Source organism: Microplitis mediator, chromosome 9 (genome assembly GCF_029852145.1).
Source record: "Microplitis mediator isolate UGA2020A chromosome 9, iyMicMedi2.1, whole genome shotgun sequence".
Lineage (NCBI taxonomy): Eukaryota > Metazoa > Arthropoda > Insecta > Hymenoptera > Braconidae > Microplitis > Microplitis mediator.
The window spans coordinates 12359100-12431188 of NC_079977.1; the positions used below are offsets into that span (position 1 = coordinate 12359100).

The 72089-nt window shown below is 32.0% G+C and overlaps 1 long non-coding RNA gene across 1 annotated transcript; it reads left to right on the top strand.

Moving 5' to 3' along the window:
- The first annotated feature begins 37436 nt into the window (after positions 1-37436).
- LOC130674597 (uncharacterized) lies at positions 37437-38644 on the top strand. Its single transcript, XR_008991078.1, has 4 exons — positions 37437-37622; positions 37700-37769; positions 37872-37996; positions 38260-38644. It is a non-coding gene; the product is annotated as an uncharacterized LOC130674597 (long non-coding RNA).
- Positions 38645-72089: the final 33445 nt, after the last annotated feature.

Below are 72089 nucleotides of genomic sequence, written 5' to 3' on the forward strand. Positions count from 1 at the left end.
AACCAAGATGTTAGTGGTAGTCGTAGTAAGGCACGTCCGTCCACGGCGGTTGCTGCGAGCCAAGAGACCGATAGCTCGTCGTCTCTGGCCCTCGTACCTCTCCACTCAGGTTGGCCAACCCCTAAAACCAAATGTCGGGACTCGACCGTAGTGACCACAGCGCATTAGTGGTTGTATTTCCTCAATTATTGACAGTTGTTGAAGAAGGAGGGCGGATCTTTTGGCGCGAGTCGAAATTAAACATAAATTGTAATGTGGGAGCATTCCACCCCGTTACACAACAAATATATAAAATATATGTATAAAAAATATAATTTTAATACCTAACTTTTGGCCAATTTTATATATATTTTATCTATTTTAAATGTAATTTAAATATGTTAAAAATACATAAAAAATATAATTATGAAAATCGGCCAAAAGTTAGCTATTAAAAATCTATTTTTTATACATTTATAATATATATTTTTTTAAAATACTTTTCATAGGGGTTAAATACATGCAATTAATTAGAAGTATACTTAAAAAACATAATTTAATCGTCTTTATAAATAATATATATGTATATATACTAGACTGCTTTTATTTTGCGACTATTTTTTTTTTCGCTCCCATCCCGAAATTTTGTTGGAAATACCCCCGAAAAAATTCCTTGAGAGTTCAAGCCCTTAATATTAATATTAAGAACTTTCCCAGAGCAGGTGAAGATTTCCCATATAAAATACACGTAAACTTGGGTTTTTATTTTTTCAACTTCTATAACTCCGCGGCATTTTATGATATCACCTCGCCCAAGGTCGGGATTTTCGCAGAATTAAATGCTCTACAAAAGTGCCCATGTCGCGAAGTCGTAACTCATGCAGGTGGAGTAGTACGGACCGCTAAACCGAATTTTTTCATAAAATTCTTGTTTTTTCTTTCATTATCTCATAAACAACAAGACCTACAGAAAAACTGCAAGCGACAATTTTGCAGGAAATTTAATTTCCTACAAAAAAGGTCTTCGGTACCGAATTACTCAGAATGACATTTTCTGAGATATTGGTCAAATAAAAAATCTATATTTTTTAAGATTTGATACGACATTTTATGGGAATTCAATGCTACGTAAACTTCAATAATTAATAGCTCAAAATATATCAATCTTAGTGCTTTCCGACAATACCAGTTAATTTCTTTTTTAAACAAATGGATTTTTTCAGTCCATTTACAAAATTCCGTTAACAAAAAAAAGTTTATTAAACGATACTACAGAAATTCGTTTCGCGAAAAATCAAGTCGATTGGGATTGACATTTTGTGTATTTTCTAATTCAAAAACGGTCTGTGAAAAAATCCATTTGTTTAAAAAAGAAGTTAACAAAAAAAAAATTTTTTTTTCATGAGACGATACCACAGAATTTGGTTTTGTGGAAAATCGAGTTGATTGGTAGGATCGACATTTATCGACTTTGTTTTTCTTTATTGATTTTTAATATAAACGACTTAGAAATATTTTGGTCTATCGACCGTCGTATGTGTCATGGCGGAGAGAGAGCTCGAGTGCAAAGTAACTGCTCGTGCCAGAGGGAGAGATCCGAGCACCCAGCTTGTTTTTTTACTAAGCCCGCAAAACATTCGAGACAGGATAAAAAGCATACATGTGATTTTTATAAATTTTTCTATTTCGAACATTTTGTTTTTTTATAAACTTCTCCGTCAAATCAAAAGTTCGAGAGATATAACGATTTAAACAATCAAATTGTTCATAACAATCGTTGACATCACTTTTAAACAAAATAAACTAGATTTTTGTTGTCCCCGGCCCCAGATACGTAAGAAACCGGTGCAAATATTCATGAATTTTGAAATGTATACAGCCCACCCTCGTCTGCCAAGGGATTGTGAATCTAAAGAAAAAAAAAATTGTAAGACCATGGTGTGTCTCAATACGAAAAATACTCAAAGAATATTTGATTGATGATTAAAACTCGAAACAACTCAATTTTATTTTTGTACAAATAATTTTAATAAGTAAAGACTTTATTGTAGATCAATTTTCAATTTAGACCTGAATTAAAATGTATCAAAATTCTCGTGACAACATTTCAAGGAATATATCAAATCAATGTTGATGCTCAGACAATTCTATTTGCAATATCCCTTAAAATCGTACACAAAGAAAATTCTTATGGAATCTCATATAAATTCTACAAGTTAGTTATACGCAAAATATCTCAGAAGAAAGCATTTTAACTAATAGATTTTTATATAGAAATAGATTCTACTATAATTATTCCGGAGTTCTTTTCATCTCAAATGCGTAAATGAATATGTATTTCGGATTGGACATTTCATGATTTATTATTATAAATTAATCGTCGCAAAAAAAGATCAAAATATGTAATTCCATTCATTTACTTTAATACATATACATATGGTTTTTGTCAGCCATAGCGCTACTAATAATTATGTTGAAGATAATTATGGTAATTATGTTTTGAATTAGTATTCAATATTTATGACTATCTAATAACGCTTCTGAATCAAACATTTTTACAATTTATAGATAAATTGAGAAAAATATAGATAGCCCGAACTGGGAATCGAACCCAGACCAATTCGGTATCGCGCCGAGTGCTCTACCAGGAGCTATCCGGCCCTATACTATATTCCGTTCAATTTGATCTATAACTTATTGAGCCACACCGTCCATCGTACGGTAATACACTATTTAAATATAGTGAAAACCTAAACATGCAAACCTCTCAATAAGACAATTTATAGATAAATTGAGAAAAATATAGATTGCCCGAACTGGGAATCGAACCCAGACCAGTTCGGTATCGCGCCGAGTGCTCTACCATTTGAGCTATCCGGCCCTATACTATATTCCGTTCAATTTGATCTATACCTTATTGAGCCACACCGTCCATCGTACGGTAATACACCGTAAAATGGTAAAATGTTTTGAACTAGAATATCAACTTTAGAAGTCGATTAATTTTATGTCATTAAGCTTTATATTTTTCAATAGTTGACCACAACAAATCCGCTAACAGCAAAAGATTTTCTGAGAGTTACTGATTTTTAAAAAAGTCTCATCGAATCTCATAAATCTAGCGTTTTCGAAAAATAGATTTTATGAGGAATTTATGTCATCATATTTACCAAATTTTCATCGGATCTCATAAGATGACAAATTCAACATGAAGAAATAAAATTTGTTATTATTCTTTCAATTTTGTTAAGTAGAAATAATATAGTTAATAATGATGTAGGAACTTTTTATTTATTTGAACGTTTAAATAGTAATTTAAGAGGAATTTCTTGTTAGATAAGTCTCTTAGAAACTCACAAATCAAGTAACCAAATAAAAATATTGTTATGAGAAATTGATGTGCATTTGGCACTGAAATTACTCATTAAATCTTTTAAAACTTTTGCATTCATTATTCTGCGGAAATGTCTTATAAAATCTCTTAAATACTCTAAAATTTTCTAAAAGAATTCAACTTTAGATAAAGTCCCATTCAAACTCATAAAACTCGCAGGTTTTTTTCCATGAATAAAATTGATGAGAACTTGAGAGTCTTTTATATATCAGCCCGAGTAGAATTAAAACTCATAGGTGGCCAGCCCGTAGCTAACAGATTTTATCTATACCTCATCACTGCCTAATAGAATTGGCCAGCCATAACCTCACTATGTAACGCCATCTTAGCCGATGGCTGACTGATCAAAACAAGCCAGTGGATAGATTCAAACATATATCCAATAGCTAGGTTGAAACAATGAGGTAGTAAGTGTGCAATTATAAATAGCTAATCGCTGGCTAAAAAAAATGAGCTAATGACAAGATATGAAAAGTAGCCAGTGGCTAGCTAAAAAATATGAGTTCACGATGACTCGGAAATTGAAAAAAAAAAAAAAAATTTTTTTTTTTTTTTTTTTTTTACACTGGCTTTACAATTGGTATTTAGATTAATTTTTTTATGAGTTTATCATCGAATTAATCGTGATGTCCAGTTGGTCGGTGACAGGAGTTGAACCCGGATCCTTGGGATGATGAGTCTCGCGTGTTATCCACTGGGCTGCTACTGCTCGTTGGAATCGACTACAATTTGATGATCCATATATGTTTTATACAGTGCTATCTGTAACTAATAGTGACTAGACAACTATAAGATACTGGTGAGGTGAAATTTATTTTTTAAGCAGCTCCATCTATAGCTAATAATTACTGGACACCCATTAGATACTGGTGAGTTACATTTATATTTTTATGCAGCGCCACCTGTAACTATTAGCGACAAAATAACCATGAGATATGGGCGAGGTGAATTTTATTTTTTATATAGTTCCATCTGTAACTAATGTTAACTAGACAACCATGAGATACTGATAAGTTGCAGTTATATTTTTATGTAGCGCCACCTGTAACTATTAGCGACAAGATAACTATGAGATACTGATGAGGTAAATTTCAGCTTTTGTACAGCTTCATCTGTAACCAATTTTCGTTGGATAACCATGAGATACTGGTGAGTTCCAGTTACATTTTTATGTAGCGTCGTCTATACTTATCTGAGGTTAGGTTGATTTATTGTTATTTACTAAGTTGATGCTTATTAAGCTGAGTATAAATTGGTTACAATATTATTTAACCTTCTAAATAATGGATTATGACAGAGTGATTAGCTTGCCAAGTCTGGTCGCACCTAAGTATTATAGTCGAATATTAGGGCGCCACTGGAAGATGGACTCGGCCTTCCAGAACCGGATGTTAATTGTATTTATTTTATATGCTCAGGGTCGTTCGTAAATTTTATATTTTGTGAGAGAGGAGAGGAATAGTGAACAGGCTGAAATAAATTTATTTAAACTTTACTTTTAATTTTAATAACCTTAAGCACCTTGCTTATTATTTATTTAACCTTTTTATAACAATTAATTACTTATGACAAACTAAATGCGTCCCCTGGACGTGTACTTATGACAAACTAATATTCTTATGACAAACTAATTTTTACTACGTCTCCCGGACGTTTTCCACACTCTCACACACACACACTCTCATTAAAAAACCGTCCACCGGACGTTAAACCTTGAACCTTAATAAACCTTGATTAAAAAACCGTCCACCGGACGTTAAACCTTATTTTCCTTAAATTCTACTTTAAAAAACCGTCCACAGGACGTTAACCCGCATATTCTTATTTCCTAGTGTCCACCGGACCTAAATCACAGACACAGTTTTCTTTATTCTAATTGACTCTATAACTAAGTGACTCTACTCATTAACTTTCTCACTCAATTTTTCAACACTTCATAATTTCCAATACTCAATATAATTTTCTTCATTCTATAACTTACTGTCCTTTCCAATCAATTAATTTATTTTTTGTTTAATATAATTTATAAATTAATTAATTTTTTTTTCCACTTATAATTTTTCCTAATTAATTTTCTCTGATTAACTTTTATAATTAATTTGCCAAAATTTTTATACATTTATTATTTCCAATCCCTAAATTTTTCACTAACAATTTTCACAATAAATTTATTTCACTTTAAAATAATCCGTTTCACTTTTTACTCACAATTTAATTTATTCAAACTCTAGTATCCTTTAATTAAATTTTAGATATTTTATTTAACTTAAAATTAATCTAATGATCACGTTCTGACTAGAATTTGTTTTCGGGTTGACTAGAATTTTTGACCGGTGAATTGGCGTCACGCGGTTCCCGATTTTTATTGACGTTAAATTGAGTAATTCGAGTAAATTAATAAATCTTAGAATTAATGCGGCCGACGGAATAAATTCCAGCCTGTATTAATCTTAAGATCAATTAATAAATTAATTTATAACGGCTGGAGAGCCTGGAATAAATTAATAAATCAATCGTTTTAATTACCGGATTATTTACAAGATAAATTTAGTTTTATTCCGGCTAGGGAGCCTTGAATAACTATAACAGAGTTTAGACAAAATATGGACGACAAATGACGCGACGGAATTTTCGAGAACACGAGGTTGAACGGCTGGAGAGCCTGAACTATCCGTTCTTTACGCGAGATCAACGGAAAGATATTAAGTAATGTATTATAATTAATTTGCCAGATTAATAGAATTAATCAGCGGCTTGAATTAATTATAATTTACCTCCAATTTTATTTCAGCAGTCCTTGGAAATTTCAGGTGATGAATTACTTCGGGCTGCTCCCAAATTTCACTGTTGTTCGTTGTATTTCCAGGTTTTCCGTTGTCCTTCTTTAATTGTCCTCTTATTCCTCTTTCGCAACTTTATTATTTCTTTTGATTGTATTTGTAATTTATAACCTTGTAATTGTACCTGACAATGAACAGTGCGTATAAGTAAATTGTAATTTATAAAAATGGGTTAACAATTGGCTTTAGAGAGCCTAAATAATTTTATTTTAATTAATGTAATCGCCTCGTTCCACGTGAAGCGTGTACAAACGTAATTATTTACCTTGAATTTGTTTTGCGTCCGATCCTTTTGGTCGTCTGATCAACTCTAGAACTTAACTGATGATTCCATGTTCCGCAGTCCTTTTTATATTATCATTCCCTCTATTCTGGTTCACTCCCGAAACTTAGACTAGGGGAGTGGCGAATGTTCGGGCCTTAGCGATCGTGCGACACCCGGTGACAAGTCGCAACCCTAACTCGCAACTTACGAGGTCATTGGCCGGTTAACGGCGGGAATAATATTCAAATTCAAATATTTAATTTCTCAAAAATTTATAATTCGCCCTGTTACAGGATCGTAAAATTTCGTGAGATTAAAAAAATTTTTTGTTCCAAAAAGGTTTTTCTCGCTCCCAGAAAATTTTCATTTTCATTTCATAATGTACAATTTTTCCTAGGACAAGTGAAAATTTTCTGCGTCAAGAAATCCTTTTTTTCTGTCTAGAACAATAAGTATTATCTAGATAAAAACCAATAACAAATCAGTAAATTCTTTTTTTTATAGCACCATCCGTAAATAATAAGTAGTGACCAGCCAAGAGTTTACAGTTAGCCATCTTTTGAATCGAAAATTTTGCTATCTATAAATAATTATTTTGAGCTAGCTGTGAGCTAATCATTAGTCAGCGTTAGATTTCTATAGAGCGCCATTTGTAAATCATAGATAATGGCCAGCTATCGGCTTGTGGTGAGTCGTCTTTTGACTTGAAAACGACGCCATCTATAAATAATTATTTTGAGCTAGCTGTGAGGCACTAGTGAGTCAAGATTTCATTCTTGTACAGCGCCATCTGTAAATAATAAATATTGTTGACTCACGAGATATCGGTGAGCTAAAAATATTCTTGAAACAAAAATTAGCCAACGGTGAGCTCGTTATTAGCTAAATCTGCTAGCTAGTAATGCTGAGCTAGTGACTGGCTCTAAACCCATCTTCATTAGCCAGAATTCTACTCGGGAGGATATTCTGTATAAACTCTCATTAAGAGTAAAGTAGTAAATACTTATAAAAACTCATAAAAAAACTATCTATATTCAATCTTATAGAAGTTTCTGACGATTTGACTTATAGTATCTCATAACATAAAAATTCTCATTCATTCCCATGAAAATTGTATAAGATATGTCACTTAAGATAATGAACAAAATAAAAACCCATAAATTCTCATAAAGAGTTTTATGAGCAAATTTTTCGTTTCTCATAGAAAATTTTGTCGCTCATAAAGTCTCATAGAAAAATCTGTTTTTTTAAATTGCTTACAAGAAATTCTATTTCTGACCAAGACACTTAATTTTGTAGGAAAGAAATTAAATTAAATAAGTAAGTAAATATAATTGTTAGAAATAATCATAGTCAACGACGTTAATTTAAGACACAGCGTCATAAAATTTACACAACAGAATTTTTGATTATTAATTTTTTAAATAAAAAATGATTTAACAATATTCTTGATTTTTTAAAATTGTTCATACCTTTTTTATAACGTGGCGTAGTTGTTATTTAAATATGTCGCCGATCGTAACCTCTCTACTCATTTAAGTTATATTCTTTAATTGCACAGAAATTATGTATTTTCGATCACGTCCAATATAATTACTTCATTAACAATTAATAATAACGTAATTTTGAATGACTTTAGAATTGTAATGAGAATCCAAAATATATTGGCAAGAGAAAGAAATTTAAAACCTTCTTTCGCGCACTGGAACGGACTAAGAGTGCGGCATCACTCTCCTCTCGAGCGTCAGCTGACTCGACTACGAACAAAGACTTGGAGTTTGAACGGGGTGAAATTTAGATCTATTAAATTCAAATTCAAATTCGACGTGCGCCAAAACGAGAGCGACCTCCTCCTACAACAACGGCCGATAAACGAATAATCTACTCATCGCTGGGGTCACTGCTGTCGAGTTTTCGGGCAGTTTTGTTTTGTAGACGTTGGCCAACCTGCGATTGAGGGGTACGAGGCTCGGCAATTCTCGAGAGACGGTCTCTTGGTTTTTGGCGTTCATCAGAGACGGACGCACTTCCCGCACTGATACCTATCTATACCACTATAAAATTAACATTCAACATCTAGTATAAATTATTCATACACACGCCATTTTCCAAGAGCCTATAAGCCCACTGGTGAGTGGAAGCTTATTCTGGTATTATAAATTACTGCGGATTATTGGAGGATTGGGTTTTGGAAGTGGACTTGGGACCTGGTGACTGAGGATTGTGTTCGAGGAGGCCAGAGGACCAGAGAAATCTATTGGAGTCTTGTTGGAGAGATCGGCGGTGGTCTTGAGACAGTTGTTGGAGCAAGAGTGTTAAAGTGAGTGGAGTTTTCTCGAGTGTAAAATTGTTAATAGAGTCATTTAGAAATATTGTCAAATAAAGTCACTTATAATATTAAAATAGTAGAGTCAGTATAAAATCTTTTCAAAGTAAATTGTCGAGTCAAATTCATCATCCATTTTATTTATTGTTCACCTGTCATTATCAAATTTTGTAAGACGACCCGTCTTGAATAAAAGCCAGACTCATTTATCTTCTATAAATTACCTATTAATTATTTAAAAACATTTCCCTTTACAAGTAGTAAGCTTCAACGAATTTCCTTTCTCTTAAATTTTATTTTTCACTGCGTGGTCCAGTCGGGGTTTACCCTCACCTGGAGATACTGAGTTTAGTTAGACAAGTTTGCAAAACATCTTAAGTTTTGCACATGTGTGGGACACTTATTATATTGGGACCACAATCTAAACCAATATAATAAGCACACCCATTACAGAGTTTCTGTTATAGCGGACGGAAGTATACGCCAGCATCCGTACCAGCGATTTCGTTCTCGTTCGCGTGCTTTTACGCGCTAGTAGGCAATTGATACCATTAAAATTTGCTTTTTTTTATTCCAAAAACTTAAATATGAATGAAAACCATAATTGTAATCAAAATTGACTAATTTTAGAGATTGAAGACATAAATTTTTATTCAGACTAATGTTCCTGCAATTATTTACAAGAAATTTTATTTCTGACCCAGACATTCAATTTTATAAAAAAAAAAATAATAATAATGAATAAGTGAAATAATCGTTAGAAATAGTCATAGCCAACGCCGTTAATTTATGACGCAGCATCTTGAAAATTTACACAACAGAATTTTTGGTTATTAATTTTTTAAATAAAAAATGATTTAACAATATTCTTGATTTTTTAAAATTGTTCATACCTTTTTTATAACGTGGCGTAGTTGTTATTTAAATATGTCGCCGATCGTAACCTCTCTACTCATTCAAGTTATATTCTTTAATTGCACAGAAATTATGTATTTTCGATCACGTCCAATATAATTACTTCATTAACAATTAATAATAACGTAATTTTGAATGACTTTAGAATTGTAATGAGAATCCAAAATATATTGGCAAGAGAAAGAAATTTAAAACCTCCTTTCGCGCACAGGAACGGACTAAGAGTGTGGCATCACTCTCCTCTCGAGCGTCAGCTGACTCGACTACGAACAAAGACTCGATGGTTCTGTAATAGGAGACGGAAGTCTACGCCGGTATCCGTACTAATGATTATGTTGTCGTTCGCGCGTTTTTACACGCCTGTAGCCAAATGATTTCATTAATATAATTTTTTTGTTATTTAAAAAAACAGGGACATGGTTGAGACAATAAATATAATTGAAATTGACTAATTTGAGAGATTGATGATTTAAATTTTTATTTAAACTAATGTTCCCATATTTATTTACAAGAAATTCTATTTTCAACCCCTGCACTTAATTTTGTAGAAAAAAAACAATAAATAAATATAATCGTTGAAATTATTCATAACCAAGGACGTGAATTTATGTCGTGGCATTAAAAATTACCGCACAGAAATTTTTGTTACAAATTTTTTAAGATTAAAATTTGAAAAATATTTTGACAGCGGTCTAAGTTGTCAACAGTTTTCCATATCTATTTTATAACGCATCATTAATTAAGGTTATATTTCTTAACTGTAAAAATTTTATGTATTTCGCATCCCGCGTCCAATACAATTACTTTATTAACAATTAATAATCAAATAATTTTAAATAAGTTCAAAATTTTAATGATAATACAAAATATATGCAAAAGAAAAACTTTTAAAGCCTACTCTCGCGCCCTGGAACGGACTAAGAATGCGACATCACTCTCCTCTCGAGCGTCAGTTGACTTGACTACGACCATAAGACTCGACGGTTCTGTTATAGCGAACAAGAATATACGCCGATACTGTACTAACGATGTTGTCCTCATTTGCACTCGATTTCGTTCAGCTCCCAATTGGTATCAACTGCAAGTAATTTTTTTTTAAAATCTATATCTTAGCGGAATTACGAATACGTTTTCCATTTTTAATTAAGGTTTAATTTTTTTTTTTAATTAATGAATATGATTTTGATACGGTTATGAGAGTTGAAAGCAATTGAAATTTTTTTAAAAACTGGGGGGCACTGTCTAAGCTCCAGGGATGGCCTGCATCCACGTTAAAATATTCGGCATCACAATCTAGGCTAGTCGGTGGGTAACAACAGGGAGTTGTAACTACCCACTCTTTCGTTAGAGCTCAAAAAATAGTTACGTTTATTTTTAGTGCGTCACAATGGCCAAGATTGTAGGCACCTTCATTGCGTTTTGACAAATAATTTGTCACTAGTAGGTAAACGGCCATTTCGGGTTCTGATTTTAAACATGATGAAACGTGAATAGCGCGCATGATTTGAATAAATTATATTCCGATGAGAAAAGAAAGTCACGTATCTATTGGGTAAAGTGATGCGGGCTCTACGAACGCTGAATGATTTCCTATTAATCGCAATGGTTCCACGTCTGTGGTGCACAGTAAACAGATACCAACATCTACGCCAGTGAACATTTAACTCGTCCTAAATACATTTTATTTGACGAATATTGATTAACTCAGCCTACTTGTTATGCAAATAACTATTATCCAATGAGATAATACGTATAAATGAATTTATTTCTTTTATTTCACTTGGTGAAATGTCTCAATCAAAAAGTCTTATTATAGATCACATCAGGTTCAAGATAACTGTTTCGAGTATTGAATGGATTGACTCATAACCACTTATTCAAATGACAATAATTGATAATATAATCTAAATTTTAGAAGAAAGCAGTAATAATTTTGGTTGTGATTAATTATAAATATAGCTATCGAAAAAAAAAATTGTTTATGTATGTAACATAAATGCTAGCGAACTGTACACAAAGTTTCAGAAAACAATAGAAGTTCTCAAGATCTAGGAATTAATCAATTTTCAATCAAGTAATTGCTTAAATCTTTTTATACCAATAAAAAAAGAAATATATCTCCATTTTGATAATAAAATATTTGTCGTTTTATGGATCACATTGAAACTAAGTTATCACCTTGTGACCCTGAAAAATACAATGGGATTGACTATTCAAGTATTCTACTTGCTCACGTCATATTTCCGCAGTATCAAATGATCGAAAATTCTACGGAACTCTCATCTGAATTATCAATGAATGCAAAAGGATATCGATTTCTGCAAGATCCGTTATTTATATTAATTGATGAACATCAAATCAGATATATAATTAACGTTCATCACAATAATCTAAATGCCAGAATAGAAAACTTGATAAACTTTTTGGATGAAAATACGACATTAGTTAGATCAAATAAACTGCTGAATTTATGGATTCAACAATTACCATCGAATGGTTTATATATTTTTGAAATCATCATGTATAATCAATCATTAAATATTACTGACTGTTATCTTTTCGATAATATATCTATAGGTAACCATCACTTCTTATGGCGTTTAACTATTATTAACAAGAAATTAACGCAATACACCAATGTTGTGATATCAAAACCATATCCCGATTTTGATTTAGAGGAAAAAATATCAATATCCAAAAAAAATAATATTATTGTCAAAGTTCTACAATTAAACGCGATTCAGCGCTTCGATTACATTGTAGGTGGTAATCGTTACAATATCGCTCCTTACAAATTTGCTATAATTGGATGCCATGTTGATAGATGCAATAAGCGCCGTTATATCGTACTAGCAAGACATTGTGGTGCTTTCCAGATCTGTTCATTAATCAAATTACCTTTCGGTAAAGCAAATACTATAAATGAACTTTCCGTAATCGACGATGGAAATATAATTTTTAACAGCTTTAGCCAGTTCTGCTGGTGCTGTAAGTATCCTTCTGATGGATCCATCAATTATTATCAGATACCATTAATAGTGTCATGTAACATACGACGAACTGGTTACATATCGATATTAGGTGTTTTGAAGAATCAAATTCAATCGGTTGAAAGTGGTAAGTGGTACAAGAACGTCGCAGAGAAAAATATATGTTCAGATGATCGAACAATAGTTTCCAATAAATTTGTTCACGCAAAATTGAACGAGTTGACAAAGTCTTATACAATATGGTTGTTGCAAAACATAGATGAATATCCTGCGATTTTGAATGTAAGTAACAAATACATTGATTTACCGGCTAATAACTTGAACATAAATATCCATTTCGGTAGAAAACGAATAATCAATTATTAACAAACAAATAAAAGTTAACATTCGATAAACTTCACAAGAAAAATACTGATATGATTTAGAATATTTATAACGTAAACCGTTTTACAATTCGCGACGGAGACGCGAATGAATCCGATCAAGCGTATGCGGTCACCTACGTGTATACAAAATTATAAATAATAATAATAAATGTGACTCAAAATAATAATAGTTAAATATTCATAAATAATGATATCAAGTTATAAACAAATAAAATAAAGGTGTGCCTGAACCAGCTCCTCAGGCTGGGTTAGCGCACGAGGGCGCCAGCCCGTTTTTACAAAACGGACAACAATAATAACAAATCAAGGGAGAGATCACGGGACCAAATTTTGAGCGAGAATGTATGCACCAAGCGGAAAGATATCCAAATAAATATTATAAATCAAAAAAAGTAAGGAATAATTATTACTAAAGTATATCCAGGAAATAAACAAACAAATGTTGGCTATCACTGGAATCCTTTTTCCATATTATTTAATTTTAATATATATTTATCAATATAAATCCAATAACTTTTACAATACCAAATATCATTTACTTTACATTAATTCATCATAATAAATTTCAACAAATTATAATATGCTCATTATAGCCAAATAATAATAATAATAATAAAAATCAAATTAATTAAATTATCCACTGGGGAATAAAATAACAAATTACAAATTTTACTCTTTCAACTCAATATAAAATTTATAGAAATAGAAATAGTAATCTTTTCTTTATTTTAAATTATTTACTCTGGGGAGAGATAGACACGGGAACTCAAAATATATTTGGCAACACTGGGTTGCATACCATCAAATTACAAAATAATTTTTACCCAGAGAAATAATGTTTTAAATGCTATATTAATACAAGGAATCAAATACGCTATCCTTGTCTAATCTTTTAAGGAATTTATTTGACTCGTCTACGCACGTATACCAAACTCTGAGACATACGCCGCACATACTCAACTTATTATTATGAATAACTCAGGTTCAATATAACTAAATATTAGTGATCGACAAATTGACTTTCTTTAATATTTAATTACTTTTATTACGGCAACTGGGCCAGGATAATTTTACTTAAAAATCGCGAAAAACAACATGTCCTACCTTTACAACCCAAGTCGAAATATAAGTTCCGTTTTGACCGTACTTTTTTCGGAATATAATCTACGGTCAAACAGACGTTGCACGATTGAATGCTGCATAAGCGTACATCTGGTTTAACCGTAATTTGAGGAGTTTTGTCCCGTTTTGACGTGTTTACAATCAAATCAGGCGATGAATAATAATAATAATATTAATCATAATAATATGAGTAGTGTTTTGGAAAATTTTTTTTATTCAAAATAATAATAACCCGGATGAAAATATTTTAAACTGAAAAAAGAGTAATTTTTATGGCTATTATTATCATTATTCTATTTGAATGGATAGAAAAGAAATAATTGTATTTATCAAATAGTAATTGAATTGTCCGGTAAAAGTGAATTATATATAGCCATATATTGAATTGCTCAATATATATAAAGCCATGTATAGAAATTTCAACTTAATTAGAAAAAGAAAAGACTTACTCAATTGCTGGAATTTTTTTTTTTTTTTTTTTTCGATGATGCGGAAATCAACCAGATTTGTGATCAAATTAATTTGTAACCGAGGAAAAATTTTTAATTTAGGGAAAAAATGCTATAAATACACTGATGCAAACAATTAAGGGAGCAGAAAAATTTTATAAATTTTTTAGTGATTTTTGGAAGGCTGTAACTTGGTAAAAAATGGTCGTATCGAGATTTTAAAAAAATCATTTTACAACTTGAAATCTCTAGTTTTTATGCATTTTTTTCAAAATTTTTAAAAAACTCCGGTTATTGCGCAAACATGAGAAATACCGCAAGACAAAAAATTTCTAAACTTTTTTTTTTTCCGAAGAGCCTACGGACCGCGAAAAAATTCTTTCAACTAAACGAATGCATAGTTTGTTTAGCAAATTTATTCAGCTTCAATTTGATTTTTTTTTTAACCTCGTAGGACGATTTGTCGCAGAGATATCAGCCTACAAACAGAAAATGATCCTTTTGGCTTTGATCATCGATATTTCAGGTACCAATGATCGCACAGAAAGTTAAAGGGCAGCGGTGAAAACTTGAATAAATTCTCTACAAGACCCTATCATCATTTTTAAAAAAAAAAAATTTTTTTGATTTTTAACATTCATTAGAAGTAAGTACAAAAAAATGACTTTTTTTTAGTTTTTTAGTAAATCAACCGCTACTCTGCAAATATCTATAAAAAAAATAATGTTGCCAGGGACTTTTTTAGCTTAATGTACCCCCAAAACCCCTGTAAATTTTTAAAATGATCTATAGAACCGTTTTTTGGGAATCATCGATCAAAATTTAGCTAAACAACTAAAGGAGCAAAATTTTTTTTTTCGACTTTTCTTAAATTTTTGCGTTGATGACTCAGCAAATGCAAGGAAATGACAAAAAAAATAAAAAATTTCCAAAAAATGTCATAAAAATCGAAGACAAAAAAAAATTGAAACTTTTTTTTGTGTCCTAAACTTGTTTTTTGACATTTTTTGGAAATTTTTTATTTTTTTTGTCATTTCCTTGCATTTGCTGAGTCATCAACGCAAAAATTTAAGAAAAGTCGAAAAAAAAAATTTTTTTCGTTATGATTATGATAACACAATTAAAGGAACAAAACTTGCTCTTTTAATTGTTTAGCTAAATTTTGATCGATGATTCCCAAAAAACGGTTCTATAGATCATTTTAAAAATTTACAGGGGTCTTGGGGGTACATTAAGCTAAAAAAGTCTCTGGCAACATTATTTTTTTTTTCAATATTTGCAGAGTAGCGGTTGATTTACTAAAAAACCAAAAAAAAGTCATTTTTTTTGTACTTACTTCTAATGGATGTTAAAAATCAAAAAAAATTTTTTTTTTAAAAATGATGATAGGGTCTTGTAGGGAATTTATTCAAGTTTTCACCGCTGCCCTTTATCTTTCTGTGCGATCATTGGTACCTGAAATATCGATGATCAAAGCCAAAAGGATCATTTTCTGTTTGTAGGCTGATATCTCTGCGACAAATCGCCCTACGAGGTTAAAAATAAAATCAAATTGAAGCTGAATAAATTTGCTAAACAAACTATGCATTCGTTTAGTTGAAAGAATTTTTTCGCGGTCCGTAGGCTCTTCGGAAAAAAAAAAAGTTTAGAAATTTTTTGTCTCGCGGTATTTCTCATGTTTGCGCAATAACCGGAGTTTTTTAAAAATTTTGAAAAAAATGCATAAAAACTAGAGATTTCAAGTTGTAAAATGATTTTTTTTAAATCTCGATACGACCATTTTTTACCAAGTTACAGCCTTCTAAAAATCACTAAAAAATTTATAAAATTTTTCTGCTCCTTTAGTTGTTTGCATTAGTGTATCAATCGACCGCACACGATTTAGTGGGATTCGAACCCGGGACCTTACGAACGAAAGACCGACGCTTTAACGACTAGGCTACGCTACCGACAATGACTACTGAGGTTACTTGTGCTATATGGGATTGAAAGAATCAATTACTTTTAAAACTACAGGCTATGAAATGCCTGAAAGTGTTCAGCAAGCTTTAGCAAATTTGTTACAAATGCAAAAAGTCCAGGAATATTTCCGTTTATTAAAAGATGTCAACACAGATGTCATTATCATATACTCTGTACAGAGATCAAACTTGATATCATCTAGGATTAATTATGTGTTTTGTAAAATTACATAACTGCCGATGTTTATTACCAGATAATTGTTTGAATCATCGTGCGCCAGTCCATCAAGCGATTATTCAAACTTTATCTAGTGAAAAAGTATTCAACTTAATAGGTGACAATGATGTACGGTACGGGATTTCATACACATATAAATATACAAAAATAGAAAATGCTATGTCCGTTTCCATAGATCAATTAATTACTGTTTGTTTTGAGATAAAAATTAATGATCAGTTGTATATTGCAATGCCTGTTAATTCGAATAATACCGAATAAACAAATAGTTCTAAAAATATATATATTGTTAAAACTATTAATCATAAATTGATTATTTTTAAATTATAATTATTATTAAATTATATATTATATATATATATATATATATATATATATATATATATATATATATATATATATATATATATATATATATATAAATATATATATATGTAAAGTGAGAGGATAACTAAAATGGATCTGGTTGTGGCGTGAAGGTTTAAAACAATTAAAAATTACTCAAGGATTATCAAATATAAATTATACATTTATTTACACTCATATACACTTAAACTGTAAGAAAATACTTTATAGCGAATGCGGCAATAATACTGGGTAGCGAATGCAACTTAATACGCACGTATAAAAAGCAACACGTGGTTGTTAGCGGTTAAATTCACGGAATTACTTTAGTGTTAATTACGCGTGAATGAACGATTTATTTATTCTCAATAAATAGCAGCCTTAATTTACTGAATAAATATTAAGAGTAATTTGCTGAGCGATTTACTTTGAATTAGCACAAAGAAAAATACTTGTAATTTAATAAGCGGTTTTTGAACACGAGGTGAACTGTAGTAGAGCACGTTGTAGAATAATAATGATGAAAACGTCGTATATGAAAACACGCACTGGTTTCCTTGTGACGTCAGAGCGGTAGACCAATAGAAAAATTAATAGACGACGCTGACGAAATTTCAGCCAATAGAAAAAATCCACGTAGCTCGTTGAGATCTTAAGCCAATGAGTGCGTTTCATGTCGCAACTCTTTTATTCATAGTTGGAACTAATTTATTCAAATGATGGAATTTTCTCATTGGCTAAGATCTCGCGCGTAAGTTCAAATAGCGATAGTGCTGCCGACCTATTGGTGAGGCCCGGCGTTCTCAAGTGGTAGAGAGTTTGGTCTTGACTGAACAATATATATTAGGGTGATCCAAAAAATAACAAAAATTTTTTTTTTCTCGCTAACAGGTTCAGAAGTTTCATATACATAAAAAAAGACGCCTGTGAAAATTAAAGCTCTTAATATTAACATTAAGAGGTTCCTCATCGCACTTTTCTATTTTCCATAAGAATAACATGGAAATAATTTTTTTTACGTCTTCTGATTTTTATAAGTAGCTAACGATGCGTCATAGGAATAATTGGCAGGCATCGTTTTGTAGGAAATTGAATGCTCTACAAAAAAAGATTCTTATCATTTTTTGAGAAATCTATTTGTTCAAAAGTTATTTGAGGTTGAAGTCAAATTCATATTAAATTTTTAGATTTTCTTACTTTTCCGGCGAAACTATCAGACCTATTACAAAATATCATTAGACCTTTTTTGTAAACAATTTTATTTCCTTGAAGTTTTTCCGAATTCCGCATTGTTTTCTAGTTATTTCAATTTTAATGACATGCTCATAAAAAAAATTGTCTTCTGATCGATTTTAAGAGCTTGTCATTAAAATTAAAATAACTAGAAAACAATGCGGAATTCGAAAAAACTTTATTCGAAATAACTTCAAGGAAATAAAATGGTCTACAAAAAGACACAATGATATTTTGTAATAGGTCTGATAGTTTCGCCGGAAAAGTACGGAAATCTAAAAATTTAATATGAATTCGACTTCAACCTCAAATAACTTTTGAAAAAATAGATTCCTCAAAAAATGATAAGAATCTTTTTTCGTAGAACATTCAATTCCCTACAAAAACATGCCTGCCAATTATACCTATGACACATCGTTAGCTACTTATAAAAATCAGAAGACATAAAAAAAATTATTACCATGTTATTCTTATGGAAAATAGTAAAGTGCGATGAGGAACCTCTTAATGTTAATATTAAGAGCTCTAATTTTCACAGGCGTCTTTTTACATGTATATGGAACTTTTGAACCTGTTTGTGAGAAAAAAAAAAAATTGTTATTTTTTGGATCACCCTAACATATATATTCATGAACCTATAATTAATTTTATTTTTTTTAGTAGTACAAAATTTTTTTAAACGCTTTAATTTGAAATATAAATACTAACTTCAATAATACAATTATAATTATAACTATTACTTCAAAAATTTCGCAAAAATAAAAATTGAAGAAACTGGCCCGAAAATTTTAATTCGAGTTCCATTATTATTATTGATATTATTATTATTTCTTTTTTTGGTAAATGCTCAGGGGGTTATCCCCGATAGTCCGACTCTACCGAGGGCCTCAGCTGAGCGCCGAATCGTTACTGCTGCGATGCTCCATCAACAAGATGATCAGCATACGCAGCAGGCATAGTTTCGTTGCCTTAGGAGACGGAGGGACCCGAGAATAACAGCCTTTTGCATCCGCAATGCCAGAAACTCAACTTAGGCTGAACAAGTTGGTATTCTAGCCAGTGCAGACACAAACGACTGCTTCATCCCTCCTAGGACGCCAACAATGAGGACGACAAGCTTGACACGGTAGCCTGGGTGAAGTTTGCCAATTTCGAACAGGAAATCCTGATATATCTCGTGTTTGTGCTCTTCTTTAACTGTGATGTTATACTCAGCAGGTGCTGAGAACTCGATGACATAAATGTCTCGAGTAGTTTTATCGAAGAGCACAATATCAGGTTTGTTGTGATCTATTTTCCGCGTTGTCGCGAATGGTACGTTTCAATAAATACGGCAACGGTCATTCTCAACAACTTGCAGAATATTTCCTGGCAGATAAGTCAGCACTGGTGTTTTGTCGATACCGTGCGTATGTCTAAGGTGGTAGTAAAGTACTCGCAGAGCAGTATTATGACGCTGGATGTATGCACTTCTTGCCAGCACAGGACATGCTGACAGGAGATGCATAAGCGTCTCAGGATGTTGCTTGCACACCCTACACAAAGTGTCGGGTAGCTGCATCTGGAGTACTTTCGCACGGTATTCGAGGGTATTGATCACACCATCTTGGCAGGCAAAAATATATCCTTCGGTCTCGGACATCAGGCCAGCTGACTTAAGGAAGGAAAACGTCAGCTGGGTGGACAAGCCATGGTCACGCACGTGTTTAAAGAACACGCTGTACATGGACTTGTCCATGTGTGTACTGAGCAGCTTTTGCTGCTCAGCATTCCTGACGACACTCTTAAATTCCTCCTTGGGGAGTTCAATAAGAGGGTTTACTCTTCCGAGACCAAAGGATTTTGCCGCGTACCTTGCTGCCTTATATAAGAACGCTCCCTTCTGCAGATTCTCATGACTATGAACAATCTGCATAAGGAAGTCGTTCTCATCTGCTGTGAAATTGACAACTTCGTATGTTAGACCCAAAACCAAACGATCATGTAGACACTCCAAGCTCTGTAGACCTCTCCCTCCGATCTGCTGGGAAAGGTATAATCTGGTGACTGAGGGCTTAGGGTGCATGCTCCGATTGATGCTCATAACTTTGCGTGTCTTGATATCGAGATCACTAAGCTCTTTTCTGTCAATCCCTAGATATTTGTACGACTCTTCGGCGTCAACATGGTCAATGACGCTCCCATCTACTAACTCGATATCTTCGCGCAAATCAGAGCACTTAACCTTCACCAGATTAACGACCGCGCACTTGTCCAACCCAAAAGTCATGCCGACATCCCGTGTATACTTACCTACAATGTTCAAGGCTGTCTGAAGGTGTTCCTCATCAGGAGCATATACCTTCAGATCATCCATGTAGAGAAAGTGGGTGATCGAATATTTCCGATCAGTTGGTGGGCCCACTGAGTATCCACGGATACGGCGCAGCGCAACAGATATCAGCAGCAGTGAGATGCAAAATAGCAGAGGGCTCAGGGAATCTCCCTGGAAGACACCTCACTTGTACTGTACAACTTCGGTCACACGTATGTCGTTGCCACATGAAATGTGGAACCGTTTTCGCCAAAGTTGCATCGTATGCTGTATGCATCCCACTGTATCGCGATTGACCCCAAGGCATTTGAGCAAAAAGAGAATGAGCTCATGAGATGTTGAATCAAATGCCTTACGGTAGTCAATCCAGGCCATTGACAGGTTGCGATGATAGTAGACCGCGTCTTGAATGACACAACGATCTACTAACAGATTCTCTTTGCAACCTGACAAACCTCTTTAACTGCAACGTTGTTCGTATATCTGCTGCCATACAGGATCTATCTCCTGTAGAATGCGATTATTCAAGATTTTTGTGAAAATCTTATAAACTGCATTCAAACAGGTGATAGGCCTGTAGTTCTTTGGGTCAGACAAGTCACCTTTCTTAGGGATGAGCACGGTTTGCCCTTCTACAAGCCAGCACGGAATAGGTTCGCTGTCTCTGATAAACGCTGTAAAAATCCGGGCCAGATGGCTATGGGTAGATGTAAGTTTCTTCCACCAAAATAAGTTGATGCCATCCGGACCCGGAGCAGCCCAGTTCTTACCATTGTTCAGAGCCAAACGAACCTCTTCCACGCTGACTTCAGGGCTCTCTTCACCAGCATTGTCGTTTCGATGGTGGCGACAAAATGCCTCGAAGTCGTTGAGAGCTGGAGTGTCACGATTCACGTTCGGTTGATCACCATACAACTCGGACCAGAAAGCTTCTACTCGCTCGATAGATGGGGGATCGCCAGAAACAGATGTCTTAGGTGTCAGAAAGCGTGAAGGACTCAACCGAAACAAAGAGTTATCGGTAAGCCGCTTCAGCTTTTTCTCTAGTGATTATTATTATTATTATTATTATTATTATTATGGGATGCAGACGTACTTTTTGATGCTCTGCATGTAGTGTTGTTTTTTTTGTGATAATTAGTGAATAAATAATAGTTCTTTAGACTTATAGTTAAAAAATGCAATTATTTTCATTAATTATGTTAAAAAAATAACTGTTTTATAAATTTAAAGTGGAACAATAACATTTTTCTGTGGTCATCATTCAAATTTTAGGTTAGAATTTGGAAGCCTTACGCTAATATACATGTGTTTATTAACTTATATTTGGATGACGAACTTGATATTAATACTAAAAAAAAATAGCATATTTTATTTTATATTTTCTGTATCTGCATCATTAACGTTAACATTCAAACTGCGATTAGCGATTTTGTGATGGAAGAAAAAAAATATACATGTGCTCGTTGCAATAAACATATTATTCGTATGGTCGAAAGTTGTACACACTGTCTGCGCGACTTTCATCCTAAATGCGCCAGTGATAAATCTCATAGAATTTTTGATAAAAATAATGAGTTCGTGCCATGTCCTGGACCTTTTGAAATACACAACCTAAAACCATCCCTGATTTAAAAAAATGATTAAAAAGTATTTAAAATGATTTGTTTTTTAATCATTTTAAATACTTTTTAATCCTTCAAATCATTTCTAATCCTGTCTCTTATGGACATTTAACGTGTGAAATCATTTTTAATCATTTTTTTTAATCGAGATCAGGCAAAAAGGAGTTCAGAAGACGAAGAACATTAAGTGGTGGTTATAATAAAGATGAAGTAGAACTTATAGATGAAATTTCAACGGATGAGAACAACGATGATAGTAATTATAATAATACTGATGTGATATCAACTGACAATATGATCCATAACTCCACTTCTAATACAAATGAAAGTAGTTATGATGATCATAGATATATTAAAATTGTTAACAACGTTATTAGTAAAATGGAGAATATAAATAAAAGTAACATTGAGCATATTGAAGAAACTGTCAAAAAATATGTAAGGCTAGAAATAATAAATCTTATTGATGTTATCAAAGATAATATTCATAAAGAATTCGCAAGCTTGGTTAGTGAAATGAAAGGTGAAATCAATATCTTAAAAGAACAAATCAAGACAACAGCAGCAAGTGTTGATCTAACAAATAATGGAGTCGTTGGTAATAAAATACATCCATCTTCAAACAAATCAAAACACCGACATGATACTGAGCGTATTATCATTAGATCATCAACAAACAAGAATGATCCACGAATACTAGATGAAATTACAAGTAAAATAAACGTCGAAAAACTGGGTGTTGGTGTTAACAAAATTGTAAGTAAGTCCAACGGAAATGTGGTTATTGACCTTGAACGTGAAGCTGATAAAAAAACTCCAAGTAATGAAATTAGAAATACATTTGGTGAGTTGTATAAAATAAGTGATATCAAAAAGAAAAATCCGTTATTAAAAATCGTACTATCCGATACCAATGTATTACAAATTGACAATGAAATAATCCGTAATAATTTATACAAGCAGAATAAAATTGATAGTTTATTCGCAGACGCAGAAAATATGAAAATCATTAAAAAATATCTCAATAAAAAAGGAGGTACATCGATAATTTTGGAGGTTAGTCCTACACTACATAAATACACTGGTCACAGAAATTAAGGGATAGAAAAAAAATCCGAAATTTTTAGGTGATTTTCAACATGCTGTAACTCGGTGAAAAATAGTCGTATAAAAAAACTAAAAAAAGCAAATTGTAGCCTCAAGTTTCTAGTTTTCAGATCTGGATCTCAAAATTTTTTATCATGTACAGTTCCGGAGTAATCATAAGAAAACCAACGAAAAAAAAATTTCAAAATTTTTGCTGGTCTTTCAATACCTCTATGGGCGACAATAAATTTTTTTGAATAATCCGACTGTCTGACTTTTCTCGGAAATTTTATGCCCTTTAATTTGGTGGCCTTAAAAAGTCTCTACGACGATTTGGCGCCGAGTTATCATCGATCAAAGCAAAAAAGTCCATTTTGGCTTTGATAATCAATAACTCCGGATGTATTGGTTGTACAGAGAATGGAAGCAGGGTTTCGAAAACTGGAGAACATTCTCTATAAGGCAAAATTAGTGGCATTTGATAGGAAAATATTTTTAAAGCGATATTGTTTGGTAAAAAACAGGTCAAAATTCACAAATTTAAGGATATTCGGAAATCTTACTATAACTTTGGATATAACGGATGAACAAAGGATATCTTCGACTTTTTTTCAACCTCAAAGTGTCCTGAAAAAACCCTGAAAATTTCAAATCTCTGCGATTGTTCTTTCTTAGTGCCCCGAAGCTTTAAATTTATCGATTTTGTCAAAAATCACCATAATTGGTAGTTTCTCGGTTTTCGTTCATTTTTTCGATTTGAAAATGGTTTTTTTACCGATAATCTTCATTTTTTTGATCAAAAAGATCGATCATCGAAAGAAATTCAAAAAAAAAGTTTTGAAAAAAAATTTTTTTTTTTTTCAAAATTTTTTTTTCAAAAAATTTGTTTTTTCGAATTTGTGTTTTTTTTTGTATCTGCAATGATTTATCATTGTCAAAAAGAATTCCTAAAATTTTTTTTACCGCTGTAACTGCATCTGCTTGAAATGTCAACTTAACAAACATACCCTTTGGGTACCTCTAATGCCGGCGGTAAAAAAAATTTTAGGAATTTTTTTTGACAATAATAAATCATTGCAGATAAAAAAAAAAAAAACAAAATTTCGAAAAAACAAATTTTTTGAAAAAAAAATTTTGAAAAAAAAATTTTTTTTAAAAAATTTTTTTTTTTTCAATTTCTTTCGATAATCGATCTTTTTGATCAGAGAAATGAAGATTATCGGTTAAAAAAAACCATTTTCAAATCGAAGAAATGAACGAAAACCGAGAAACTACCAATTGTGGTGATTTTTGACAAAATCGATAAATTTAAAGCTTCGGGGCACTAAGAAAGAACAATCGCAGAGATTTGAAATTTTCAGGGTTTTTTCAGGACACTTTGAGGTTAAAAAAAAGTCGAAGATATCCTTTGTTCATCCGTTATATCCAAAGTTATAGTAAGATTTCCGAATATCCTTAAATTTGTGAATTTTGACCTGTTTTTTACCAAACAATATCGCTTTAAAAATATTTTCCTATCAAATGCCACTAATTTTGCCTTATAGAGAATGTTCTCCAGTTTTCGAAACCCTGCTTCCATTCTCTGTACAACCAATACATCCGGAGTTATTGATTATCAAAGCCAAAATGGACTTTTTTGCTTTGATCGATGATAACTCGGCGCCAAATCGTCGTAGAGACTTTTTAAGGCCACCAAATTAAAGGGCATAAAATTTCCGAGAAAAGTCAGACAGTCGGATTATTCAAAAAAATTTATTGTCGCCCATAGAGGTATTGAAAGACCAGCAAAAATTTTGAAATTTTTTTTTCGTTGGTTTTCTTATGATTACTCCGGAACTGTACATGATAAAAAATTTTGAGGTCCAGATCTGAAAACTAGAAACTTGAGGCTACAATTTGTTTTTTTTTAGTTTTTTTATACGACTATTTTTCACCGAGTTACAGCATGTTGAAAATCACCTAAAAATTTCGGATTTTTTTTCTATCCCTTAATTTCTGTGACCAGTGTACATATTAGAACAATGTAAAATCAAATATGGATGGAGTAACTACAAGGCGTACGATCACATCAATATAATAAGATGTTACAAGTGTTGGGGATTCAACCACTTTTCTTACCAATGTACGAAGCAACAGACCTGTAGAATTTGTGCTCAGTCACATTCGGATAAACTATGTAAAAGTGTAACAAAAAGTTGTATAAATTGTCTTAACTTGTCGAAAAAACTGAATATTAACAATTTAAAAACATGTCATGAAGCTACTGATAAAGAGTGTGAGTGTTATATACAAATGGTAAATAAAATAAAAAACAATAAGGTGTATATAAAACAATAGCAAGTGAAGGAACCAGGTCTAGAGGTAGTTGCACTCAATGTTGGTGGTTTTGTAATGCATAGAGATGAAATTAAAGACTGGATACACTCTGATAAACCGGACATTGCTTGTTTGTCAGAAACTCACATAACTAGTGAGATTAATGATCATAAAGTTAATATTGAGAACTATGAGATAATAAGAGTCAATTCCAATAATACAAGAACTGGAGGGGTTTTAACCTACATAAAAAAGGGTATTAATTTTAACATCTTAGATTTCTCGGATCATTGTATTAAGGGAACATGGTTTAGTATCATACAAATTAATGGCTTATACAAAATATTATTATGCACTCTTCATCGTTCTCCAAATAGTTCAATTAGTTTATTCTGTAATAAAATTATCGAATTAGCTAAAACACTTTCTGGTTTAGGAAAAGTTGTTTCAGTAGGAGACTTCACTATCGATGTCAATAGACAAGATAATTATTATGACAATAAGTTGATCAATTCATTAGCAGTAATAGGTTATACACAACCCATTAAAGTACCTACAAGAACAACAAAAACCTCGGATATAATAATCGATCTAGTCTTTTGTAATTATAAATTATCAGCTCAAGTATTGGACAAGCCAAAAATATCTGATCATAACGCCTTAAAATTAATTTTTGCGCGGCAATGTCTTCAAACATGCCACTCTAAAGTTGTATACAAGAGAGATTTTAAAACATTGCACGTGTTACATTCTGGCTTATCTATTAATTAGACAGAATAATTTTAAATTAACCAGGTTGACGTCGTTAGGGTGTCGATAGACCCCAGGTGCGTCAGCTGTTGACCTTCTTATATTTTATTCTAAAAGTTTAACGACTTACCATGGTGGAGATTATGGGCCCCATAAGTCGGCCCAAATAATCCCTTCCTTTCGTAGTTTCTTCTCTTCCGCTGGTGCGTACTCGTCCCTGCCGGTGGCCTTGAAATAGGCCTCTGAATAATACCCGTAACGAGGGTCGTGGAATGGGATGCTTCCGCTGGGTGGATGGACGGATGGAACGTCCCCTGGAATCAGCTGCCAATTGTCGCTGATGCTGGTCCAGAAGGCCGGGTTTTCCTTTGGTGGCTCGTCTGAGGTTGAACGGACTGAGCTCTGGGGATTCAACTCCTCCGCGAGGACAAGTGATTGTAACTGGTTGATCAGATCACCAGAACCTGATGATTCAACACATGAGCTCGACGGCTCAGCAACACACGAGCTCAGAGGCTCAGCAACACACGAACTCAGAGGCTCAGCAACACACGAGCTCGGAGGCTCAACCGAATCGTTGGCAACCACTCGCGGTATTACTAACGTTACCGGCTCAATAAGGACTTCTTCAGATCTTATTCTCGGTCGACCTTGTGTAAGGTCCGCGATAACGACTTGAAGTACGCGACCGAGCTGTACGGCACGTCCTGATCTCCTGCTTCGTCGGCCTCGAGGCATAAAGGTATTTATGATAGGTAATGAAGGAGCCCGAACTGCTGTTTAGCGCTCTGAGCAAGGAAGGGTGGAACAGCTAGTAAGCGCTCGCCCCTTTAAGGTTCTTAGATAAAAGATTTATGTAAAGGTTTAAATTTAGGTTTTATTCCTTAAAACCGATGGAGACAGGTGAATCAGTCAGTTAATTGTACAGAGTTTCGTGCTCTTTGAGATCTCGCGATCAACTGCCTGATCCAGCTGCTCTTCGACTCAATACATTCATCAAAGTGTTAACGTTGCATCTCAGGTTTCCTATGAGAGAATCGTCGTGGCCCGGGTCTCATGCATCGTCATCTGTTTAGACTATCCGCGAGCCACGGCGACTCTCTTATCGCAAGAGATTTCCGTTACATTGTTGGTGATGAATAAAATAATATCGCCAACAAAGTAACGATTTATTAATTTATTATTTATTTGTAATTCTAAGAAGTGTCGAACCGTTTATTCGCCCACCGTGGCGAATAAATAATTCGAGACTTCAAAAAAAAAATTTTCCAAAATTTTTATTTAAATTTAATTAGAGCCAGAACGTAACACCTCCCGACTTAAGTAAGTCGCGGCGCTTTAATAAAATCGGTGCGACTTCTATTATAAATAAAGTGGCTCGATATAAATTTAAATTGATTATGAGACTGACTCTATATAAACCAAAGCTGAATGTGTAAATGACTCTATATAAACCAAAAGTTAAAATCAATTTTGAATACTGTAAAGAAAAGTTCTAGGCTATTGAATTTAAATCTATACCTGAGACACAACGTTTATAATGTTACATAAACTTAATAATATGAAACTAAACGTTAGTATCTAATAATTTAATTACCTCCTGACTTGGTCGTTCGGTATAACAAAATGGTTATATGGATTGATTAATTCTAAATATAGATTCGAATTTATTCATAAGTTACTTTAGAAGTAACTTACTGAAGAAGTTCAAAATAATGCGAGGTAACAACCTCCCGACTTAAGTCAGTTAACATCTTTAATAATTTTACGTATTTTTAGTAAACAAAGTCTTTTAAGATTAATTTATTGTCTTCAAGACAATTTCCTTAAATTACTAATATAATTTATTAAGTCTTAGGCTTCTGCCTATTGATAGTTCTAGTGAGACTGGTCCAATCTGGTTTGGTTGATGGAATTTGAATTCGAACTTTTAACTGCTGTGAGTCCTTGGATAACTTGTACTGGTTCTGTAGTTGTTTTCCGGAACTTTTCGGCTGCTGATGTTGGCTGATAATCTTTTAATTTATGTGTAATTGCATACACTACTACGACGACAGTAACTGCAAACAAGGCACACTGTGCGGCTGGATAAGTAATGCTTGTACTCAGGCATCCGACAATAACGAATCCTAGGATGATGAACCCAAAATTTGGTAGGTCATCTGAATTGCATCCCAGCTTGTCCTCGTACTTGACTTCGTTGCTCGTAGTATAAGTAGACCTCCCTACTGTTGTAGACAAACAGTGGGCGTCGATTATCTTGAAAATTATGCTTGTCTCAATGTGTATAAATTTGACTTTTATACACATGAAACGTTTAGCTACCCCAGCATCATCTGCAGGATTGAAAATTTCGTTGCCGAATACTTCCACGGTACTGTTCCGTTGTACTGCTACAGCACCCAATAGACAATTTTTCGTATCCTCCAAAGGCCACTCCTGTTGTACATCTCACCAACCAGATTGGATCAGTTCTCAAAAGTTCTATCCCTTTTCTAAATCGAGATATTATAATCTCAAAATCCCATAATTTAAAATTAAATGTTAAATTATCTTTCATTTTCTTAATAGCTAAATATATCAAAAATAAATCAATAGAATCTAAATGTTTGCGGTCCACAATAAAGCCATAGTTCTGATATATTTCATTAACATAATCAATATTATTCTTCAAAAAACTATTTTTGTCCGGAGGAACTTTAATTTTATTCTTAAAGCTATACTTTTCAAAGTTTAATATAGTAAAACAAAATCGTAAGCCTTTCTTCGACGAAGTTAATAGATCATATATGTATTTAAAAAACAATATGATAAAATACATATATTTTATAATGTTGGAGCATGCAAGCGTTACAAATCCATTTAAGTACTTATTGACATTCTCAAATTTCTGTACTTTCTTTTGTTGTGAACTGTTTACCTCCGAAACAATCCACAGCGGTGAATCATGTTTCGAGACCAATGATTTAATATTATTTTCTTCTATATGACCACCTGGTGAATAGAGCAGCTTATTATTAACTGGCAACAAATCTACAGTTTCGACGCGTTTATTTTCTAATTTTCGCTCGATCTCAACTTCCTCATTGAATTGGATCGGCGACGTATGATTTTCCGTTGTCGCGAGAACTACATGCTCGTCGACACAATCATTGAACAATTTGGTACTCAATTTATTTTGAGTAAACCGATTACAATGAGCTCCTGAGATACTAGGTCTAGGTAGCTCCTTAAATGACGCGTGCTGCTCTATTTCCAGTGTACTATCTGTAATGTTCTGTACTCCAATGGTACTTATTGAACAAATTTTTATCATTGGTTCCGATATTTTATTGAAATTGAATTTAAGTGGTTCGCTTCCATGCTCAACTTTGTTTATATTTAAGACTGTCCTTCTGCGCGCAGTCTTAATTATTCTTTTAAAATTGACGGGATTACTCGTTTGATGTAAGAACTCCCGTCGGCCCCCGTCAAAATTTCCTACGGGAGTCTCTAATTTTCCGGTAACGAAAGAAATTTTCGTACCGGTTTATCAAATGTAAAATTATTAATCCCAGACGATCTGGGATTTATAAAACGTTCCTTTTTAAGGTCCGGATATTTATTATAACCGTTTGCCGGGCGACTCTGTCTCGACTTCGGTTTTTCGGGATTATAACCCTGAATGTGGGCCACCGTGGCCACTTCTGGTATTTGGAAGCGTTTTGCGTTGTCTTCCTGATTTTTATACGCGACGATCGACGACGCGTATGTTTGTTCCAATGTTTCATGTGGTTTGAGCAAACATTGTACTTGGAGTAAAGGCGGAATACCATTGAGGAAAGCCGAAATCGCGTCTTTCTCAATTTTTAATTTTTCTGCTTCTATAAGCGTACCCCTTTCGGTTGATTCTGCGTGTAAAATGTCACGATAAATTGACCGGGCGCGATTTACGTAAGAAACCATATTTTCTCTGGGAAGCATTACGATGTTCCCCAGTTCTGCTTTGAATTGGTTTGCGGAGCGGTGACGATCGAAGACGGTACGAAGGAGATTTTCGAACTCCTTCATGTTAGTGTACTCCATATTTTCGACAGTAGCTCGAGCGTCGCCTTTGAATTTTTGACGCACGAGTGTCAAAAATATAAATTCGGCGCTCGGCGCGAGCATAGAGCAAGCGCGATTGCATGATCTTATGAAGTCGGAGACCGAAGTGCTTTTACCGTCGAAAGTAGGTACATATGACAACGCGTCATTGATTGTAATACTCGGGTTATTAACATGATGGTTCGACCCGCTATTTCTTAACAGAGACATATCCTCTCTGAGTTCTTCGATCACGCTGTGTACCTTAGTCGCGGCGGACCTTTTCATGTCCTTGACCTCCGAGCTCGAACTTTGCAGTAATTTTGAGTCATTTCGCAAAAATTTTTCTCGAGCCGCGACCGCGTTTTCTCTTTCGATTAAATCGAACTCCCGTTTATTAAGATTTTCTCGGAGATCCGTCAACCCGCGTTCCCGCTCATTCAGCGCAGCTTCGCGTTTGTTTAAGCGCTCGACCTGTATTTTTCTAGCTTGCTCTATGAGTCAGCTAGATTCCGCTTCACGCTCTTTTAACTCGTGAAGCCGACATTTGATCTCGTCCTCGAGATCGTTAGGCTCATCTTTGCTTTTCAACTCGCGCGATTTTAATTCGAGTTCCCGTTCTGTCAACGAAATTTTTAATTTTCGTAATTCCGTATCTAATTTTCGCAATTTAGTGTCTGCTTCACTATTTTTCTGGTCTCGGCCGGCAAGATCACTTAATCGATCGATCAGAAGCCGTTCCCGTGCCTCCAGAACTGCCTCCCGATCATCGTGCTTTTTACACTGTTCATTAAGTTTTTCTGATAGTTCAAGGAGTTCCTCCTCTGTCATAGGTTCTCTTTGTTTATCCATTTTGAAAATGATTATTTGTTTAAGCTTTCTCAACTATTTCAGTATTTATTAATGTAATTCATAAAATAATAAAAAGTTATCAAGCAATTATAATTATAAGTGAACAGTTATTAATAATTTTAATCAAATTAGTTGAGACCTAATGCTCCAATGAATGAGCGTTTCGGTAAAAATTAAAAATTCATTGTAGTTAATTTATAATATAAATATAATTGATTTGAAAACTAATTAACTGCTCGAAACAGAAAATCATTAAGTTCAAAATTAGAACTAATTGCTTTGGTAAATTCCGATTATTATTTTTTTCTACAATTGAGAATGCCGAAGCAAATCATTTTCAAACTAGACCGCATTAATGAACAATGGACAGTAATAATATAAAAACCGTAATGAATAATAAAACTCCGTTAGATCCAAAAAGATGTAATTCTCATTTGAAATCATACGGTTACTGTTCTATTATTTACACTAACACCGTCCATTAATTCAGCAGTGTCAAACTTCAGATAAATTTTAGAATACATTTGTTGAGTTAAATTTTTACAACTCGGTATCGTTTTATAACAGTTTTCGTACTGCGAAGCACTAACAATCACGAAAATATTCACAGGCGTTTCCCGACGGCAAAAACTTAAATTCATAACTGATATCATAATCCGACGGAAAATAAAATCACTTTCATAACACACTGGTACGTCATTTATTTATCGATTTAAATGATAAAAATAATAAAGTTCCGCCAGGAATAATTCAAAAATTAATCCCGTTTATAAGAAGTGATCGCGATGATTTAAAATAATAATTTTTCGAAGAAAAACATTAAACACTTTTTAATTCAAAAACAAAACAAACACTCGCGATCACTTTCTATTAAAATTTCCGTAGCAACACTTTGTATAATTTATAATAAAATGATAAAATAAAAGTAACTCAACAGCATCCTGGTCACAGCACCAATGTTACATTCTGGCTTATCTATTAATTAGACAGAATAATTTTAAATTAACCAGGTTGACGTCGTTAGGGTGTCGATAGACCCCAGGTGCGTCAGCTGTTGACCTTCTTATATTTTATTCTAAAAGTTTAACGACTTACCATGGTGGAGATTATGGGCCCCATAAGTCGGCCCAAATAATCCCTTCCTTTCGTAGTTTCTTCTCTTCCGCTGGTGCGTACTCGTCCCTGCCGGTGGCCTTGAAATAGGCCTCTGAATAATACCCGTAACGAGGGTCGTGGAATGGGATGCTTCCGCTGGGTGGATGGACGGATGGAACGTCCCCTGGAATCAGCTGCCAATTGTCGCTGATGCTGGTCCAGAAGGCCGGGTTTTCCTTTGGTGGCTCGTCTGAGGTTGAACGGACTGAGCTCTGGGGATTCAACTCCTCCGCGAGGACAAGTGATTGTAACTGGTTGATCAGATCACCAGAACCTGATGATTCAACACATGAGCTCGACGGCTCAGCAACACACGAGCTCAGAGGCTCAGCAACACACGAACTCAGAGGCTCAGCAACACACGAGCTCGGAGGCTCAACCGAATCGTTGGCAACCACTCGCGGTATTACTAACGTTACCGGCTCAATAAGGACTTCTTCAGATCTTATTCTCGGTCGACCTTGTGTAAGGTCCGCGATAACGACTTGAAGTACGCGACCGAGCTGTACGGCACGTCCTGATCTCCTGCTTCGTCGGCCTCGAGGCATAAAGGTATTTATGATAGGTAATGAAGGAGCCCGAACTGCTGTTTAGCGCTCTGAGCAAGGAAGGGTGGAACAGCTAGTAAGCGCTCGCCCCTTTAAGGTTCTTAGATAAAAGATTTATGTAAAGGTTTAAATTTAGGTTTTATTCCTTAAAACCGATGGAGACAGGTGAATCAGTCAGTTAATTGTACAGAGTTTCGTGCTCTTTGAGATCTCGCGATCAACTGCCTGATCCAGCTGCTCTTCGACTCAATACATTCATCAAAGTGTTAACGTTGCATCTCAGGTTTCCTATGAGAGAATCGTCGTGGCCCGGGTCTCATGCATCGTCATCTGTTTAGACTATCCGCGAGCCACGGCGACTCTCTTATCGCAAGAGATTTCCGTTACATTGTTGGTGATGAATAAAATAATATCGCCAACAAAGTAACGATTTATTAATTTATTATTTATTTGTAATTCTAAGAAGTGTCGAACCGTTTATTCGCCCACCGTGGCGAATAAATAATTCGAGACTTCAAAAAAAAAATTTTCCAAAATTTTTATTTAAATTTAATTAGAGCCAGAACGTAACACACGTAAACGCTTTTGAATTAGAGTTGCTAAGCTATTATAAAGAGAAAAATGTTAGTTTTAATTATGATCTTGAATGTGACTCTGATATTGAAGGTAATTATGTAAAAAATGTAAATAATGTAATAAGTAGTATAGTAGATTCTGTAAATGAAGTTGCACCCCTAGTCAAAAAGAGAATTAATGTTAAATGGAACAAAATACCGTGGATAAATAAAAATATTAGGGACTTAATGAATTTAAGAGATAAAAGCTTCATCAAATTCAAAACGACTAAAATAGATATTGACTTTGATCAGTATAAAATGCTGAGAAATAGAGTGGTAAATGAATTAAGAAAAAGTAAAAAAGCATATTATGAACAATTTATAGATAGTAATAAATATGACTCCGTAAAACTATGGAAAACACTTAAAAATTTAATAGGTAATAAAAAAAGCAATACTGCTATAAATAAAATCGAAGTCAAGAGTGAAGTAATGACTGATAATTATGAAATTGCAAATAAATTAAATAATTACTTTGTAGAAAGTGTTGAAAAATTATCAAAGATATAAATTGTACGGTTCAAATTGTAAATAATGTAAATAATTCTAATAATATGTGGGAGACTTTTGATGAAGCTAACTATGACGAAATGAGTCAAATCATTAATAACTTAGATAAGAAACAAGGCTTTAATGACAATGTAAACTCTGATATATTAAAATTAGCGTGGAAGACACAATATACTATCATACTAGATATGATTAATAATTCTCTGAAACTAGGTATTGTACCTGAAGAGTGGAAGATAACAACTATTACTCCAATACCGAAGGTTAAAGGTAGTAATAAAGCGGAAGAAATGAGACCTATCAATACTTTACCTTTATATGAACAAGTTCTCGAACAAGTTGTCAAAACGCGTTTAGAGAAGTTGGTAGAAATTAAGAAAATACTCAGTGATGATCAGTCTGGTTTCAGAAAAACATACTCATGCGAGACAGCTCTACAAAATTCATTTATCGAGTGGAGAAAATCGCTAGATAAAGGACAATATGTAGGAGTAGTATACATAGATTTTGCTAGGGCGTTTGAGACGATAAATCGAGACCTGTTAATAAATAAACTTTTGAGCCTAGGTATAAAAGGTAAAGTCTTAGAGTGGTTTAAATCATATCTTAAAAATAGAAAACAGAGAGTAAAATTTAATAATGTGGTCTCCGAAAATATTAATGTTAATAATGGCGTCCCACAAGGTTCCAAATTAGGACCGTTGTTGTTCATTTTATACATTAACAATATAATTGAAAGATTCAAAACCTTAGGAATTAAATGTAAAATGTTCGCAGATGACATAAAAATATACTTTGGTAGTTATAGCATTAAAAATATAGAATCTAAATTAAATGAAGGCCTTAAAATATTATCAGCGTGGTTAAAACAAAATCAGTTAAAACAAAACATAAAAAAATCTGTATTTATGGTACTATATAATCAGTGATCAAACAAAGTTCGAGGAAAATGTAAATTGGTAATCGATAATGAGCTTTTGAAAGAAGTTAGAAATACAAAGTACTTAGGAATAATTATAGACGACAATTTGTCATTTAATGACAACGCTGTATATATAACTAATAAAATATTGAAAAAAATAAACTTATTGTATAGACTCAGTAATAGTATTTCTAGTTTCACAAAATGTACTATTTATAAGTCAATTATATTACCGCACTTTGATTATTGTAGTTCCTTAATGCTTAACTATAGTAAAAGTAACATTGATACGCTTCAAAAACTTCAAAATCGGGCTATGCGAATAATAATGAAGGTTAATAGGTACACAAGAATTAAATTAATGCTGGAGACACTCCAGTGGCTTTCAGTTAAACAAAGAATAATTTATAATAGCTGGATTTTGATTCAGAAGATGATATATAATTTAACTCCAAGTTATTTAACTGAACATGTACAACTAATAAAAAACAAACATCACCAAACAAGCATTGTATGAATATGCTGCAAAAGACACAAAACAGAGCGATGAGAGCAATATTAAGAGTAAATCGGTATACATCTATAGAAAACATGTTAGACGCTCTATGTTTTATGACTATTCAGCAAAGAGTAAAGTATAATGTGTGTGTCATGGTGTATAAAATGATAAATAAACTCACTCCAGATTATCTCAATAGGGAAATTGCAAATTCTAGTCATAGATATAACACGAGAAATGGTGAAAATCTAGTAGTAATGAAAAAGAGAACAAGGTCTGCAGAAAAAACAATAAATTATGAAGGCTTTATTTTATATAACAAATTGCCGATTGAAACAAAAAAATCGGATACGTTGGCATGTTTTGTATAACCTAATATTGTATGATGTAAATAAAATATGTGATGTAATGGTAGTAGCTAATTGGCTAATTAATAAATAAACACTATTATTATTATTATTATTATTATTATTATTATTATTATTATTATTATTATTTTTTTTTTTTTTTTTTTTTTATATATAATCAATTCACTGGCAAACCAATCCCAATTTCAAGTATTTTATTCAGTAATATTTCGCCAACCTCCCTTTATTACTGAATAAAATACTTGAAATTGGGATTGGTTTGCCAGTGAATTGATTATATATAAAATTAAACACCAATCAAAGAATGTATGTATGAAATTTCATGCATACATATTAAAATAAAAACAACCATTATTATTATTATTATTATTATTATTATTATTATTATTATTATTATTATTATTATTATTATTATTATTATTATTATTATTATTATTATTATTATTATTATTATTATTATTATTATTATTATTATTATGACTATTATTATTATGACTATTATTATTATTATTATTATCAAAGAATATTTTTTTAAAAATGTACGTATAACGGCGATCTTCTAAGTCACTCTCTGTTGCAACGACATGTAGTTTCACCTTTAATCAGTGAAAATAAATTTTCGAGGTGCTGTGGCCCATTGCTCTGTGCTCCATAATTAGGATAATTATATCAATAACTTTTGGTGTTAATAATTTAACAATAAAAATTATTTTCTCAGTTGCTGACTCTTGGATAAGTAATTTGGAGCATTTCGAACATGTGTTAAACAAATGAAAATAAAGTTAGCAGACATCTGACATCATTTTGAAGATATTTATAGAATTTTTGTTATTAATTATCGTGATTTCTATTATTACGAATAGAAGTGATTGTGTATGTTGATAGTTACGAAGAATTTCACTATTTTTTGTTTCATTAATCCTATTGTAACGATCACCAGGACTTGCAATGGAGCATCTACAGATATTGAATTGGATACCAGGACACAATTCCTACTTAGTCTTGATAACCTTAATCTTCTTCTGTATACATTTATGTTAAGATTAACTGGCTTGACTATCTGACGTTCAAACATTGCATTCATATGACAAGTCTTGCTATAATTTATGGCAACTATTTTATGATTTTTATTGCTTTTGAAATAACTATATAGTAATTATTGATTGATAAATGTATTAATTTATTTATAACTAACAAATCTGATTATCGAAGAGATTATTCGACACGGATTAAGGATAAGCAGTAGCTTTAATCAGTCACATTGGGGTATCAATGTCCATGTTCCTAAAAAATCGTTTCGAACCAGGATTTATCTTCGTGCGATTTATTTATGCGGTAATAGGCTGCACAGCGAATGCTCATCCGATGGCATTTATTTTCATCTTAGCACGCAAACCCACAATTACGATGAATTTCCTACACATATTGTTTTGCTCTGGTCTAAGAGGAGCCATGAGTTTCGTCCTAGCAATAAGAAATACTATTTCTGATTCACGACAATCAATGTTGACAACTACGAGTCTTATTGTATTTTTAGTTGGTTTAAAGTTCCGTAAGTATCTAGTCTAGATAATTGATGCATACACATCTTAAATTATTAAATTAAAATAATAATTACTATTAATATAGAATCGGAGCAGATGAAAAAATAAAAAGACTTACTTTATTGACATCTGCCACTCTTGATCAAGTTAGACATGTAAGTATTTTCATTACGTATTGGATTCGTTTGTCATTAATTGGTACAAATATTTACAAATTAAATTACTAAACGCTTATTATAATAAATAACATTTTTTAGGTGGAATCAAATAATTTGAGAAGAGCTAATTCAGATTCAGATTTATTTCTAGCAAACTTGTATCAGTACGATAAAGTAAAAAGGAGAGAAAAGGCAGGTAAATGGAATACCGAAAGTCAACTCTGGTAAGTTTTCACAAGTAAAATAATTTTAATGACACTTCTGATTTTCTTAACTCAACTATAACAACAACAATTGACGAACCTTATGTTATTCTTAACTTGCATAGAAAATACATATACCTTTTTTATTGTTGTTAATTATCATTATTATAAATCATTTAATACTGATTTATTTATAATGAATAATAGAATTATGTTTAATAATTTAATCAAAGTCTTCAGTTTGTATTTAATTGATGACAGAACCTATGTTTAATTTTTTTCAGCTTGTTGATAGCTTGTGCTGTATTGCGATCAGGTAACCAAACATCTATTCGTCAACACGAACGTGATGTTATGATAGGAATATAAACTTCTACTGTAAAACTGGAGAGGATCACGATTCGCACAGTTTAATATGTCATTGACTGCCGTAAAATAACGGCAGAAGTCTGCTTAACGATCAAGAAGTGCTGTCTGGGTCGTCCGATTCTTTGTTATTCTTCAGAAAAACTGGGCGTTGAAGGTACCACGTCAATTGCTACTAAATTAGCAATGCAAATTAATTGTTAAATTGGAGGTGTCCCTTGGAGTCTTGACTTGGAAATGTCGGGATTCATGGTCATTTGATTTGACGTAATGATCCTCATCAACAAGAAACTGATTTCAGTAAATCAATTATTTTTTAAAATTATTTATTTTTTAATGTATTCATTAAAATATCAAAGAAAATAATTAACATGATTTCATTATTCAGATAATGTGGTTGCATCTCTTGATCGTGGTACAACCAGATACTTTTCGACAATCAGTACTGATAAAATAATGAAGAATTGATTAACGAGCTCAGCATCAACATAATCATGATGTCGCGTAAATACGCAAAATTTAATGCTAACAAACTTTTACGGTGTAGGTTGTGGACAAATAATATATTTCATATTTTTAATATCCGTCGAAATCTTTACAATTAATATAAAAAAATTTCAGATCAAACGATTGGATACAGTGGAGATTAATTTGACATGTTATACTGTACTGTCTGTACTCTGTCATTTTCTACAGGCTATTATTAAAATGCAGGTAAACCATTGTTATAAAATTTGATCTTTTTAGTAGAAAATTTAATGCTCTTGTAAATAAATTAAAATCATAAATTACTGTTAAAAAAATTTTCATACGTCATTTCCTTTGTCGGTTTTTCATAACTTAGAGGTAATGGAAAAATAACTATCAGTTGGTAATGTAGATTATTGTTGAAATATTTTTTATTTCATAAAACAAAAAAAACTAATAAGTATTAAATAATTAATTATTTATCACTCGAAAAAATTCTATGAATATATAAATTCATATATATATCTTTATTGTTACAAAATAATTTAGTAGTATTTCATAGACTCGTGATTGGTGTGTTACTGTCGCTGTATAACTAAAACAAAAGTCAATCACTACATTGGATGTAATTGTGTGTTTCCTAAACGTATTTGTCAGTATTTATTGATAGTTATTTGGAATACAGTAATTATTGATTCTCAAAATTGTAATTTTTTTATATCTAAAAACTATTATTTTCCAGAATGTCTTTAATTAGTATTTTTTCCTGTTTTTTAGAAATTTAAAATATTGAATATGCCTCGAAAATGTGCTATGCCCATAGATGAAGTCATAAAGATATTAAAACGATATATTAGTTTTTTTATCACCGAGCCTATCCCTGAATGGAGTAGTGAAGTGTGGAAGAAGATAGCAGAACAGCCAGGAATAAAAAAATACAGTTGGACAATTAATTCGGTTCGCACCCACGTCAGAGAAGATAGGAGAGAGCTGCTAACTCGGACCCGAAAAGAATGCGGCTACTTTATACCAAAAAAGTTAAAATCTACTGATGATGACGATAAAAATGATAAAAATTATGTACCCGAAATTTATAAACATGAACTACCGGAATTAGATTGTTTTGATGTTGATATTGATAGAGAATTGTGGCAACACATCATGATACAGGTAAAGAGCGAAGACAGTTGTGTTGACGTTAAATTACGGCCGAAAGTTTGGACTCATATTCTCTTGTGTGAATTTTGGAAGCAGTATAGGCTGAAGTGTGCTTTTGTCTTTAAAAAAGGTGAAATTCATCAAAGTGGCCGTTATTATATAACGATGCATGGTAAATGCATTAGTAAAACCTGTAGAAACCCTATTTTTGGGTTTATTGACAAAGAACCAGAGAAAGATGGTCCTATAACTCTACATTTTCAATGCCGAGATACGCGTTTCATGACGCACGACGATGTATACAGACCACTTCAAGGAGAAGAAAGAGATAAACTAAGGAAAATGATTAAAGAAAAAGGCGTGGAAAGTACCCGAATTTAAGAAGCTAACGATCTGCTAAAACAAGGAGATACTCAAGTCCATTATTGTTCCCTTCTAATGTTTTGTACCAGCTGAAGAAAGAAGCAATCAACAAAGAGTTCAATGTCGACCCTAAAGATAACAGAGATTTAATCGTCGCAATACAGAATATTGAAGATGACCCGATATATAGAGACTGCATTATTCACACAGGAGACGACCCTTTTTTGGTATTTTATCTATCTCCATCTCAACTACACTGCTATAGAGAGCACCGGCGTATAAACAAACAAAATTCATCTATATGTATCGACGCAACAGGGGGAGTTGTTCGGAAAGTTGTAGACAGTAAAAAAAATAAATCAGGTTACATATTCTTATACCAAATGGTAATTAACTTCAATAATACCACGCAACCAATTTATCAGATGCTCTCGGATGGCCATGATTCAGATATTATCAGTCTTTGGTTATCCAGATGGATACGCATTCCAAATCTTAATCTCCAAAAGAGGTTGTGTGTGATGAAGCACGCGCTCTCCTTAATGCTACGTGTTTATCATTCAATAAATATGCATTATCCCACTATATACAACTATGTTCTGAAAAAGCTCAAAAAAACACTTCGCCAGAATCTATAAAAACTTACATACGGCTAGACACCGCACACTTGATGCATTCTGTAAGTAAGTGGAAGTGCTGGAGTTCTGTAGTCCACAAAAGCGTAAAATATTTTTACTTATATTGTTTTGGATTACTTAAAGATTCGCAAGATTTTAAAAGTTTGGAACTACTAGCGATTCTCATTTTTGTAAAAAGCGAGAAACATATTAGAAACTTTTATTGGTAACAGGGATATTAAAGTTTTTATTAATGGACTGGAAGAACGTATTAATACAATTGACTCTGACTTTGATCTTGAAAAATTAGGTGAATTGAATAATAATAATCCAGGCGAATCAGCTGAAGAAATGAATCAAATTTCAAATTGGCTAATTGAAATGGAGAGTCACTCCTTGAGTATTATTGAAGATGGAACAAAACTGAATTGTTTTTATTTACCTAATTTAAGCACTCCGCTCAAAGAAAAGTTGAAAGATTTTCCCCTATGGTCAAAAGTATGTACGAAGTATACAAGTTCACGTCCTACTTCATCTTATGTTGAAGAAAGTTTCAAGAATTTGAAGATGATACTAAGTAAACAAAGTTCTTTTCCAGCCAGAGCTGATATTTTTATGAAAGCACATTTAATAAATATTTTTGGTGTTGTAAAAATATTTCAAGCAAAACAAGCTAAATTTATCGAAGACACGGTGAACATTAAAACTGAGGCAAAGGATGAAGTGGAACTTGAAAATAATGACAATCAAAATGAATCTTGTGATGAAAATTGGATGGGACTTGGTAAGAATTAAAACAAAAAGAAATTCAATTGGGTTAACACTAATTACTCTTCAACAATTAATACTGATGTCAGGAAACATTGAGACGCGAGTATTTCAAATGATTCAGGTGGTCTTAATCCGAGTCTTAATGCCGAAATAATTCCAAGTTTTCAGGGTCCCGATGAAAACAAAGAAAATAAATTTGATACATCAGATATAAAAGAATCCAGTACAATCACAGTAAGCTCTAATATTTCAGTTAGCGAAGATCACTGTTATTATTTGACAAATTTACCTTTGGCAGAAATAAAAACAGAAAAATTAAATACTGCCACAAGTAAAGTCCAAAAAAAAAAATAATGAGGGCAAATATTTTAAAAGTTTTCCTGACATAGCACTTATTAATGATGGACTTGCAGTTAAAAAGTGTAAGAATGACAAAAAAGGTAATAATGTGATGATACAAAAGAATTCTAAAATAGCAAGGAATTTATTGTTGAACGGAAATATATCTGGGCCGATAAAAATAAATAATCAAGATTGGTTTCGCTCTCAATGCATGTCCATTTGTCAGCATTGCTCATATTATATATAATGGTGCTTTAGAAGATCATAATTTTCTAAATTTTTTAAAAATATCTAAAAATAATACTTTTTTATATGTAGCTGATTTCTTGTCATCAGGTTTGACAAAAGTCACTTGTGGAAAGATTCATTTAAACAGATTTCAAATATTGCTTCCTATTTACAAAGACCATGAAATAGAGCAGACGCAAATTGAGAACAAGAAGCCTGACTTAAAATCTCTATCACGCGTCATAAATTGTCTTGATAATGTAAGCAGTTTATGGAATAGACTGTTTCAAGACGATCCAAGTGTCTTTGAAGAATATTTATGCTTATCTACACCATGTGAAGATCTTCGAAAAAATGTACCAACTCTAACTGTTAATTATAATACGCTCATTGATTCAGGAATTAAATCTCTTGAGGAATCAATCGTTTTTGAAGGTGTTACCGAGAATTTGTACTGCCGAGTATGTAAAAAGCATAATAAAATTTGCACGAGAACGCTGAATAATTATATATATATTGAGCTGGACATACGATTAGGGTATAATAAGCCATCGAAACAATGTAAATTACGAGATTTCCCAAAACATATCACTCTATCAGAACAAAGTTTAAGCGGTGAAAAAAAGCAATTATCTTACCGGTTTGTATATTTTTATTATTTAATTTGTGCGCAATTAATTTAAATTTTTCAACATACACTTGTCTATATAACTTTAGCTTATCCGGCATAATTGGATATCAAACTGGCCATTATGTTGCATATTGCCAAAGCTTGTCGGGACCATGGCAATTTTATAATGATAGCTTATCGTCGCCACAAAGAATTAATTCATCTATAGATATTAATTTGCATGGAGTGTTATAAATATTACGCCAAAATTCAACAAAACTATAAAAAAAAACTGATGTTAAAATTAGGGTTACAAGAAATCTTATATATTTATGAAGTATTTCATTTTTGTATTTAATTCAAAGATGCGAAATCGTTGTAGCTCAAAAAACTTTATTACATTATGTGATGAAAATCCAAATGGTAAAAGTGTTACGTTTTCGCTGCACGATGTTAATGTTGAGCTCAGCTAGTTCCGTAGTATTTCTAGGTATTGGGTTCTCGACAGCAAATCACCTCACGGTGACCCGAAATAACTGGTGTTGTAATTTAGATATAACAATAACTTTATTCACAATTAATAGTTATAGAATTTAGAAGTTGAAAAGTATACACTTATTATACAAATGATATATGTTCAATAGTCAAACTTACAGAAGGTATGACTATGGACTTGATAGTTTAATAAGCTCTGATATCAAAGATCTGGCGTTCAGAGTCTGGCTAAGAGTGTCGCTAAGTGTAAACTTAAGAGAGTAAGAGTATAAGAGTGCTCCTGCTCTGAGAGCGAGGGTTTTGATAAGGTATTCTAATCACCAAGAATAGTGGGATTGAGAGTTATTAAGCGGGGTTGAATTGTTGATCAGAGTTCACACTCAATGGTCATTGAACTCGTCATTGCTTATCAGAGCGAGGCGATTGGGCATGAGACCCATGCGTCGAGCGCGAGAAGGGATTTAATCCTCGGCTGATGTAAATTTCTGAGAAAAGTTATTTATTTGAAAGTCAAAGTCCATTTTCATATCGTCTGCGTTTGTTACAAATTATTACTCATAGTTTATACAGCTGTGTTTTAAAATGATTAAATTATCTCTAGTTGAATATACTTGAAGATTATTATGAAAAATGTACTCACACGTGGGATTAAGTACATCCGGTGATAGTTTATTATTTGATTATTGATTTGGAAAATACACGTATGTTAAAGATGTTCTTATTTTATACAATTTAAATGATGGAGTAATGCTTATGATATATAATATTCTTACGTTATTATAATTATCTACTTAAGGTACTCTAATTGTTGGTAATTAGGGTGCCTTATTTTGGGAATAGACTATAGGTCGGTAAAATAATCTAGTGAGCTGAGGATGGGCCCTGCTTGACAGCCAGGATATAACAAAAGATAAAAAGATGTTGAAATTGAAAATTTTGTAATTAAACCAATACATCTGCTTTTTTTGATAATTTAAGGGTATTTGCAAACAGTGCCACCCACTTTCTAAAAATTTTCAATGACTTTTAACTGTGATAACCGTATTAAAATTTAATCAATTAATAAAAAAAAAACGAAACTTGATTTGAAAAGAAGACAACGTAGTTGTAATTTTGCCGAGATATAGAACTTTTAAAAAATACTTACAGTTGTTATCAATTAGGAGTTAAACAAAATTTGTTAAATAAATTTTAGCCAACAAAATTTAAAAATTCGAATTATAAAATTGGCATGAAAATTTTGCTGTAATTTATTTAACCCAATTGATATCAACTGTGTGTAATTTTTTTTGAAATCTAAATCTCGGTGAAATCACGACTACGTTGTCCTTTTTTAAATTCATGTTTTAATTTTTTTTTAATTAATTAATAAAATTTTAATACGCTTATGAGAGTTTAAAGTCATTGGAAATTTTTAAAAAGTAAGGGTCGTAAGGGGGACTGTCTGCGAATGGTCTTAATTAATAAAATCAAAGAACTCTTGTAGAACTAAATACAACTTTAATAGTTCCTTATGAATATTCCTAAAATTTGTAATATAGTTATAAATGAAAAATTCATATAAATTTTGTTATTATCTTTTCTATGCTGTTAAATATTTCACTTCAAAATTAAAGCTTATGCGTAAAATTTGTTCTGTTTCAATAAATTATTTTAAAAAATTAGTTTTTCGTAGGAGATAATATAGTGAATTTTTAAAATTAAATTAAAATTCCAAAATTCATCCATTAGTTTCAGTCATTTAAAAAATAATGAACTTTTTATTAATGCGATAAAGTTACAATTATTAACATAAATTACCGATTATGGAAGGAATTCATTCTTATTATTGTTATGTTATAAGACTTATCCTACATCTAATTCTTACATGTATAATGAAAATTAATTAATTATAATTATTATTATTATTTTATCTTTCTGTATTAATTGATTTTTACAGTAAAATCATGTCTATTGGTAATTGTCAAAAATGTTTGACGGTAAGTTGAGAAATAAAAAAAATAAAGTAGAAAAAAAAATATTGGCTCTCGTTACAAGGAAATTGTTACAGTTAGTTACACTCAAAAATTTCAACTATTTCAAAACATCTGCAAATTTAAAAAAAAATTTTATTTACACTTCGAAAAGTAGGCTTTAAGTAACATTTTATTTATTTATTGTTATCTAATTTTCGTCTCAATGACAATGAAAGGTCCACAAATCAGCTAATTACATCCAGGGAGATGATGAATATTACATGCTTTTTTAAGGACTCATTCACTTTCAAAAAATAAGCCAAAGGTAAATTGATATATATATTATTTTAAAAAGTAAATAGGCAGAAGGAGGAAATAACATTTGGTCATCGTAATGCTTTGCATTATGAGTTGTACATCCCTGCTTAAAAAATCCGATGTCTTTTTATACAAAACATACCGAATGTCACCATAACGATGATATTCGAAAATTTAGATTAATTTTTAACACTGCTGTATATAATTTAAAATAGTATATTACACTACAAGGGCAGAAAGTTGGAGATTCCTGCGAGGCGAAGCCGAGGGGATCAGACGCGCAGTTCAGGGCTTTCCAGTTTTCGGTCCGTGTAGTGTATACTATTTTTCTTTATACCCGGACGAAGGTACGTTGACAAATCAAAAATGTATAAATTACATAATGACGTTTTAGCAGGTATTGATGCCTGCCCCGACATTCGTGGCACGAGCGAAGCGAGTGCTGCTGGTCGGGGGGCAGGCATCAAGTGAATCGATAAAAAAATCATCATTACATATTTTTAAAAGAAATAATTATCCTGAAGTTAACAGTCAACCCTGGCGGATTCGATTCCACTGAATCCCCTGAAATCCCACCGTGTAAATGTGAAAAAATTCCACACAAAATACACTTAAATTACACCGTACTCCTCCGGGTTACACGATTTTTACCTGCTATTCCCACCGGAGCTTTGATGAAAGAAAGAGTACATCAATACTACACTGACTTTACACGACGACTGATTCAGTGGAAATTTGAATTTTACGCTTAAATTACATCGTATTACACGATTTTTACTCGCTATTCCCACCGGAGCTTCAATAGAAGAAAGAGTACACTATAACTACACTTATTTTACACCACGGATGATTCAGTGGAAATGTAAATTGTACGCTTAAATTTTATCCTATACAACGTATTAAATAAATTGTAAATTTTTGTTCATATAGTAGAAACTCTGTACTTTTTACAAAAATAATTTTTTTTTGTAAGTCCAAGTTTAATTTCTGAGAATCAATATTCATGGAAGCATTGGTAATAAATACTAATGCCACGATGTAAAATAGGATATACTATAATACCATCAAAAAAGGTACTCATCACTCTGTCAAATGACAGAGGAGTACTCGTGCCAAAATTGCTTCCAGCACTGAAATATAACACTTCTGAAATAAGTCTCTTACTAGAGAAACAACAACCCGTGGGCGCGATCTCGTGGCGAGCATCGAACTACTTCCGCTGCTGCTTATAGCACTAGTGACCTCCTTCTCCTACATATATACATATATATCTTTACTCCCGAGTTATTTTTCTCTTAGTTTAAGCATTTTTTTTTTTTTTTGGTTGGAGCATATAAAAATTTTTGCGTTAAAAAAATTGTACTTATTCCGAGAAAATTTATTGTCTTCAAATCAAAAAATGTAATATTGTTTCAAAAAACTAACACATCTTTCTTTAAAAAAATATCTCTCATGTTTAGAAAAAAAAACTCTTAAAACAAGTAAAAACTTATTTTGTTCAAGCATAAAAATATGTTGACTTGAGGAAAAAAAATTTTGATTCAAGACAATTATTTACTAGGTGCAAGAAAATTTCAATTTTCTAAATCGTTAAACAAAATCTCTTGTATCAAGATTAATTTTCTTGGTTCAAGTAAACTGTATTACTTTCTGAAAAATAAGTTGTAGGAAGTGAAATGATTTACATAAAAGACTCTATCACATTTTAAAATAAGTCTGATAGTTTCGCCGAAAAAGTCAAATAATACTAAAATTTACCATGAATCCAACTTTGACCTCGAATAACTTTCAAAAAATTAACTTTATCAAAAAATTATAATAGTCCGAGAGCCAGTGACAGATTTACATGATCAATTTCCTCTCAAGCGATAATTAGTGGAATGCATCAGAGTATTGTGTTATAAAGCTTCGTGAACGTCAGCTTGGGTTCCGTGAGTGGGTTGAGCGGCGAGAGCCTCCCACGCACAAAAAAAAAATATATTCAGTCATTTCCTCCTACCTGAAAACACGTTAAATTGTCACTACTCCAACATCTTGAAGAAAGATAACAATCAGCTGAGTATAGCACGGTGGATTATATTATTTCCTCTCAACTAAAAATTTACCTGATGTTAGCTTATACACAACTATGAATAAATATATATGTCAGCTGACTGTATCGTGGTGGAAAAAGCGTCAGCTGATACTTTGAAAGTTATAACGCAAGTGTTAGGCGGGAGCATCTAACGCCTAATTAAATGCATCAGCTGACGAAGTTTCTCTCAACTTACCGCCAGCTAATTTTTTTTATTAATTACAGCAGAGTACTAAAAATCAGCTCATAAATTTTTATCTGGGAGGAAATGATGTATCTTGAATTATTGGGTGTTACACTCTAATGAAATAAATATTCCATATAAATTAGGGTGCTTTTTTTTGCGACTACTTTTTTTTTCGCTCCTATCTCGAAATTTTTTTGGAAATACCCCCAAAAACATTCCCTGAGAGTTTTAGTCCTTAATATTAATATTAAGTACTTGACCACAGCGTGTGAAGATTTCCCATTTAAAATACACGTTAACTTGGGTTTTTATTTTTTAAACTTCTATAACTCCGCGGCATTTTATGATATCATCTCGTCCAACATCGGGATTTTTTTAGAATCAAATGCTCTACAAAAGTGCCTATGGTCGCGAAGTCGTAACTCATACAGGTGGGGTGGTACGGACCGCTAAACTGAGTTTTTTCATAGAATTCTTGTTTTTTCTCTCAAAAACAAGACCTGTCGCTGGCTCCCGGACTATAATGTTAATTTGAAAAACCTACAAAAAATGGACTTTTTATGATTTTTTAATTAATCAACCGCTGCTTCAAGAATATTGATGGATAGGGGAATGTTGCCAGGGGACTTACAGCTTAATTTACCCCCAAAAGCCCTGGAAATTTTCAAATCGATCCATTGAACTGTTTGCCCGGGCCTATTGTTCAAAGTTTCACAAAACAATTTAAGGAACAAGTTTTGTTCCTTAATTTGTGTAATCATTACCAAAATGAAAAAATTAATTTTTTTCTGATTTTCTTTTATTTTTGCGTTAGTTATTCAGTAAATGTAAGGTAAAGAAAGAAAAAAAAAAAACTCCGAAAACGAGATAAAACAAGAATTTTATTACGTTTTACTCGGAGTTTTTTTTTCCGTTTCTCGGAAATTTTTTTTTTTCCTTTGTTATTATAAGGCTGATATCTCAGCAGCAAATTCTCGTACAAAGAAACAAAAACAGCAAATTGTAGCTGAATAAATTTCCTAAACGAGCCAGTAATTGATTTTTCGGAAAAAAATTTTCCCGGGCCCGTAGACCCAAAAAACAAAACCTAAAAATTAAAGAAAATTTTGTCTCGAGCTATTTCTTATGATTCCGCAAAAACCGTGGCTCAAAAAATTATTTTGCAGAAAGATATTTAAACTAGAGATTTCAAGCTTCAATTTGCTTTTTTACTTATTTCGATACGATCATTTTTCACGAAAATACAGCCTTCCAAAAATCACTAAAAAATTTATAAAATTTTCTTGTTCCTTTCATTTTTTGAATAAGTGTAAAATTATATATAATTATATAAAATTACATATAATTTTTTTTACTCGGTCGTTTAAATTACATCGTATTACACGAATTTCACATGCTATTTCCACCGGAGCTTCGATGAAAGAAAGAGTACACCAAAACTACACTTATTTTACACGGCGGCGGTTTTAGTGGGAATTTCGATTTTACGCTTAAATTACACTATGTTATACGGTTTTTTTCAGTGCACGAACTCCTTTAACGTGAAAATAACTATTTTACATACTAATTACACTAAAAATTTTAAAATTTTTAAAATACGCTAGAAAACGCAGACAATACGTCGTAAAAACTCCGAGGAAACACAGTAGAAACCTTTTGTCATCATGGTAGACAAAACACCGTTTTTTAACGAAAAACACCGTCGAAACTCCGTTGATCCGTCGATTTTTTAGCAAGTTTGTACGGTGGCGCTTGAACCACTAGAATATACAGTGGAAACTCAATGGTAATAGAATGTAAAATGAGTGTCAGTAGATTAGTGTGAAACAAGGGTAAACTAAAAGTGAAATTTTCACAAACCCACCGTGTGATACACGTGAAATTTCGGTGTACTTTCAGTGTAATTCGGATTACACTAAATTAACACTGAAACCCACGGTGGAAACGGATCCGCCAGGGAATTAACAATTTTCGGATTTTTTTTTTTTTAAACCGATTACAAATAAATAAAAACTAAAAATATGCACTTGAAGAAAATTAAAAAAACTGTAGGCGCAACTTAATAATTAAAATAATTTTTGATTTTTATAATTTCTAATATTTTTTAAATTATTACATTTATTAAAAATAATTTTATAGTCTTTATTAATCTTTAGTAAATTTTACTTTTTCAAAAACACAGACCTATAAAATTTCGAATTAATTGTAAACAAGTTTTGAAGTTATGAATACGAGCAGGAGTGTCAGAAAATCTTGTCAAAGTGACGGTAGTATACGTATCACCGGATAGCAGTGTGCACGAAAAACTCTTTCGTCCCGCTACTGCTTTCTGTCGGCCTGATGTTATAGATGGCGCGAGAGTAATCCCAGCACGGCAAGAATGTTAGATTTTCAGCCATGAACCCGAGGCCGAACGTACGTACATTCGGCCGAGGTATAGAGAAAATGTTTTTTCATCTTAAACAACATTTCTTTACATTAGACTTTTTTAACTATTAATTCGTTCTCGACTGGATTTCAAAATTTTTAATTCAGATTTATAATTATTAATTTCCCGTCTTATAAGTATCACCCTCGCAAATTTGAATCACGGTGGAAACACCGTATAAGTGTAAACACCGTGGATCCACCGTGGTTACACAGTGGGTTTGTTCCATTTCACCACCGGGTATACACAGTGTATCCACTGTGATTACGCGGTGTATCTACCGTGAATCCACAGTGGCTTGACCACTGTGTATACACGGTGTTTCCACCGTGATTACGCGGTGTATCCACCATGATTCCACGGTGGCTTTGTGCTATTTCACCACCGTGGTTCCACGGTGTATCCACCGCGTAATCATAGTGGAAACACCGTGTATACACAGTGGTTAAGCCACCGTGGTATCACGGTGGATACACCGCGTAATCACAGTGGTAAAATGGAACAAACCCACCGTGTTTCCACCGTGATTCAAATCTGCGAGGGCAGCTAATTTAGCGACAAATAATCCGAAATAATAATTATGCAAGATTAAATAAATCAACATGAGCAAATTGTTAAATAAATTGACGTTTTTACACTCCACGTAATGCACTTGAAATATCCATTATTTTTTGTAATGACTTTAATATTTTCGATACTTCCAAATTTTATTATCAATATTTTTAATAAAATAATTAATAAAAATTTTATATTTATTTAGTTAAATTAAAATTAATGAAATATTTTTTTTCATTAACCACGTGTCTGTCATAACTTATATAGCGTCGTCATTTAATTATATACAATGCATAATAATTTTAATGAATATAAAAGTAAAATGTGCATCAATGAGATTATGATTGATAAAAAAATTTAAACTTTGTTTTTTTTTTTTTTTGCAAAAACCATAGTCTTATATTGTTCAAATTCTCTAATATTCATTATCCAGCGTCCCCATGAATTCCAAGATTTCATGTAAAACTTCTAGATACGAATTCTTTGATTCAATACTTGCCAGTAAAATTTATTATTAAAAATTTAAAACAATTACTGTATAATTATTCGATAAATTAACATAATGTAAGTAAATCATTAGATATATACGCGTTGTTACACTTCGTTTAATGCACCTCGCATATATTAATTATTTTTAACAAAAAAAATATTCCTAATAGTTTAAAATTGTAATTTTAATTATTTTTTAATAAAATAATTAATAAGAATATCATAATCAGTTAATTTTGAACTGAAAAGTTATTTATTAAATAAAAAATCTACCACTAGGCCACCGTAACCTATATGCAATGTCGTTTTTAATTATTTATAAAAATTACTGCAATGACGTGAAACTATACTTATTAATTAGATTATAATAAATAAAATTATGCTATTTTAGAAAATAGTCTTTTATTAATATTTTAATTTTTTTAACCGGGGTGATGAACTTGACATGTATTTTTGATGGAATCATATACCTTCAATAAATATATTATTTTATTAATATTATTATTTTTTAATATATATTTAAAAAATTGTTTTCGGTGGGTTGTTATTTATTTCGAATCATTCATATGAACAAATGGTGCAATACAATATCTTGTTAAATTATTTTGATTACTGATGAAATCCAATAGTCGGTCCAATAACTTTAATACTCTGACGAAAACGTTGCCTACTGGGTAGATTAGTTATATGTGAAAACGAAATTTGTTATCTAACAATAATTGCTTTTTTAAATATTTAATTTTCTTGCGTATGCATTAAAAAAAAAATTTATTATAGTTTTTTCGTTTGACTAGAAAAAAATACAAAAAATTCTTAAATATCAGTCTCATAATTTGATTAAATAATTGATTGTTGACTTTTGTTTTAAAGGAGCAAGATTTTTACTGGGATTTCCTTTGTAGCAGAAATCATTTGAAGCTAATGAAAAATCACATTAAATCATCGAAAATTAAACTTTAAAAATCATCAATTTTTAAATTGAATTTCTTAACGGTTCTCGTAATATGTTTGCCATACAATCTTAAGATCTTTGCGGTTGCTATCCATATCTATAGGTCAACCTGCCTAGATGACCATTCTATAGGTACTCATTATCAACAGTGTATCATAATTTCAATAATGTCAAGAGAATCACGGAAAAATTGCTTAGTCTTTTTATTAATCCAGGTAAGAATTAACCATTAACATTTATTCTGCAAATATTTCATAACTTTCTTCTAATTATGAATCATTTTTTTTAGTTTGTGAACCCTGTGGAAAAGCTCTCATAAATTCTGATAAGATATTGAATATTTTTTATGAGAATCTATGAGCTTCGAAAATATCTATGAGATTTAAAAAAATTCTCATATGAATTTTTATGAGAATCTATGAGTCAAAGCTTTTGATGTGTTCCTATCATGATTTCCGTACTAGATTTTTAAAAGAATGAGTAAGATTTTTTAATTTATGAGATTTTGTGACTCGAATTCCGCCAACGATTATGAGATTGAATAAGTACTTTCACTTCTATAAGATTGTTACAGTTTATTCTAATCTATTTTCAATAAGAATTGATCAGGCGAATTCCGATGTTATAATACTTACAAAATCTCAATAAGATTATTTTTTTATATGAAATTTCCAGAATTTATAAGTTTTAGTAAGAGTTATCCTAGGAGATAATATCTTATTGAATATCATAAAATATTTGTCATATTTTATGAGAAAATATTTAACATGTATTTCTTCGAAAATTTATGAGACTGAATCAGGAATCACATGGACAAATGCAGACCTTTTTCTCATAAAAATTTTATGAGAATTAGTAAGAAAATCTATAATCGAATTAACTTGTAAAAACTTAAAAGATTTAATTTTAATTTAAAAGCTATGTGATTTATGAGTTTTTGTAAGTTTTAGTTAGAAGGCTATTACTTATAAAATATTATGGAGTACTTATGAGATTTTATAAATAATTTCCATTCACATAAAATATTAATTTTATCAGATTCATTCAAAAATAATTGCTTAACTTCATTTTTTTTTTATAAGAATTTACACCAAAAATACTAATATTATCACTATTTCTTGTACTTTAAATATTTTAACTGTTCGGAGATGAGTGAAAATATAAGTTTCTATGTGATTTTTTACAAACCCAGTAATTTATCTTGCCCCATTTTTTTTTTTTTTTTTTGGTGCATTATTTTTTTGTAGCGATATTGCATTTTTTTGGTTAAACAGAATCAAATTTCTCGGAACAAGTACTATTCTTTTCACGCAAGTTTTTTTGTATTCTCCGAACAAAATAACAAAAGTTGCTTAAGCCAAGAGAAAAAATTTCTCGGGAGAAAAGATCGATATGGAGAAGGGGAAAGTCACCGGTGCTAGGTAGCAGCAGCGGGGGTAGTTCGGTGCTCGCCACGAGATCGCGCCTACGATTTGTAGTGTCCCTGGTAAGACATTTATTTCAGAAGTGTTATATTCCAAATTTCAATACGATTTTATTCGAGTACTCCTGCGTCATTTAACAGACCAACAAGTACCTGTTTGGGTTGTACTATAGTATATCCCATAATACATCATGACTTTAATATTTAATATTAATGTTTACTTGAGTAATTTTTGATGAATAAATAAACGGATTCAATTTCATAGATTTTTCGTGAATAGATTGCTAAATATTTTCCGCGTAAATACTTATACAAATATTCTTGAGTATACATAATAGAAACTTTTTGAATTCATGCTAAAAAATTCAATCATTTAGCATATAAACTATATGGAAAATAACTGTACTCACATTAATTAATCAGTATCAAATCTTGTATGATTACTTCAGAAATCGTCTCATACAATCTTATTCATTTCCAAAATCTACTCAATTGTAAACTTTACATTTTTCGAAAACTTATAAATACTTATACTCACAATATTACAGCTTCTGTTTCTTATAGATTCTGATAATTTATATGAGAATTTTAAGAAAAAAATTTTTTGGATGCACCATCTATGAGAAAATAATTGTATCAGAATTTTTGAGATTTTTCGTGGACAAATACTGATCGTTTTCTCATAGCCAATTTTTTTTATGAGATTTTATAAGACCTTTTCCACAGGGAAGTCTAAAATTTTCTGCAAATTTTTATAATTGATGTGACAAATTCTTTTTTTGAAAAATTATAACAAATTTAATGATTCTTTTGTCATTAAAAAAGACCAAGGTTGGAATAAATTTTAATTTTCGTCTTAGATATTGCGACAAAATTTTAAGAATTGTTTAAAACTGATTCTTTTTAAAAAATTTTATTAAAAACGAAGTTCTGATTAAAATTAATTAGCTAAAAATGAATAATTTCAGGTATCCAAAATTGCAATAACGTAAATGATAAAATTCGAAACACTTAATTAAGGGATAGAAAAAAAATCGGAAATGTTTAGGTGATTTTTAACATGCTGTAACTCGGTGAAAAATGGTCGTATAAGAAAACTAAAAAAAAACAAATTGTAGCCTCAAGTTTCTAGTTTTCAGATCTGGACCTCAAAATTTTTTATCATGTACAGTTCCGGAGTAATCATAAGAAAACCAACGAAAAAAAATTTTCAAAATTTTTGCTGGTCTTTCAATACCTCTATGGGCGACAATAAATTTTTTTGAATAATCCGACTGTCTGACTTTTCTCGGAAATTTTATGCCCTTTAATTTGGTGGCCTTAAAAAGTCTCTACGACGATTTGGCGCCGAGTTATCATCGATCAAAGCAAAAAAGTCCATTTTGGCTTTGATAATCAATAACTCCGGATGTATTGGTTGTACAGAGAATGGAAGCAGGGTTTCGAAAACTGGAGAACATTCTCTATAAGGAAAAGTTAGTGAAATTTGATAGAAAAATTTTTTTTAATGCGATATTGTTTAGTAAAAAACAGGTCAAAATTCACAAATTTAAGGATATTCGGAAATCTTGCATTAACCTTGGATATAACGGATGAACAAAGAATATCTTCGACTTTTTTTCAACCTCAAAGTGTCCTGAAAAAACCCTGAAAATTTAAAATCGCTGCGATTTTTCTTTCTTAGTGCCCCGAAGCTTTAAATTTATCGACTTTGTCAAAAATCACCATAATTGGTAGTTTCTCGGTTTTTGTTCATTTTTTCGATTTGAAAATGGTTTTTTTACAGATAATCATAATTTCTTTAATCAAAAAGATCGATTATCGGAAAAAATTGAAAAAAATAAAATTTTGAAAAAAATTTTTTTTTTTTTTCAAAATTTTTTTTTTCAAAAATTTTTTTTTTTCAAAATTTTTTTTTTTTGTTGTATCTGCGATGATTTATCATTGTCAGAAAAAATTCCTAAAATTTTTTTTACCGCTGTAACTGCATCTGCTTCAAATGTCAACTTAACAAACATACCCTTTGGGTAACTCTAATGCCGGCGGTAAAAAAAATTTTAAGAATTTTTTTTGACAATGATAAATCATTGCAGATACAACAAAAAAAAAATTTTGAAAAAAAAAAATTTTGAAAAAAAAAAAATTTTTTTCAAAATTTGTTTTTTTTCAATTTTTTTCGATAATCGATCTTTTTGATCAAAGAAATTAAGATTATCGGTAAAAAAACCATTTTCAAATCGAAAAAATGAACAAAAACCGAGAAACTACCAATTATGGTGATTTTTGACAAAGTCGATAAATTTAAAGCTTCGGGGCACTAAGAAAGAAAAATCGCAGCGATTTAAAATTTTCAGGGTTTTTTCAGGAAACTTTGAGGTTGAAAAAAAGTCGAAGATATCCTTTGTTCATCCGTTATATCCAAAGTTAATGCAAGATTTCCGAATATCCTTAAATTTGTGAATTTTGACCTGTTTTTTACCAAACAATATCGCTTTAAAAAAATTTTTTCTATCAAATGCCACTAATATTGCCTTATAGAGAATGTTTTTCAGTTTTCAAAACTCTGCTTCCATTCTCTGTATGACCAATACATCCGGAGTTATTGATTATCAAAGTCAAAATGGACTTTTTTGCTTTGATCAATGATAACTCGGCGCCAAATCGTCGTAGAGACTTTTTAAGGCCACCAAATTAAAGTGCATAAAATTTCCTAGAAAAATCAGACAGTCGGATTATCCCAAAAAATTTATTGTTGCCCATAGAGGTATTGAAAGACCAGTAAAAATTTTGAAAATTTTTTTTCGTTGGTTTTCTTATGATTACTCCGGAACCGTACATGATCAAAAATTTTGAGGTCCAGATCTGAAAACTAGAAACTTGAGGCTACAATTTGTTTTTTTTTAGTTTTCTTATACGACCATTTTTCACCGAGTTACAGCATGTTGAAAATCAGCTAAAAATTTCCGATTTTTTTTCTATCCCTTAATTTCTGTGACCACTGTATGTCTGTAGACATAGACAGTCACATGTCAGACTGAACGATATCAAGAGTAATAATAATATGATGATACCAGAGTTACTGGACTTAATATCTTTCGACAGTGCAGTACGATCAAATTTTGGACAAAATAACTCCAGGAGTCACTCTAGGAATTAAGGACATCATAACGGCTCAGGCTCAAAGTCTTTGACTCAAAAAGGCATGGATGCTGCACTTGATGCTTTGAGAAACCATAACATAAGTTTAGTGGAAGTATGTGGTAACTATCAATTTTTTAAATTAATTTTCAGAAAATATAATATTCATATTATTAATTAATAATTTTTAAGTTACTTTCAGTGACATTCGGAATTCTTTTAAGAATTTTCTGGCTGCATGCTCACACATTATAGAAACCGATGCTTCAAAAAAAGAGGAACCTACCAATTCCTGAAGTGATGAAAGCTTAAATAGCACTTTAGAGGCGCTAAGAACGTGAACTATTTCAGCAAATAAAGCATTAAAACTGGTTTGGAATTATGTCGAGCCTTTTTTATAAAATTGCAAGGCGTAGAGGTAAAATTTGATACAGTGGCTCTACCGAGTTCGGCTGTCCAATGGGTACTCTCTATCCCTCGCGGGTTCGGAGTTACTGTAAAATCACAGTGAAATCAATTTTACCGTGAGTTTACTGTGTATTGACGGTAATTTCATAGTGAATTCACAGTCATTTTGTGCCATTTCGTCACTGTGGTTTTGTAGTAATTTATAGTAATTTTATGGTAGTTCCATTGTGATTTCACTTGTGATTCTTTCGTAGGCTTACGATTAATTTACCATATTTTCATGATAATCGTACTGTCGATGAACTATCGATTTATGGTAACCCGACAATGGTAACACTGAGGCTTTATCATGGATTTACAGTACGTTTATCGTGGTTTCACTAAGAATTCACTGTGATTCCATAGTAATCTGATGGTGTTAACTCTGCAGCTTCACAATAGTTTCACAGTCAGTGCATAGTGGTTTTACCATGATTTTACTGTGATCCCATGGAGACCTAGTAGTATTAGCACTGTGACTCTATGATATTTTCACAGCAAATTATTAGTGTTTTCTCTATGATTTAACTCTACTTTGATAGCGATTTGATAGGGTACATCTATCATTAATCCAATTTCAAAATCAAAATATGAGTTTTGAATGTCATTAATCGATAGAAATGAAATTTAAAAAAAAAATAATAACAATTATTTCATAAATGCTCTTATAATTATTTGTAAATTTAGCAAATATTTGGGTACGTATGAATTTTATTTATTATAAATTTAGCTATTTTAGGAATTTCCGAGCGAAACTTTATCTGTATTTATCTAATTTAGTTAATTTTATAAAAGCTTAAGACGGTAAAATTCTTCAGAATTATGAAAAAAAAAAATTAATAAAAAAATTGAATAACTTTTTTGTCAAAACTGTATAAATTGATTTTAAACTATTGCAAAAAATAAAGAGAACATCATTTAGATTAATATTTCAATACTAAATATTTATTATTTATCATAATTTGAAATAAAATATTCTTAAATGAAGAATACTTGATGATTTACAAATGAAGGCAAAAAATTTTTTTTTATAAATATCGAATTCTTTTAAATTTATAGTATTCAATAAAATAATTTTTCTCATAGCTTAGTCTTCAATATATATAGTATTGAATAGCATGAAGTAACAGATTAAATATTTAGTTCCAAATGCGTGTGGTGGCCGAGCGATCTAAAGTACATGACTTAAGCTGCTCTCAATCGAAGGGTTGGCAGTTCGAGTCCCATCATACGTTAAAAAAAATTAAAATTCCTTCTTTACCGAGGGTAAAAAAATAGCATTTAATCCTCCAGAGGAATTACATGAAGTCGTACAAAGAGATAATAAATAATTTTTTTAAACAAGAAAAATCATTTATCGAAAAACCAAGATTCGGATTATTGTTGCTATTATAATATTATTATTAATATTATTATTATTTTCTTTGAATCAATAATCATAGAATCTCAATATTGCCCCTAAATCTCGATGAAAACTAAGCAGATCCAGGATTAAATGATTAAGAAATCACAGTAATATTACTGTCAACTCACAGCGACATTATTGTGATTTCACGAAGAATCTATAGTAAGACTGCTGTGAAATCACTATATGATGACGGTATTATTACCGAGAAAGCATGACTGAAACACTGTAGATCCAGGATAAACTGATAGTGAAATCACTGTAAATACACATTAATACCACTGTCAACTTACATCTATACTACTGTAAATTAACTGTAATGCTATTGTGATTATACTATGAATCGATGGTGAAATCATCATAAAATTACCATCGGATGGTAATAAAATCACAGTGAGCAAATGGCACAAAATCACAGTGATGTCACTGTCATTTCACCATGGGTTCACTATCTTTCCACTATGATCTCACCGAAATTTCACCATGATTTTGAAGTAATTCCGAATCCGCGAGGGATGGCAGATGAAAAACAGAGAAAATTGACTTGGATCGGAGTAATCCGACTCTTCGGAATGAAGATGCTATGACAGAAGCCTTCAAAAATGTCAAGCTTGACATAATTCATTTTTATTTTTCATCAATTTGTTGTAATTATCGAAATATATTTTTTTCATACCCATCTCTACATATCAACTACCCATCCTCACTTCTGGATCAGTTTTCTTACTACGAATAAGTTCTGATAGTGTCTACACTAGGGTGTGCCAAAAAAATCGATAATTTTTTTTTTTTGACTCTCCCACGAAAAATTTGTTTGTCAGCCCTAAAAAAAAATTCAGTTAAAATTTCAGCCCTTAATTTCAATTTTAAGAGGTCCATCATCGATCTCAAAGTTTTCCCATTTAAATAACATGGGAAAACGATTTTTTTACATTATTTATGGCTGCAAACTGTGAAAATTTTTTTTTTTTGACATTCTTGATCAGTGAACCTTCTTAAGCAATAAATTGTCTATTAATAAGTCCGAAGAATCAAATCTGTGCACTCAATATTTCGTCTATTAATGACGTTAGAATATGCAAATTTTACGAAAATTCGTTATTTTTACATCTGAAGATTAAACTGTCGGTTGTAGAAAAAAAATTTAAATAGTAATTTTGTAGTACATTTGATTCTCTACAAAATTGCCATTAAAAATTTTTTTTTTGTATGATGAACATGTTACGTCCTGGAGTCGTGTCGGCTTGTGAGTTGCCGGCGCGAATGATTTGAATTAGACGTGACTGTAGATCTTCGGATACGGGGTAGTTCTCGAAAGCTCGAAATAACTTGGTCGTGATTTAAAGAATAAATATGTTTGATATATTCATATAAAATAGAATAGTCGAAGAATTTGGATGAATATACACTTGAGTTTACAATTATTATGTGACAAATAACTTCGTGTCAAAAGAATAATATAATTGATTTAAACCGGGAGTTTACTTGCGTGTTATGAGCCGCACTACTATAATTTCTGGTTGATGTGAGAGAGTGATGCATTGGGCATCGGCTTTTTATATCTTTACATGAGCCAACGCCCTAGAGAAAAGTGGGATAAGGTTTTAGGGCCTTATTCCCAAAAATAGGGAGTTTGTTATCATCGTTCAACACGGATGCTGTTGCGTCAGCAGTCGGACGATGTTTTTCAATGTTTTCACTTTTTCGTGGAAAAACTAATTTCACTTTTTATATTCTTTTAACAGTCATTATTTGTCGTACAATTATTCTTATCTACACTGGTCACAGAAATTAAGGGATAGAAAAAAAATCCGAAATTTTTGGGTGATTTTCAACATGCTGTAACTCGGTAAAAAATGGTCGTATAAAAAATCTAAAAAAAGCAAATTGTAGCCTCAAGTTTCTAGTTTTCAGATCTGGACCTCAAAATTTTTTATCATGTACGGTTCCGGAGTAATCATAAGAAAACCAACGAAAAAACAATTTTCAAAATTTTTGCTGGTCTTTCAATACCTCTATGGGCGACAATAAATTTTTTTGAATAATTCGACTGTCTGACTTTTCTCGGAAATTTTATGCCCTTTAATTTGGTGGCCTTAAAAAGTCTCTACGACGATTTGGCGCCGAGTTATCATTGATCAAAGCAAAAAAGTCCATTTTGGCTTTGATAATCAATAACTCCGGATGTATTGGTCGTACAGAGAATGGAAGCAGGGTTTTGGAAACTGGAAAACATTCTCTATAAGACAAAATTAGTGGCATTTAAAAGAAAAATTTTTTTTAAAGCGATATTGTTTAGTAAAAAAAAGGTCAAAATTCACAAATTTAAGGATATTCGGAAATCTTGCTATAACTTTGGATATAACGGATGAACAAAGGATATCTTCGACTTTTTTTCAACCTCAAAGTGTCCTGAAAAAACCCTGAAAATTTCAAATCGCTGCGATTTTTCTTTCTTAGCGCCCCGAAGCTTTAAATTTATCGATTTTGTCAAAAATCACCATAATTGGTAGTTTCTCGATTTTTGTTCATTTTTTCGATTTGAAAATGGTTTTTTCACCGATAATCTTCATTTCTTCGATCAAAAAGATCGATTATCGAAAACAATTAAAAAACAAAAAAATTTTTTTTTAAAAAAATTTTTTTTTCTCAAAATTTTTTTTTTTCAAAATTTTTTTCTTGATGTATCTGCAATGATTTATCATTGTCAAAAAAAATTCCTATAATTTTTTTTACCGCCGGCATTAGAGTTACCCAAAGGGTATGTTTGTTAAGTTGTCATTTGAAGCAGATGCAGTTACAGCGGTAAAAAAAATTATAGGAATTTTTTTTGACAATGATAAATCATTGCAGATACATCAAGAAAAAAATTTTTAAAAAAAAAAATTTTTTTAAAAAAAAATTTTTTTCAAATTTTTTTGTTTTTTAATTGTTTTCGATAATCGATCTTTTTGATCGAAGAAATGAAGATTATCGGTAAAAAAACCATTTTCAAATCGAAAAAATGAACAAAAATCGAGAAACTACCAATTATGGTGATTTTTGACAAAATCGATAAATTTAAAGCTTCGGGGCACTAAGAAAGAAAAATCGCAGCGATTTGAAATTTTCAGGGTTTTTTCAGGACACTTTGAGGTTGAAAAAAAGTCGAAGATATCCTTTGTTCATCCGTTATATCCAAAGTTATAGTAAGATTTCCGAATATCCTTAAATTTGTGAATTTTGACCTGTTTTTTACCAAACAATATCGCTTTAAAAATATTTTCCTATCAAATGCCACTAATTTTGCCTTATAGAGAATGTTTTCCAGTTTTCAAAACCCTGCTTCCATTCTCTGTACGACCAATTTATCCGGAGTTATTGATTATCAAAGCCAAAATGGACTTCTTTGCTTTGATCAATGATAACTCGGCGCCAAATCGTCGTAGAGACTTTTTAAGGCCACTAAATTAAAGGGCATAAAATTTCCGAGAAAAGTCAGACAGTCGGATTATTCAAAAAAATGTATTGTCGCCCATAGAGGTATTGAAAGACCAGCAAAAATTTTGAAAATTGTTTTTTCGTTGGTTTTCTTATGATTACTCCGGAACCGTACATGATAAAAAATTTTGAGGTCCAGATCTGAAAACTAGAAACTTAAGGCTACAATTTGCTTTTTTTAGATTTTTTATACGACCATTTTTCACCGAGTTACAGCATGTTGAAAATCACCTAAAAATTTCGGATTTTTTTTCTATCCCTTAATTTCTGTGACCAGTGTATTTTTATTCATTAACATTCTTTTAGAGAAATTGTCGATGACGAATAAATATTATAATGCATTAAAAATATCTTATCCATTTGACTATTTTTAAGTGCATACTTATTAATATTTATTATAAAGAAAATATATTATTATTCTATTATTTAAATATATCGATTTGGCGGGTCTCAGGTCGGTCTAGTATTATTTAAGATTTAAAAATTGGCAGAGCCATCTGATGAGCAGGCTGGAACGTAACACCTCCCCAGCCGGTGGACAAGCGCCCCGCTTGATTTGGGCCTTATCTCCCCTCGGGAAAAAAGGTTTTGACCGTCCCAGCAGGAGTTCTCTATTTTACCCATCTCCGGGTTTTATGGAATCTATTCACCGAGCTGTAGCCCAAAGACTTAAATTAGTGTTGCCACAATCTGATAAAAACTTTGTTTTTATCATATTCTATTGTTATTTTGGTTCGATATATTGAGGGTATCGATCTATCGCATGTGGATGATTGATTTTCTTATCACCTAAATTTTTTTATTAAAAAAAAAATTTATTTTTAATTTTACCACATTTGTATTATTATTATACTTTTAATTTTTCATATAAAACCTAATGTAAATATCTTTATGTTTTTTGAACGACACCTGGAGATTTACATCTCGTGGTCGAATAAAATATGTTATCTATCTATCTATATTTTTCTTTTTAAATGCTTACATAAAAAAACTGAAATTAAGATAATTGTGTTTATGAACAATCTTACATTTGTGAGGTGTGTAAACATCGATTATAATAATAATTATAATAAATATATAATAATTATAATAATAATAAAATTTGAGGTTTTACATGAAATATTCGAATTAATTTAAAAAAAAATTATTAAATATTTGAGAGTAGTTATAATTATTTATCTTTGCTACATCGATTTTAACGTGTTTTTCATTTTCTCTTTTTTTTTCTTTAATGACCATACATTAAAATCTCGTTTTCGTTAATCCGATCATTTCCCGGGAAAAAATGATCAGACCTGATCAGACATGAACAGGCATGAGTCTTCAGGCCTGATCAGACATGAAAAATGACCATGCCTGACCAGGCCTGATCAGGCATGTTCAGGTCTGATCAGGTATGTTCATGTCTGTTCATGCCCATCCGGGTAAAAAAATTATATATAAAAAATGGCTCTATATAATTATATATAATTATGTATAACTATATTCAATTATACATGTATATAATTATTGCTATAAAAATAAAAAAAGTAAAAAATTCGGGCGTGTGCAGGATTTGAACCGTGGACCTCGCGCTCGAAAGTGTAACTCGCTACCCACTGACCTAAGAGATTTAGTTGAAAAGTAAGTTTCGTATGAACTTCAAGTAATAAAAATCTTATACGTGATAGATTCTTGGTCAACAAAATTTTAGATCTATGAGCAGACATGAACAGCCATGAACAGACATGAACATATATGACCAGGCATGAACAGGCATGGACAGGTATGATCAGGCCTGAGCGTATTTAACGCTTCAGACATGAACAGGCATAAACAGACATGACCAGGCATGGACAGGTATGATCAGGCATGAGCGCATTTAACGCTTCAGACATGACCAGGCATGAACAGGCATGGACAGGTATGAACAGGCATGATCAGACCTGACTGTATTTAACGCTTCAGACATGAACGGACATGGACAGGTATGATCAGGCCTGAGCGTATTTAACGCTTCGGACATGAACAGACATGACCAGGCATGTACAGGTATGATCAGGCCTGAGCGTATTTAACGCTTCAGACATGAACAGGCATGAACAAGCATGGACAGGTATGAACAGGCATGATCAGACCTGACTGTATTTAACGCTTCAGACATGAACAGGCATGATCAGGCCTGAGTGTATTCAACGCTTCAGACATGAAGAGACATGAACAGGCATAGACAGGTATGATCAGGCCTGATCATGTCTAATTTCAGGCCTAATCATACATGAACAGGCCTGATCAGGTCTAATTTCAGGCCTGATCATACATGAACAGGCATGGTCAGGTCTGATCATTTTTTCCCGGGTTTTGAATGTTAGTAAACACTTTTGTAATTATTTTTGTTTTATTTAAATCCTCTCATTATATCGGGTGACAAACTCATACGTCACAAGTTTCTCTTTTCTTTTATGTAAAAAAAAATTATTTAAAAAAAAAAAAAAATTTATTTTATGATTTTTTTTGTTAATGGAATTTGTTGTTCTTATTTATTTACTAGAATTTTATTTTTGATTCCATTTTGTCGTCTGTCTTTCTATTGTTTGCGGAAAGAAAAATTGTATTTATGATTATTAAAAAAAAATTTTTTTTTATATGTATATTATTATTAACTTGTTATTAATTATATGACAAAAAAAAAAGAGGGGAGAAAGAAATTTTATATATAACGTTTTTTTTCTCTACTTCGTGGGTAATTAAGGTCTGCATGTTAAAATTTAATATTGTCTATGTTATGTCCACCGCTTAATTTTTAATTATTTATCCGGGATTTCTCCCTTTGGTAGCGATAGCAATTTTTGACAAGCGGGTTGGAGGGTGCGGACAACAATAAAGAATACGAGGAAGAAATTATCTTCCTATAATTTATTATTTATAGTGGATCTTTTCGAAAATTAAGAACCCAAACGTCTTCAAAGAGACTGGTGCTCTTGTTTAAGCCAAACGTATTTTATGATGATAGAATAATAGTTCTTTCACCTACCTTTCGATGTCAATTCTTCTAGTGCGGCAGCTATTATCCCTTCAGAACTAAACAGCTCACTCGACCTTCCTGTAGGGTTGGTAGAATGGGTGCGGCTGGGTTGGTAGGATGATATCTTATGTACTACTTTCGAATGAAACCGCAAGGTTGGAGTGATGAACTTGATGTTTTATTAGGTATTTCAAATTACAGCGATTTTACTGAACGTCACTTGTTCACTCTTGTGTTTCACAATTTTATACTTAATTTATTTTATAGGATTATTTATCCTTAACTGATATTTTAATAAGATTTTGATTTATATTTAATGCGTCCTTTTTCACACCCGAAAAGTGGTTTTATGCGCAAATTAACTCGGCACGAGATGGAATCGCAAATTCACGTGATTTGCGTCACTGGTTCGATCGTACCGGATGGTTTTTAAAATCCGACAAATATTGTAATAGACGCACGTTTACTACGGTTGCGTCAGATCGAATTCTTGATCAATATTTGAGGATTTTTAATAATAGTTTGAATTCAATTACTGATTATTCAACGCCGAAACGGATTCCTGCAATACCCATACGGAGTCGCCGATGCTCAAAAAAAATCTACGATCGACCGAGGCTCGACTACCAATGCTCGATCGAGCGTCGGTGTTCCATTATCAGCCTATGGCTGTGACACCATCGGTAACCGAACTATAGTAATAACAATGAAATCCGATCATCAACCGATTCTCGGTCGACGATATGATAAATTTTCTTTTGCGCATGCGCACTAAATATCACATCAGCTATTTTTAAGCATTATTTACCTGTAATACTTTTTATTAGACCGAAGCAATTCTTACTGAGTATAACCGAAAATAAATTTATCGTTGTGATTAAAAAAAATTTTGTAATTTATAAAATCATGTCTGACTGTGTAAGAAAACATCGGGCATTATAAAAATACATGGATAATAGATCTCAACCGCCTAATACACCCTCAGTGTTAATTGTTAATCATCATATTATAAATGATGGTGATCATGATAATTTACACGGTGAAACAATTGTGAATAATGTTGTGAATAAAGAAATTAATTATAGTGTATTTAATAGTAATAATGAAAGTGATGAGAACAGTTTTAGTGATTGTGGAGATGATACACTCAGAGAAAAAAAAATTTTTTTCGAGTATTTTTTATACTTATTTGTGTAAATACTTAAAACAAGAAATTTTCCCTGAATTGAAGTATAATATTTCTTATTTTTAGCAACTATTGCTTCGATCTAGTAATATATTACTAGATACATAAGTTACTTGTAACAAGAAATTATTTCTTGAATTGTGTTGACATATTTTTATATATTAAAAAAAGCAATTACGTAAGCCAAGAAAAATCTTTCTTTGACCAAGCAATTTTTTTCCAAGTTCGAAAATATTTTTTTCTCAAATCAAGAAACTTATTCTTGGCTAAAGACATTTTTTGTATTAAGTCAAAAAAAAAAAGTTCTTGAACTAAAACGGAAAAAAATTTTAAACTAAGTAAAAAAGTTTCTCAGCCCAAGTGATTTTTTTTTTCAGTTCGAGAGTATTTTTTTCTCAGCTTAAGGAATTTTTTTTCATGGTGTGACAAATCACAACAGTTACACATATAAAAAAAAAAAATTATTAAAAAAAAAACAAATAAACGCAAAAAAAATAATGCGTGTAAAAAAAATAAATAAATTTAAATGAATAAAGAGAGAGAGAGAGAAAAAATAAAGCGAGTGAAAATAACAAAGTGTGCAGACGCAGAGTGCAAAAGAAAAAATTAGTACCAAGAGTCACCGCTAGGCGCAGAAGAGCGCTGCAACATTTTCCTAGTTGGACAGTTAGAATAGAAGTAATAAGTTCCGCTCAAAGGAGTGAAAAAGTCGCTCTGGCAACTACTCGCTACAGGAGAATATCCTAGTAGAAAAAAACAAGTACCCTTGGGGAGAATACTTAAGAGTAGATTTTTGGAATGCTTTTCAGTCATATCAAACAGCGCAGAGGAATCCGAAGAAGAATCCATACGGATTATGTTTAGATACAGAATATAAATGTTTAATTAGTGAACTTGAATATTTTATATACTAAATGAGAATATTTAATTATGTTTCTCAAGTATTGTAATTACTAAAGATGAATTTTTAATTTCTGAACTTAAGTTGTTCAAATACTAAATGAAAATATATAATTATTAAATTTAAGAATTTTAAATGCTAAATTAACATATTTAAATATCGATCACGAGTATTGTAAATACTAATCTTCAATTTTTAATTATTGAACTTGAGTATTTAAACTACTAGATGTGAATTTTTATTATTTAATTGGAGTATTTTAGATACTAAATTTTGGTCGGTCAATATTCTTGGCTGAGACAAAATTATTAGGATGAGCCGATCCTAGGCAACTACAATAGGATAATCCTCGTATCCTATCCTCGGCCGATACTCGGTTACTATCCTCGGCCGATGCTCAATCGGCAGCCTCGCGCTGATGTTAACATCCGATGCCCAGCGAGTCTTGCTCCTATACATATTCCGATCCTCAGCCGATGCTCGAGGATCGGACGGCTATCATAGTCCGATGATCAACCGATCACCGTGCTCTGTATGGGTAATTGGATACAAAAGATTTTAGTTTTAAATGCCTTACTGATTATTCTACGCTTAGGGCGGATTCCTGCAGTAAGGTTAGTGATAAATTCACGATCTTTGACTATTTCTTATTGATTATTCGACGCCGTAGCGGATTCCTGCAATAAGAATTAGTCTAGATAAATTAAGAAATGCCTTATTGATTATTCGACGCCGAAACGGATTCCTGCAATAAGGTTTATGTTGAAAATATTAAAAATCCTCTTATCGACTTTTCAACGCCTAGGGCGGAATCCTGCAATAAGAGTGCACGAAATTTCGACGTTCGAATCTTCGCAGACCGTAAGTTTTAAGAACCGACTAGCCCTGAGCTATGGGTGCTCAGGCTTTTTTATAAACTTTGGTTGGTGATTTGATAGGGAATTTATAATCATTGTCATTGGTGGAGAGTGACGACAGTTTATTATTTATTCGTTAAACTTATTGCAGGTGTCTTCCCACTATTCTTTGCCGCATAAAAAGGTGAAAAAGCTGACGCTGCGTTTTCGCGCGCTTTTCAAAGAGGAGCTCAGAAATAATTATTTTAAATAATTATTGAAATAATAAAAAAAAAAAATTATTTGGACATAACATCTATATTATTATATTTTTTTTTTTTATAATTTTAGTACTGAAAGAATGTTACACATTCTTGCTCAAAAAAAAATGTGGAAATTTGTAGGCAAAAAAAAAATTTATTTTTCAAAACAAAATTTCTCATCTTTTTTTTATATAATTATCCATAATTTCTTTTCTCATATGTCAAACTATTAGTGTTTTTCTTAATGAAAAAAACAGTATTAAGTTTCCATTATTCTAAAAAAAAAAAGGTAATTTCGAATATTTATTCGTTAATACTTTCAATTGGATTCTATTATATAAGTTTTTTTTTTTATTTTTTTTTTGTCTCTATATATTGCTGATAAAATTCATTTCCTCTGCCTCGCTTTTCTTTTTATATAAAAAAAAAAATAATATATATTTTTTTTCAAAAAACTTAAAAATATACGTATATACATAAAATGTCAAATGTTTGTCCATGAGTGAACAAAAGTTAAGGAGAAAAAAAAATTTTACGATTTTTGCAGCATTATAACGTTCCAACAATTAATAGCATATTTTCTATTTTATTATTATTATTATTATATATTTTCTCTATTAATAAAAAAAATTTTGGAAGAAATTGTATGTATTAAAAAAAATTGATATAAATTCATTCGTGTCAGCCACCGGAGGGGTGCGCGTGGGCGTTAGTTAAGTTTGGAGCGGGGGTTTCTTTGGTTTGAGGCCCTTTTGCCGATTTTTCATTTGTCTATTTCGAAATGGGTGTGATCTATTGTATCTGAGTGGGGTTTAGTGAGTAGTTCGGGGAGACCTGTAATAAAAGTTAGTGTTTTTTGTGTGATCGTCTATTTCCAAGAAAGTTATTATAACTAGTAACTAACAAGTGCTTCTAAGATGCCGCAGCTCCAAATTAACTACTATTTTCAAGAGTCTTTGGTAAGTTTTTTTTTTTTTTTTAACTTCCCGCTGAGAAAATCGACGATTTTCAAAAAATTCGGGAAGTTATTGGTTTCACCCCGATTTTCAAAAACCGGGTTTTTATCTTATGTCGACATTTGAAGGTGCTAGGATGCTCTTCTGACATTTTCAGAGCGAGCTCAACGAGCTCGAAAACAGCGGGAAGTTCTGGGGCTGGCCCGCAGGGTTAACCGATAGACCGATTTTTTTTGTTACTGTTTATTTTCCTATCAAATTTTTAGAAAAGAAAAAAAAATTTATGAGTGTATTTTTTTTCTACTCGCATATTTATATTCAAATGTATTTATATATTTGTTTCTTTTTTTTTCTAGTTGACATTAACCGGGATGTGGTTTTGTCTCCTGCGGGTCCTTTTGTGGGTCGGGCAGGCGTCCCGGTGCGGACGGCGCGTTTCCGTTAGCCGGTGGACTTCGAAAAGGGTGATGTCCGCCTTCCAGAAGTTATTTGACTTGTTCAATTTTATTTGTTTGGTGAAGAATGTAAGTTTTACTTTCTTTTTTTATTATATTGTTTAATTTATACTTTTATTGTTGAAAATTTATTTGTAATTTTATTTTTTTATTTACGTTTTTTTTTTCTCTAGCCTGAGTATCGTGTCGATATCAAGGGCATGGTCTCCGCTGATTTAATGGCGCGAAGGAGGATGCAGCGGAAAGCTGATCGGAACGAGTGGTTCCAGCAGCGACTGATGCGGCCGGCTGATGTCACCGAGTCCGACGATTTCGATTACATCGGGATTCGCTGGATGCACGAAGGCCGCTGGGGATGCGATCATCCAGCTGCTGATTGGGCTCATCCTGCGTGGAGTGAGCTCCCGTCATTGGAATATTCCTACGCCTCTGATTAAAATTATTTATATGCGAGAAAAAGAAATTGTTTTTTTTTATAAACAACCAAAAAAAAATTGTAATTCGAACTAAATTAATGGCGGCTCGTGAAGCCGTCGGATAAAAAAAACTGTTTTTATTATTTATATTATAATTAAGTTATTTAAGATTTTTTTCCCTTTTTTTTTATTTATTATTTTTTTTTATTTTTATCTTCATTCTTATTAAAAGTTTAGTTTTGTAAATTAAAAACTTTCTTAGTATTAAATGTAATTAATTTTTTTTTATTCATAAAAAAAAATATTTGTAATCGTTAATTTTAATATTATATTCATTGATTGTTTAATTTGTAAGTAAGGTAATTATTATATGTATCTACTTAATTAAAAAAAAAAAAATAAAAAGAAATTCCTTTTTCTTTAAAAAAAACTTTCACTATATATGCTTTTTTTTCCTTTTATTATTTAACCCTTTTCCTATTATTAGTTATTTTATTTTATGGGAATATTTTTATTTCCGATATAGATCGTGTGTCGTTAGGTTCAATTTTGTTCTTTTTATTTTCATCGATAGTAGGTAAGTCAACCTTCTGCGTTATTTTTTCTAGTTTTTCTTCTTGTTTTCCATTGTCGATAAGTACTTGTAATTCTGTGTGGTCTGTTTTCTCGTCCGTAGTTTTGGCGCTGTGTGCGTAGTTTCTATGTAGTAGGAAGTTTGTCAATGAGTCCCAAATGGCGCCGAGCAACCATAGGCTCCAACCGAAAGCTGAGTGCAGCGCCAAAGCGTGCATTACTGTGTCAATTATAAATTTGAATTCTTTGCCTGTTATCCAGATTCCTAATAATGTAGTGCTGAATGATCCTATTATGTTGAAAAAATTATATACTTTTCCCCATGCATTTTGTAATTTCTCCATTATTTCACTTGTGTCTATAAGTTTACTTAATGATATTCCTTGGGAATTTATTTCTTGGCCTATAGCTCCTCTTGCTAATGTATTTAAAATTGCTGGTTTTTCTATAGGAAACGTCATATTTTCTCTCAATCTGTCCAAGTCGTCGTCAGAATATATTCCTCCTGTTGCTAGGTTTGCTGGGCTGGTGTACTTCCATGACATCTTTGTTCTTGTCGCTATTTCCTCTGGCGCCGTTGCTGGTGATATTTGGGGAAGTAGTTAGTACCAGGCGTTGTTTATATTGTAAAGCGGGGGTATCAGTGAGTTGCAGTCAATCTGGTTTCCGGTTTTAACTAAAACATGTGTTTTAGGTAGCATGAAGTATTCCTGTTCTCCTCTAATTACTGGTAATTCTTGAAAACATTCCGTTGTTTTCCTATTCTTTACTTCTATTGGTACACACTTAGCTAGTCGTATTACTTCACCCGCCAAGTGTGCGATGTATCCTGGTTGTTTCATGGAATGGAACGCGAATTCTGCTGGATTCACAGAGGCTAGTGCTAAAGTATTATGTAATATCAGTTTTTCTAGTTCGCATTGTTGCTGCATTACGTCATTATATAAAGCTGTTATTTCTTTTCTGAGGTGATGTTCCAGATAAACTATTTTCGTGTTAACGTATGCAAATATATCCATGTTTTCTGTTGACAGAGTCGTTCTACGCAGAAAGAAGTGTTTGTCCTCGCTGTCTACTATGAATAATTTGGGGTGTTCTGTTTTTATTATCTTGTAACCGCAAACTGGAATGAAACCTTTCACTGATAGTGCAAAAGTGATTTGATTTGCTGTTGCTGAGTATATTTTTTGACCGAATTTTGGTTTTGAGATGTCTTTTATTTTCTCTGCAGGTCCTTCGTAGAGTACTTTGAACC